At 35.4% G+C, this 72,089-nt stretch overlaps 1 long non-coding RNA gene across 1 annotated transcript; it reads left to right on the forward strand.

Moving 5' to 3' along the window:
- The first annotated feature begins 5,721 nt into the window (after positions 1-5,721).
- LOC116666329 lies at positions 5,722-21,535 on the forward strand. The gene is made up of 3 exons (XR_004323115.1): positions 5,722-5,937; positions 12,698-12,702; positions 21,524-21,535. It is a non-coding gene; the product is annotated as an uncharacterized LOC116666329 (long non-coding RNA).
- The last annotated feature ends 50,554 nt before the right edge of the window (positions 21,536-72,089 follow it).

The raw sequence follows: 72,089 nt of genomic DNA on the forward strand, positions 1-72,089 counted from the left end.
AAAAAAATCATTAGACTGTGACACCATGTTCTGTCACTCACAGTGTGTTATGGCTACAACTCTATACACACTAGATATTTCCAGAGAACCCCTAAGGAGAATTACAATGTTCTTGAGAAATAAAAAAAATCCACCTCTTGCTGCTTCCAGGCAATAGTAATAGAACGTGTGATATGAGCAAATGAGAGTCTACTGAGTTCCTGTTGCTGTTCCTCCTGGTGCATTTGGTGGTGGTTTTATCTATTTTAGGTTTTCTGTTTATCATTCTTGTTTCATGTCTTTTTTCTTTTGCCTCAAATATTTTCACTGTATCAACATTCTCTTAAATCCCTCTGAGTGTTATTCTCCACACCAAATGTATATACTGTAAAGGTACCTGCATCTTTCTAATACAATCCAAATGTGAAAAGTATTCTTACATACAGAAGAGCTGGCATTTGTTCTACTCTATCAACTGTTTTGCTTGCAAGTTTATTATTTTAAGGTAATCTTTATTTGAGTAATTTCTAAAAGTCTTCAGTGAGCCCTTGTTACATCTTCTCCCAGCTTCTATTGTTTAGATAATAAAATTGGACTCTTTCAATATTAGAATGAAGACACAGGCATGTCTATGTGTATATATATACACACACATAGTGTCACAAGACTGTGGTATGTGTTGGAGGGGTTTGGAGGTTAATCTCTTCTCACTTTTTTTTTTAGATATAAATTTAACATTTATTGGAACTAATAAGTATTAAACTTCCATTTGCAATGATGATAAATCTATCCTTTAAGACAACTTTTTCTTTTGGGGACTTTTTTGTTTTGGATTTTCCAGTCTTTACTCAACATCCAGACATATAACAGAACACTTGCAAAAAATAGTTGGAACCCATAACGTACAAGTTTTTCCCAATGCATTTCTAATGTAGTCATTTATTTAATAGTTATGTGCTTCTCCAGAAGTATCCACTTCTAACTGAAAATAAAACTTTAATGCTTCCAAGAATGATGCTATTTCTTAAAATTTTAGTGCATTCAGCACTTAGGAAGAAAATTTCTTTTGAAATCTAATTAAAATATTATGTCCTCTTTCATTGCATTGCTTTCCAGATGTTCAGATTTTAAAGTTTTGTCATTAAAAGTGAGTTATTTGTTATGGGAATGATTCAATTTTAATAAAATTTAAAGATACAACATATTGAAAATAATCTTACAAAATGATGTCTATGAACTTTTAACAAGGATGTTCTTAAAAGCAGTTGTTTTTCCACTGATGAAGGCTTTTTGAATGTATTGTCTCCTCTGATACTCTCCATAATGTTGTAAGGAAGGCAATATTTCACTTTAGAGATAAGAAAATAGAAGTTCAGTTATGAAGCTTTTGGTTATAATGATACTAAGTGGTAGAACTGAAACAGCCTTCAACTTAATTTACTGACCCAATAAAAATAAGCACCATGTCTGCACATTCGTGACATGTGATAAGCAGTTAGTTGCCTATCCATCTACTCTCTTCTATTTTGTAGCAATCCTAGTAAGGCAGGGCTGATTCTGCTTTATGTCCTGGGATTGGGCTCTGATGGACCTACCCAACTGGCAAGGTCCCTTCTGCCTTGCTCATGCAAGTGTTTCAGGAAACCTTAACAACCCAGGCGTGTGTAAATCAGTGCACGGCAATCACCAGCCACAGTGATGGGCTCAGGAGTGGCTACTTAGGTCTACCAACCAGGCTGTTGGGGAGGGGACAGTCTCCCCTCTGTCTCTCTTGAGTTCTTGTGGCTGGACTAACCATAACATTGACACAAAACAGATTAGTAAGAGAAAAAGAAACAACTTTTAACTTGTACACACACAGGATTCATAGAAATGAGACCTAAAAAGTGGTCAAGGCAGGCAGCTTTTATATATTCTTAGACAAATAATACATTTGACAGGAAGTGACAGGATGAAGAAACTGAAGTTTGGGTGCTTAATTAGTAAGGAATTTAAGCTTGGGCAGTCAATTAGTAAAGAAGGAGCAAAGTTTGTTTATATATAGGCTTATTGGCCTTGAATTCCCTGTCTCTGGGGATAAGGATGTCTTTTTACCTCCTTTCAGGGAAGTACAGAGAGGTACAGGGTGGGTACCTTTCACATGGAAGATTTATTTTTTGCTTTGAGGTAGATAGAAGGGAGCGTCAAAGAGCCCCTCTTGCTTCCATTGTTTCTTAAGTAAATTTAATTCAAAATAATCAATATGCCATTGAGGCACTGGGGACCTACCCTGGGCCCCAACAAGGTGAAACCAGAGATTTCTCTTCAAGGAATCTTACAGTCTCTCAGGATATGGACAATAAAATGTGTTGCTTCAGAAGCTAAAATATCATCATAGAACCCAAAAATCAGAACTTAGTATAATTTGATACTGATGAAAACAGGGCAGAAAGAAACAAACTGGGTCTTTGTTGATACAAGTGAGATGTTGAATCTAACTGATTCTGAAGTCTGTCTTCTCTGTGAACTTGCCAATTTCTGTTCTGTTACTTCTCATAGTGAGATGTTATTAGTTCGCAGCTTAGGGGAAAAAAAGTTATTCTTCTTTACAAAAGCATCTTAGAGAACCATCTAATTCACAGTGACAGAGTTTTCATTATACAAAGATGATTGATGCTATTTAATTAAATTTATTTAAGTGTATCTTTTTATTGATTTTCCTTTTGATTCTTTGTAGTGTAAGACTTGATAAGCAGCAGCTTTAAAAAAAAATTAGGTTGTTGAAGATGGGAGTGAAATTCCCAAATGCTCTTTCTGCCCTGATTTTAAGGAGCAGAGGTACACAGGAACCCCACATCCTGCCCATCACTCTCAGCTCAGGTGAAAGCAACCTCCTCTCAAGACAGCTGTCAGTCTGAAAATTACCACCCAAAGTTCAGGTTGGTTGTTTGAATTCATGACAAAATTATCAATTGAGGCCAGTCAAATGCATGCTTACTTCTATTTAGAAGAAAAGCCAGGAATGAGCCATGCTGGACTGGACAAAATGATCAAGTGAAGTAGACAGTTATGGCCATAATGCACCTTTAAAAGGATAAAAGAAGTCAAGGTAAAAGACAGAGAATGACTGTGCTGTCCCCTGGAGGTATCAACACCAACACACAAGGTGGGCATGGAAGAAAGGGACACATGACAATCTCAAAATATCAGATTCATCATATCAGATTCAAAATATCAGGAGGAATTAGGATTGTGAAAATTCAGCTGCATCAGACTTTTCAAGCCAGCAAAGAGATGTGAAATCTAGTAGTGATACACAGAACATATATATCCATATATATGTATATACAGTCATATGTATATGAATTTGCCAATCACACTGTGTCGCACTAAGTCATCTTTGAGGGACCGCAGCTCCACGCCTGCCATTGTGCTTCTTTGGGCTGATTTAACACGTGCTATCCAATTCCTAGTATTTGATTCCTATGCTGCACTCACTCTCTTTCTTCCTTGCTCCCTCTCTATTTTATCTCTCTTTTTCTTTCTTTTTGCCTAGATTTCTTATCTGAATTAGACATTTCTTCCACCAGCTTAGTTGTGGCAGCTCTGGATAGGACAGGGGTGAGGTGACCAAATGAATGAAGAGGGGCATTACATACCAAGGGTAACCTGCTAGTTCACAGTTTTGAAAGAATTTTCTCTCTGAAAACACACTCAGAACATTCTCTGGTGTGTGTGTGTGTGTGCACGGGCGCGTGCATGTGCGCATGCACTTGCTTGCCTCTCTAAGAATCATTGGCTAAAGATCGTGATATATCTTGAAATGCAAATGTGCCTGGGAAATGTAGATTTCTGACAATTAAGTTTAATCACACCTTAGTGTGTAGAGCACACTGATAAAATTTTTTTGGAGCCCCCATTTGTCCCAAAGTTATCTCCAAAGGAGACAAACCTTTTAGGTCTAAACTTTGATGGGAGATAAAAGTCACAGGACCACAGCTGTGCTGTTTTTGTTCTCCTCATGAAGGCTCAGGGGCTTCTCATTGTGTACAGATAGAGCCCAGGTCACTCTGTCAACTCCATACAGCATCCAATAATATTCCCAGATACTGCTAAAACAAAGCTCAAAAATTGATGTTGGTATGAGAACAGTACTTTGTGTTGATTGATAACTACATTCCCCATATAAGTTTTTTTTGAAAAAATTACGATCAAGTTTTTCTTCGAAATTATATGAAAAAGCTCTCAACTTATCACATGGGATTTTGCCATTCCATTTCTTGACACTTTTCTTAGCGTTACTACCAATATATAATTACATGGTTTGAAGTTTCATTATCCCTCCATCTTGTACATTCTGCCCTTTTGTTCTCATTCTTCATGAATGCATCCTAGAAATTCCATAATTTGGACTTTGAAAACATCTATCTCAAATTTCCTTTTACACCAAGAAACACGTGTGTTAGAGAGGGAAAACTTCTATGTCTCTACCTGTCTTGAGTTCTGTTGGCTTGACTAATAATAAAATTGACATAAGACAGATGAACAGGAGAAAAAGAAACACATTTTAATCCATGTGCATGGAGGTCTCATAGAAATGGGACCCAAGGAGTGGCCAAAGCAAGCAGCTTTTATACTTTTTTAGGCTAAAAACCAATAAATTTGTGAGGAATCAACAGGACAAAGAAACTTATGCACCCAGTTAATGAAGATTCTAAACTGGGGATAGTAAATTAAAGAAGTAACAAGGTTTGTTTATACAGGTGTCAAAGAAAAACACACAACATAAGATTTCTGAGTCTATATCTTACTGAAAACTATAGTTTGGGAGATAGCCTTTCAGTAGTCCTGAGGAAATGGCTCTGAAGACATACTGGGAGAAGCCAGTTCATATACAATTTTTGGCTAGGAAATACGTGCAGCCAAACATACATATTGGTAAAAGATTACTGCTAGTCACAAAGAACAGATATCTGAATTATTTTAGTGTTTTTCTGTGTATGGGAAGATGCAAGAATCTGGGTTCACTGAAATTCTTCCTAAGATATACATCTAACTACCTATGGAACCTGTTTTTCCAAAGCACAGAGTACTTCATCCTGTTTTTCATCCTCAATTCCTTCCAGAGTGCACTGTGGGCAGTGACTGCAGTGACTAGTGACCTAATCCTTGTAGAACTGAATGGTGAGGAACACTTTTTGTTCTTCTTTGTTTGCATAGACTTCTTGGCCAAATTCCCTATCTTTGCAATAAGTGTGTCCTTCTGCCTCCCGATCCAGGTGGTGCATCTTCACACATGAGAGACTCATGTCCTACTTTCAGGGAGATGGAAAGGAGGGTCAGAGTGTCCCTTCTGTGTTGGCCATTTCTTGAGTAACTTTAATTCAAAACAATCAATATACTATTGAGGCACATTTTGGCCCAACCTACTCTGGGCCCCAACACTTGCAACTACTTTATAAGCTTACATCTTAGTCTGGGAATTGAGATACCAGAGCTATTTGAGAGGCTCTCTTCCAGGCGATAGTCCCCTGAGTAAGATACTAAGTAAAACTCAATTCACGACTCTCACATTGTGGATTTTTTGTTTTCTTGTTTGTTTCTTTTCCCAGTTGACAATGGGGAGAATATCTTAAAAGTTGCCAGCTGTTTCTGCTGCCTTTATCACTTAGCTGTGTTTTGGAAATCCACAGTATTGGGTCTATCTTGATCTGCCACAAGAGGGCATCCCTAAAATTCGAGAAATCTAATAAAATGATCACATTGGGAGATAACCCCTAGAGAGTTATTCCTCTAGAGAGTTATTCTCAAATTGAGGGTCATGATCTCTTATGGATCATGAAATCAATTTATACACAAATATTTAAATATTTATACTTATGTAAAGATAAACACACACACATACACACACATATATATAGGAAACTGGGTCATGATATAAAAAATATCTTACTGAGGGCTGTGCTCTAAAGTTACTGGGTCATTTGAAAGGTAATGTGAATTCCACTCTAAAATAGTGTGTAGCATTTCCATGCCACTGCCTGATCTGAGAAGGAACCAGTGAACAGAAGGGGAGTGGGCATCTTAGAAAAATAGTGTGGAGAAGAAATTTTGTCAGTAAATCTATTTACTGCAAAGGGTAGAATATATTGGGGGGAAAAAAAAACCAAGATCGCAAGACAAAATCCACAAACATTCTCTAGAGTGATGTTGTATGAGAAAGTCTAGGAGATGTTGACCAGTGCTTTTTGACCTTAGGGAAATGTCAGTCTTAATCCATTCCGACTTTGGGCTTACCAGGTAATCTGAAGAAAACTCTGCCTATTCAGGTATTTTCCTCCTGGGAAGGGGTGTCCTGATTTGGGGACGGAGACATCGTAGTCGTTAGAGAGGAGTATTTCACTTTACAAATATAAAAATGTGGAGTCCAGGTTTATCTGTTTCTCTCTTCTGAGAGTTTGTGAAAATCACTACCAGGAGAGAGAAATTGTCCAGGGGAATAAGAACATCCTCGCCTCTGGGCGGGAGAGACTTTCAGGTTTTATTTCCCAGTGATCAGGAGATTCTGTGTTTAAATCTGGCATTCCCTCTTCCTCAGCTGAGATTAGGAACTGACTGGTGGGTTGTAAGGACCCTGAGCAAAATGCCAGAAGACAGGCTACATGGCACAAGTTTGGACATGCTCCTTAGGAAGAAGATAATAGGATCAGGAAAAACTGCTTTCATGCAGACATGTATTTCGGCAAGAATCACAAGCTAACAAGTGATAGACGTAGTAATAGCACGACAGCTACCTCACAGCTCTCGGATATCTAACAGCCGCCTGCCAGGCAGAAAAAAATTCACCTAATCCTGACAGATGCTCTTAGATCAATAAACTACAGATGGTGCTTAACAACAAAGTCCCTGGCTGCATACACTGCTTCCTATCTATATATACACCGCTCTGTGAGGAGTATACAGCATCTATACAAATCTCACACTGAATAAAGGACCACAATCCTGACTCTAAAAGGATGCTTCGGGAAAGTACCAGTTGATACTCTAACCTTCAATTTCTGCATCTACAAAACACAAAGGTGGGAAGAGGAGAGGAATAAAAAATATTTTCTAAGCTTACAGAATTGTAGGGATCCAATAAAATGATAGATACAAAGCACTACAGACCATGCTGGACACATAATAAATCTCAATATGATTTCAGTCTATATTCAAAATCCAAAAAGAGCTGAACCATGGCCATACACTCATGATAACTAAACTCATTCATTCATTTGTTTTAGGGAGCACTTCTCAGACACCAGCCATAGCTACTAGAGGGACAAGGATAAATAAAACCATACTTTCCACCTTCTGGAAGCTCGCTTTCTAGCAAGGGAGAAAGGCATGCAAATCAATAACTATAATCAGTATAATGGCATTCTAATTGTCTTGTATTTTTTCAATTTAAAAAACCTAGACAGATGATAAATATACTTAAGTCTGTGTGAAGCATAAGGCCAAACTGTAAAGTGGACATGTGAACACCTCTCTACCTGCTCTCCTCCCTCAATATGGGCTTCTGGGTCTATCAGCCATTCCTTGGTGAAAAGCCTCAACCCCTATTTTCCTCAGAGGTTCTTCAATAATAGTAACATCGATGCCTGGAACTGCTTCTTTAAAGACATATTTCAGGGTTTGGGAGCTTCTGGAACTATAACTTTCACCCAGTCTTCCATACAGTCTTTTTACTTTCTGGTACAAAATATGACACTACAATAATAGCAAAGAACTACTTCAATTTTTTCACTTCTGCAGAGGCTAAAACAACTTCTCTGACATATAAAGGGGCTGGAAAGTTAATTTCCTGGAAAAGAAATACACCGCCTTGCCTCTGCGTTTTAGTACCCAGGAGAGATGAAATAAGCCCACTGATCAAAACTCCACGTACAATTGTCTTTCCAAACCTGGTATGTTTTGCAAAATTTTCATTTGATGCAAAGGACTGACATCACCTGTTAATTCTGAGAAGGTCGCCACATCCCTCTGTGTCAAAGTCCTGCTGAGGTCAGCCAAGTCTCCAACTCTGAGGTGCATGCGCTGCAAGCACTAGTTGGTTCAGGTAGAACCTACTCCACCAGAAGCGATGGCTGGAAATTGCTGGGAGCATCTTCGGAGCTCTCAAATTCCACCAACAGGAGCTTTTACGTTGCTTCAGTCTTCAAACGTTATGCTGGCACTAAAGAGCGGTACTTTTGAGAGCGAGGTATATTTCCGAAATTGAAGACTATTCAATTCTAGTTCTCTATTATTACCAGATAATGCAAGGAGAAATGGAGAAATCTGTTACAAAGTCTCAAGACATCAACTGACAAGGATTACTCTTCGTAGGTTAGAATGTCCAAGGGTAAAGCTGCATCAACTTCCCCAAACAGGACCTTCAGGGCTGAAATAAGCAGCTGTTTGAAGTGAGCAGCATTCAGTCCAACCTGATGATCTTAAAATTGTAGGGAGACTCACGTAGTGCTGCTCAGAAGGATTTTTGTAAACTACTCTTCCGTACGGGATAGCTGAAGCGGGCATCTTTTCCAATGCTGATCACACCTCTGGCCGCTCCGTGCAGCCCACCTCCGCTTCCGTATTGTGCATGCGCCCCTGGCGCGCGCGTTCTTACGTCACCAGCGCGTCCACCTGAGCCCACTTCCTCAAAAAAGCCGCCAGCTGTGGGCTTTCTCCTACCTGCTCCGGATTCCTACTCACGGCCAGACGCCCCTGGGGCTCCGAGCTCCCTCTGGAGGCCTGACTCAAGTGAGTTTTTTTAAGAGTAACATGTAGTTGGATTGTGTGTGTGTCTGTGTGATTTATCCATTCTGGCAAGTTTTGTCTTTTGGTGGATGTATTTAAATCATTTGCATTTAGGATAGTTTTTGACATACTAGTGCGTAATTCTGCCATTTATTTTTGTTGTTTGTTTTCTCTTTGTTTCTTTTAGCTTTTGTTACTCTGTTTCTTTTCTTGAAAATTTTTTAGATTCCTTCTTTATTTAGTTATAATGTGCTTGAGTGTCTCTCTTCGCATACTTATCACAGTGGTTGCTCATATATTTGTGACTTCTCACAGTCTACTGGTGGCAGTCTTTTATCACTTAAGTGAAATGTGAAAACCTCACTTTCATTTCCTCCACTTACGTGTTGCTGTCTTAAGTGTTAACTTTTGTTTCAGCCATGAAATATGATTTATAAAACTCATAAAGAGAAGGCATAGTGTGTTGCATCTACTCCTGTGTTTGCTCTATTGTTTCTTCCTCCTTCCTAATGCCGCAGGACTTTTTTTTTTTTTTTTTATAATTATTTCTTTTCTACTTAAATGGCCTTCAGTCAGTCCTTAAGTGTAGGCATCCTTCAGTTATTCCTTAAGAGTAGGTCTGTTAGTGAAAAATTCCTTAATTTTACTTTGCTTTGACTTATTCCGTCTGCTTGAATCTAGCCTTCACTTTTGTATCTCTTTGTGGGTGTTGGGATTCTCAGGCCTACTGATTATTGGTGATTACCATTTACGAGGGGCAGAGGAGTAAACTTCCATGAGCTTCCTTTTGCTGCTAGACTGGCAATCAGGAAACACTGATGTGGGTCGTCTGTTGTGTAGATAAGACGCCCTGCCGCCAAGTTGTGCGATCCTGGCGTCTTACTTATCCAGTTCAACTTTTCTTTATCCTTTTCAGATTTCTCCTTTGGTTCTCTCTCACTATTTGCGTGTTTTATAGTTATACTTAATAGAGGAAAAGGAGGGGGATTTGGGTCTACACCATCTACTGAGGACCAGAAGCCATAAACTGACTTGACTCAAGGTCCTTACCAATTTAATGATGCCCATTACTTAAAACAAACAAACAACAGCACCCTACCAGAAATGTCTTTTGGATTCAACCTCATGCTGAGTTCTAAAACCCCTGTGCTTTATATACAACTTCTGTGCTTTATATAAACCCTCCATGGAAACTAGGAGGGTTCTCAAAATCTAACATATACTGATGATAGGAAAATTGTTGTCTTTACCAAAAATTTTTATATAAGTTTAGAGGTGCCTTAACCTTATTCCCATGTAGAAATTGCAAAGTTTATCTTCACTGACCTTTCTGCCCTTTATTTTTCCTTCTGGGTGAAGTTCCTTTCTTTGTGCATGGAGTCTTTCTGCTATAGTAAGCAATATACATGAGTATAACCTAGGCAGCTCCTCTTGTCAGTGATGCATATTTCAGACATTGATGTTCCTTTTGCTTTCCTCGTTAGAATGCTTGTATTCCATATTGTCTCCATTCATGAATTGTCTGGTTGGCTAACTCATTTGATTAATTTGAGCAAAGATATTACTTTAAATTATGCTTACCTTTAAGCTAAGGTATTAGCTCAAATTAGCTTTAATTATGCATACATTATGCTTCTTAGAAAGTATTTGCATATAACAGCCCTTTTTAGTGTCTCAACCTCAGAGATACTTAATGTAGATATTTAATATTTTGTGACTGGATGGTGGCCAAATGTTTTGGGCTTCTGTTTTCTAATTTATAGAGAAAGGAGTTGAACTAACTGATGTATAAAATTATTCCAGTATTATGATTGTAACTGAATACATGTGAATGTGCATAATTAATCATGTCATTCTCCCTGTTCCTGCAATGAAAGAAGAACCCATACCTCCCCCCAATTAAATTATTGATGATTAAGGAAAGGTATAACTATGCTGCATCTGCCAAGGATTTATCAAATACATGCATCTGGGATATATTGTGGACTCAGCTGCTGTATTCATCTGTTTGGAATAAATAGATATATGGAGAGATGAATGATCCTCTGTGATTTTAAGAGTATTTTATGTCTTCTATTTTGCTTTTTCTCTGCACACATGGTCACATTCTACAGTTAGAACATGCTTTTGCCATGAAAAGAACATGTTGAAACATATATCCTATGTCTCATGCTGTTGGTACCTATTGTTTGCTACTAGAATATTAAGGGAATGATAATTTGGCTTTGCCCACTAAATCTCAGGTATGCAAGAGTTTCATTTATTGGCATTGGGTCTCATAGTAATTAAAGATGAACTGATTTTATATATTCTTATCTTTGCATTTTTAAGGCAAAGGGAGATGAAAATGAAGGGAGAGGAAAAGGGAGAGAGAAAGATAATTAAGAAAGAGATAGATAATTCCATCTACTCAAAGCAAAAGCAACCTTGACAAGTTAAATAACTGAGTTCAGTTTTTGGCCTGAGAAATGGAAGAACAGTAAGGTAGAAATTCAGGACTCCAGTGAATGCTTAATAATTATTTTCTGTTCTCTTTTGTGATGGGGTTAAATTTAACATAATGGAATGTGTAGAGAACAATATTTATCTTCCTTTTTACTCCTTATCTAATTTGGGGTCTTATTTTAATTAATTAATTAACAAACTAATTTCTGATAGAGGTACTAGGGTACCCAGGATGTCGTGCATGCTAAACATGTGCTCTACTCCTGAGCTATTTCCTTCCCCCCTAACTTGGGGCTTTAGGCTAGGTGATTAAGACTATACATCTGCCTTTATTTGTGACATGATGTCTTTTAAAACTCCAAAATATTTTGGTTTGTATGACTTAGTGTGCAGCCACAGGGATCACAAATGATTAAGATGTAGTTACTAGCACCATGGAGATAAGCTGTATCTTCAGCAACTGCAGAAATGGCAAGGGGGAGAAAATGATTGACTAGAATTAGATATTTAGAGAGGATTTTGAGCTTTTATTGAGTTCTTAGATACTTTCTTCATGTGGTTGTACAAATATTTAATTGCATTTTCCTCTTCTCTGAATCTTAATATTACTTCACAAAGCTTGAGTGACTCTGAACATCATATTCCATTTTTGCATAGGTAAGCGCTGCTTCACAAAAGAAGGTTCTGTGAAAGTAAATCCCTAATATTTTTATCAGTTTATAGACTGCTGGGATAGAGTGGATAAAAGTAGCTAAGATGTTTTTTCATATCTTTAGCTAGCTAATATTTTATGGTGTATTTTGTTTTGCTGTCATACTATTGGCTGCCTGCCATTAGAAGCAAATCATTAAGTCAAATTTTTATACATCTTATCATTCCAATCTATTTATTTTTCTAACAAGACTGTATTTTGCATGCTAACCTGGAATTAAGGCACTCTGAAGATTTATTTGATTATAAACTGTTAGCAAGATGATAATTATACCAATACAGAAATAACCTCAAGTGTGCTGCTTTGACAATAGTGTACATACTCTCTCTCTATATATATATGGTTTTAACTAAGATACTAATTTTTAAGATTTCTTCAATGGTACAGTTTATTTTATTATTAAATACACATGTAACAAATTAGAGATATATAGAAATGAAGAGCAAATGACATTTTCCATCCAAATAAAATTATTTTTATTGTCACATTTGAACTGATGCTACTATTCACATGAATATACATTGTATAGAATTGTAGTCACCATGTACATGGCTTTTCTGCCTTTGGAATAGTGTTATAAACATTTCTCCTCCTCTTGAGAGACTGTAATTATGAATTCCAATTTTATTCTGTTGCTGTTCCATAATTTACTAAGCCATCTTCTCTTTTAAGACATTTGTGTTGTTTCCTATACATCTGCTATCTATGATTTCTCTCTGTAATTTTATAGTAAAGAATATCTTATTGTATGATCTTGTGCATTTATATATGTATGTATATGTGCAGCAGTGTGTATAGTTTCTGTTCAGATATTCTCTGTGATGAATTTCTCATAGCAGGGTTATAGGACCAGCACTTAGAAGTTCGTACATCACTATTGCTGTGTTATTTTTGCAATTCTCCTAAAAAGGATTGTACACATTTTTTTCGATTGTATGATTTTAGAAGTGTCTACAGTATATAAAAATATTATTGCTTGCAAATGTAGTGTGAGAGTCTGGCTACATTTCAGTATATGTGAAAGCTCCCTAATTTGTTTTTTGACTTAGAACATTAATCTCCCAATTTTATTTTCTTTATTCAATATGTACTTTCATCATTAAATAAAGAATCAAGAAGTCAAGTTTTATATAGGCTTTTGAAGAACTTTTGCAAAGTTTTGTTTCTTCTTGTTTAATATGTGAAGAGATTCACAAGCTTAGGAAGAAAAAAATGCTTTTAGCAGAGTGTACTTCTAACCCATTATGCTATTCTGAATATCCTTTATCCTATAAGCAATTTTGCTGTAAATAATCTTTCAGAAAGATATTTTTATAGAAGGTTGACTAACTAAACGTATACCTGTCAGATCAGTTGAGGCATTTTTACTGCTAGGCAGTAAAGGTTTTGTTATTGCTGTCCTTTATCCACGTTGTACTGATTCAAGAGTGCCTAGGATTATATTTTACCTTTTGTGGAAATTTTGAAGATTGTAAAAATGAGCCCAGCCACAACATGTAGCTAATTTTTGGCCTTATTAATAGTTTATTAGCCTTTATGTGCACTAAGGCAGGCAGATAGATTTCACCTTATGTACCAAATCAGCTCAGCTAGCTGTGTTGTTGAGGACAGAGAAGACCCATCTTGTTCAGTAGGGAAAAATGCAGAAATGCTGAGATGGAGTGATTTGTCTCGTATGTCACTGGACTGGGGTGAGCGTATACTTGCCACATTCCAGGACCTACATGTTTTTATACTAATCCTTCCTGTTGGTCAGTGTAGATCAGCTGGTATAAGAACATGAAGAAAGGTGAATGAGCCACTTATAGTTTGTAATTCTCTGAAAAAATTACTGCTTAGAAAAAAAAATCAAGCCTGTGAGGCTTTGCGGCAGAACTCCGTTCTTGTCCAAATATTCTGCTTACTGTGTCTCTCATTTATAGGACTGTAAACCAAATGCTGCTAGATCTCACAAGCAGATAGGTTCCAGTGAAGTCATTACGGAAATGACAGGCCAGCAAGAAACAAGCGCCACTCGAAGGGTTGGAGTACTCAGATTTATTACGCCGGCGGGCTCAGAGGGGCTTCTGCTCCAAAGCTCTGAGCACCTCCAAGACGTGTGCATGGGTTAATTACAAGTATGGGGCTATTAGCCAATAAGGCTTGAACAGCGAAACCAAGGAATCAGTACACTGGAGCTTATCCATTAGGAACAAATCACATTACTGACACTTGTTGAGCTTGGATTTACAAGTTAGCTTGTTAGCCCAGTAAACTGACACTAAACTTCAGATTTACGAGTTAGCCCAGCAGAACTTAGATCAGTAAACCATCACTTATTACACTTAGATTTATGAGTTATCTTGTTAGCCCAACCCGGCTTTTCCTTCTCAAAGTCAGACCTGCATCCATCTAAATTGTGCCAGTTCTCAACACTCACGTGTCTGCCTGTGGGGCAGGGATATTGCCTGCTTGGAGACATTGGGAAATGTGTAAAAGGCTATATGGCTCTCACAACGATTGGTGCGTGTTACCAGATTGGGTAGGTAGGGCTCAGAGATTCTAGAAGGCTGAAATGCTGAGGGTAGTCCTGTATAACAAAGAACTCGCTAATGTCTACTGAAATCTCCAGTGCCCACCATGAAAACATCCTAGGAACTGGACAGGAAGAGTCCTGCTCACATGTCAGAAACTCTCAAAAAATAAATATTTTAAAGAATTTAGGGGTGCGTCTTTCACTTGGGATCCACACAGCTTTTATAACCCTAAACATCCTTTATCAGGCCCTGGGGAAATTCTTGCTTAATGTCTTCAAAACAAAGGATGATTATGTGTGAATGTTTTGAAGATTTCTGGGAGATGTCACTGCTAGAAATGCAGGGAATATTTGAGAAACATGAATGCTTACACAGAGAAAAGAACAATTAACATGTCTGATCTGTTCTTTCAGGTAGCATGAATGCAGTCAATTCCTGCATAATTAAAAACTGTTTACAAGAACTGAATACCCATTTTCTTGTTTCTGTCCGTGCTCTGGTTTGTGTTTCCACAGTTGTTCACAAATTATTGCTATGTTCTGAACACTTGCACTGGGATATATAAGGCATATTTTGTAATCTGAATGAATTCATATTACTACTAAATCTCTATATTTGCAGGTCTAGATGTAATGTGCAAGAAACAAGTTACTAATTTTTTTACACTGGCCACAAAATAGACATTGAATGCTCAATGTTAAGAATAGTTTTATTTTATAAATTTATTTAGTATGACAGTCAATTAAATAAATTTTCTACCTTATTTAAATATGTGATTTGAAATTAGATATTAATTTATATAAGTAGGTACTTTGCCTTTTAATTTAATAATCCATTAAATAAAACTTCTTTGAAACACATAAATTTTAGAAAGTCCAGTAACTTAAGAGGAGGTCATTGCTGAGAAGGGGACTTAAATATTAGTAAAGGCTTTGTCCTGAAATCATTGAATAATGTATCACTCACCCATATTTAGTTGTAATTGTGTAGCAAATACCAGAAAAGAAATGAAATTTGTTTGTAAAGAGAGATTTGAGAAAACTTTTAACAAGCTTTGAATCAAATAATATTAAATTGTCTGAGATACAAAAAATGCCAAGTTTCATTAGTAAATATTGTTTTAATATTTTACATTATCATCATATTAAGTATATTTTCATATTATTTGTAGGAATTGATTAAAAATTATGCAATGAAAATCATACTGAGTTTATGTATTTGCTTATAGGTAGGTTGTTGTTCTCATTCTTACTTTGACACTATCTCTAAAGGTCTAGCACACAGAATTTCCATGTGTCTTTAGTTACTATTTATTTTTGTAATTTATTCCCCAACTTAAATAATGTTTCAGGGATCCTGAAAGAAATAGTCTCCAATGACCTTCTCCGCATATTAAAGAGTGAGTGTATACCTCAGCATGTGGAGGGATTTCTAGAAAATAATTACATTTTTTGTCACAGTTTCTCAAAGGTAATTATTTTGATATAGGTATAAATATGACTTGGTTTATATGCAGTGGTATCACATTTCCTCAATTTTTCCACTTCAGCAGCCTGGCTAACATAAAATGCTTACCTCAGTTAGAGTTATCACCATTTTAGCTTGAGCAGCTGTTAGGATGGAGTTGTTATTTGAAGGTAGAGAGAACTGTAGGAAGAATATGTATGGATGTGGGTAAAAATAATGGTATAGATTTTAGACATGTTAAAATTGAGATGTCTGTTAGGCATTTGGTTTGCATGACTCTAGAGCCTCATCTCTTATCCTCTGGGCCTTTCTTTTGCTTCAAGCACTGATGTGACAACCAGCTTCATGTAGGGAAACCCTGGTAGCCTCTCACCTCAGATATACCATGAATTCTTCCTTCTGGGGTTCTCTTCTGCTGGATATGGGGCATCTACTGGATCCTACCCCATTGCAAGGAACTTAAATCAAGAGAGAGTTAACATCTCGTGCTGTAACACTTGACCAGTTTTGGATGGGAATCAGTGGATATGTTGATTCCTCATATTCAGAGGGATAATTGAGGCATGATTTTAATTGCATCATTTTAGGAGCCATAGAAATTCTTGGCAGAATTAAAGGCCAGTTGACTTAAACTAAACTTATTTGGTAGCTAAAACAAACCTTACTGATGTATAGCTATTTATAATCCTTATTTACCCATTTAGTATTCTTTTTAATACTCTTAAATTATATTTTTTAAGATTATATTTAAGTTAGCAAGTTTTTGCTCATGGGAAGAAATATTGCTAACATTATTCTTCACATTAAACTATTAAATATTCTATGGTTATAATATTGTTGTTTACCCACTGATACTGTTACATGAATTATACTTACATTGTATGCTTTTTCCCATCCTTTTTCATTAGCCTACCTTAATCTTTGTATTTAAAGGAGGTTTCTTATAGACATCATAAGAGTTGAGTCTTTCTTTTTTTTTGTATCCAGTCTGTCAATCTGATTTAACTGGAGTGGGTAGACAACTTACATTTAATCTGGTTATTGATAAGTTTGGGTTGAAACACAAGCTATTTCAAATAGACCTTTGATTATAACGTATAAATTGCAAAAGACTGAAACTTAGGAAGATAGATATCCTTACTATATGTAAAAAGGTCTCTAACTAGATAGAATATTGCATATAATATTGACAGGCTGATAAAATAGACATTAAGGACAGAAAAAAGCTGAAATCTGATTATACATTCAAGTTGGCCTCTCCCTATATAGATAGAGTTGAGAAAGTTTTAAGAGAGCAAGATATGTTCAGTATTTCCATTTCATCTTCATAAAATAATGCTCTTCTACTAGGAAAGCTATTAAAAAGGACCAAATAGAAAACTTTTTAATGGGATATTAAAAGTTTAACTTTTTATGTATTAGTTTTTCCTGTCCCAAAGATTAGTGCTTTGATCTACTAGTTTGGCTGTGTACAATAGTCCATCATTTTTAGTCATGGGCAACTAGGCCTTTCAAAGGTCATTTTTCAAAACAGAGGTATATTAACATTTAATGAAAAGATGAATTCTTCCTGGTTTGGGAATTCTACTTTGGCAAGAAATTTTGACCTTGTAAGTTTGTTTTTCTTCCCCATTCTTTCTGGCTATTCTTGCTATGTTTGCCTTCAATTCTTTATATGTTCGCCTTCTATTCTTTATATGCTCCTATTAACCTCAAAGCTAATGTAATATTGATTTTTTTCCCTGAAGTTGTGTTTTGTTAGAAATTGGAAGCATTTTTCAGATCAAATGATATTCTAATTTTTAACTGTGAGACATTGACTGAGATGAATTGTTAACGTGATGGACTAGCTAGGAAAACTTATGATCCCTTTCATTACACCGTAGTAACAGAAAAATGGGGAAGAAGGGCAGTTCAGCTGTCACAATTTTACAGCAGTACTTTAAAACCAGTCAGGTAACTTGAAATTCAGTGCTGATTGTGTTTTATGAAGTTTTTTTATAATAAAGAATAATAAATAGTTAAAAAATATTAATGGTTAAAAAAGTGGTGGTAGCAAAAGAGAGGTGTATGGGCTGAAGTGAATTCCTAAGTTGTCACATCCAGATGCGCTGCCAGTTACTGGTCTCATGATTGCCAAATGTTTCTTTGTATATGGTTCTTGGATCCCATTCTTAATCTTAAGGATGCCTCTGCATTTCATCAATTCTACAAACATCTATTGTGCAGCTACAATTCATAAAGACCTGCCAAATAAAAAAGAAAGAAAATACAGTTGAGGGGAAATACTTCTTCCTTTCACCTCATGAACACCACAGTCACATGCTCTGCCATTTTGGGCCACACATTTTTCATCCTTTAAAAAAATAATAGAGCATAAGGATTAGAAATGCACATTTTTTGGAAGTAGATAGACAGTTCTAGCCCTCATATTTGTAGGATTCTGGGTAAGGAGGGCCAATGCAGGTACTAATAACATACATCTAGATATTTGAAAGTTATAAATTATAAATTGTTATGAATTACTAAGTATAATATTTCCTTTGCTTCTATTTTGAAAAATGTGCCTTTGTTATTACCTGGAAGCTCAGGTTTTTATTTAAAGTGTTCAATCATTCTAGAGTTCTGCATAAAAATAAGGCATCATGGAGAGGCTTGGCCACTGGACTCTAGACCTTGGCCCCTAGGCTGTAGTCCACCACCTTTTTTCTTAAGTCTCTTTTCTGTCCTATAAGAAGGGGGGTCACAGCCTGCACATCCTTGCTCAGTCCATATCCCTGCAAAGTTGCTCTTGATCACTCTTCAGGTTTAGGGTTGCCCACATTGGAAGTGTGTACCTGGTTGAAGGGGAGCTGAGATGAGTTTCTAGGTTTGCTAATCTCTCAGCTCCATGGTCCTCACGCCCTATGGAGCAGCGCACATCAGGAGGAGGCAGAGTTCCTCTGAGGTGTAAGCCCCAGGTCAGGGGCCACACGTGCCTAGTTCCCAGGTTGATACTGTAGGTAGACTTACATTTAAATCTTTTTTTTTCTCCTCCATTATAGTTGTGTGTTCTTTAATTTAGAGCCAGAGTGCCTGGGATTGTATACCAGCTTCATCACTTAATAGTTTTGAAACTTTGGGAATATTATGTAATCCCTCTTTCTCTCAGTTTCCTTATCTGCAAATATGGGTAATAACGGTCTCTAACTCAAAGGATTGCTTTGAGAATCAACTGAGTTGATATTTATAAAGTACTCAGAAGGGTTCCTGTTATATAGAAAATGCTTAATCACTGATTGTTAAACTAGTAAGTTTCCTTAGTTGCAAGCTTGGAATTTTAATAATATCTTCATCATAAGGAGTAGAAAAAATCAGTAAGATGATATACAAAAGGTGTTATTCCAGTGGTTGGCACAGAGTAAGTGTAGTGGATTGTTAAATAATAGAGTGTAAAGAAGTAAATAAAATATAGCTCTAGACATATACATCATAAGATTAAAAATTAGATCCTCTCTGCATTTTTACTGGTCTCTAGTACATTTTGGTTTTTTCTTTGACAGTGACACTGTATGTGTTTGTCTTGGCTTTGTAATTTTGAAGGCATAAATATTCCCCTTTTAATAAATTTACATCATTTTTCATGGCCATTAATCTGAGAAGCTGGGAAGTATCACCTCATATTTGCCATTGTAAACTAATCCATTCATTTAGTTGATAAATGTTTGTTATATGCCCTATTTATACAAAAGTACTGGGCATTTAACTTCATAGCTAACACTGGGACTACTAAGACATCATCAATCAAAAGCGTGGGTTCACTTTGCTTTTCTCTAAAGCAGTCATCTACCCAGAATGACCAGTACATGATGAATTAATTTTATCTTCACGGAAAAGCTGTACAGAAGGTTAAAATGTAAATTAAAGTATACACCCACTGTATTCTTTTTGGAAATTGCTTTAGGAATGAATATAAGAGATGACAGTTTTCTTTTCTCCAATATTTCTTTATTTCTAAAAAAGAAAAAAAAATTAACAATACTCAAAGCCAAGAAACAGTAGATGAGATTCTTGAATTTATATAATGGAAGATGGCAATGTCTCCTTAAAGTTTCCATAATTGCTCATTTACACTGAAATGAGTGGGCGCATTCACAGAATGGTCTATAAAGCTGTGCATAGTCTTTAGAGTACAGTGTTCAGATTACTGACACTCGAAGATTATAATTTATTCATAATTCGCTAGTGAGAGAGAAAATGTAATACAGTCATTTACAGCTATTTTCAGGGGAAAGGTCTAATTTGGAAACTAAATTTATGCAGAACAATGGTTGCTGACATGTTTAAATGATTCAAAAGTGTAAATTATTAGGTTGTTTTAAAATATTAATTTTACATACACACACACACATAAGCTTGCCTTTAAACATAAAGGGGTTTTAACTATTCATAATTTAATGGTGTTCCTGCCAACTGTTGTGTCCCAACTAGAGAACATATTTAGATTTCCTATGAAACTCCAACTTCTTTTGAGAGTCATCAGTCAAAGGGTGAATGTATACCACTTAAAGATATGGAGTTTTCTAATGATCGTAAAGATAAAGTTGAGACAGAGAGTTTGTTTCAAGTTTCTGTTGACTTGAATCTTAATCTAGTACTTTATGAAAAGGCCAACCTTTCGTTAAATTCATTAAAAGCATGAATATATACTTCTAAGTTTAAACGTTTTAGCTATCTCAGAATTTAAAATATCTCTGAAATTTCAGAATTGTGTCGCATAGTATTTCTGAATAGAATGAAATTTAGAAGAAATGTGGATCACATTTTTATTGAGCATAGGAAATATGCTAAGTATCACTGTTCCCATTTACACATTCAAAATAAACATATTCCTTCAAAATATGTTTCTTAAGAGTGAAATATAATGGTTTCATACATTTAAACCTGCTCTAGTGCTCAGTAACATTTTAATACCAAAGCCACTTACCATGTAACAGTCTCTTGTTCTCAATAAATCTGCATCTACTTCTTTTTGGTGTTATGGATTTGTCTGTGTGTCTTTCCCTTTCTTTCTCAAAATATTTCGGTTAATTATAGAATTATAATATTTATAACATATAATATATTTCAATGTATTATAATTGTATAATCACAATTTCCTTATGACCACTGTGCCAATTTTTTAATTATTTAAATCTAAACTATAATATGTTAATTAAAAAAATCATGAATCTATAAATTGCTTGGAGATGGTTGTCTTCTTCCAATAAAGAGATTGTCATTTTGCTTATAGGAATTTTATTTCCATACTTAATTATTTATTTCAGCTATTTGATTCACTAAACAAACCGTGATTGAATACCTATTAACTGAGAAGGCAGCATACTTCATTTTGAAGTCATGCTGCCTGAGTTCAGATATCTATTCTGCAATTTAGTAGCATTGTAACCACGGACAAATGGATTTGCCCCTTTAAGTCTCAATTTCTTCACCTGTGAGCTAGACATAACACAGTATATACTTATGAGGAATTTAAGGACTAAATGACTTTGTCTTCCAGCATTTAGTCCAATGATTGGTGTCTTAGTTTGGGCTTTTGTAACAAATGCATGAGTGGTTAGACAACAAACATTTATTTCTTATAGTTCTGGAGGCTGTGAAGTCCCAGATCAGGGTGTTGGCAGATGTGGTGTCTGGTAAGAGTCCACTTCCTGGTTTGCACATGCCTGATTTCTTGTTTTGTCCTCAGATGGCTGTAAGAAAGCAAACTCTCTTTTATCTCTTCTTATAAAGTCACTAATCCCATTTATGAGGGCTCCACTCTTATTATAACCTAATTATTCAGTGAGGGTTAAGAATTTAGCATGCAGTCTGGATAAACACAAACATGGAGTCCATAGCAGCTGGCAAGTAGTAACTGCTGCATTAATATAAATCTGTCTTATTCTCAGTCTAGCTTCTTATCATATATCAGACGTTATTCTGTATTGAAGATGGATGAACATAAAATAGAGTTCTTAGCCTCAAGGATGCATCCACCTAGTGTATAAATTAACAGTTTTGTTTCATAAAAATAAACCCACAATAAATGTGTGGTGTGATGAGTGATGGTACGGAGTGATGGAAGTCTGCCCTGTGTTATAGGAACACAGTGGGAATCATCTGAATGGCGCTTGAGCTAGTGGTGGTGTAAGAATTGCATGATAGATTCACTCTAGCATACCCGCCCTCTGAGGCTTTAATTCTTTCTTCTACCATCTATCATCACAATTCTGGCATTTCTACCTCACGCAGTATGGACCATCAGAGTCTTTTTCCTTCGAGGCGCCATCCTAATAGCATGCTTGGAACCCCTCTCTGGTCCTTCCAGGATGGTAAATGCTGTACACTAAGAGTGCCCCCCAAAATAGATAGACATCCCTTAGCCAATATAATATTTCATTCCCCTTGATCGTACACCCTCAGGATCAAGCCCAGTACCTCTGTGCTCTCCCTGCTCTGGCTGGTAACTGCTGACGAGGTCATGTGACTCTGTTAGAGCATAGTCCTTTTTTTGCCCCCTGTCAGGCCCAGTATGTCCGTGGCTGGGTTATGTTCTGACTTAACTCAAGTTTTTGTCCTCCTGGGTCAGTAGCAGGGCTGGGACTTAAGCATTCAGGTGGAGGAGTAACCACATCATCTCTGAGCAAAGGGGGAGAACTAGTCATGTAAGGAATGGGCCACTTCTGCTGTCTCAGAGCTGGGAAGGAAATGAGAACAACGTCTCCTGGATGATATTTGCCATAGGAATATTGCTTTGCTGTAGCTTTTCCATAATACTTTTGTTCTTTTATATTTTTACACATGTATAAATAATCAGAGGATTTTGAAAAGCATACATTTGATATTGATTTGTTCTTTATCATATAAGATTTACTTTTGAACTTTTAGAAAAACTGGGTGTCAGGAAGCTGATAATTTGTATTTACTGTGATTTATCTTTTAAATAAAGGAACTGAGAATTAGAAAGGAGATGAATAACATTTGATTTTGATAAAGAAAAATTCTTCTATGAAGGTTGAAAGAAGATCAACAATGTTAAGAGATTCTGTAGCATAAAAATAACTATCATCTCCACTTTTGAATGAAAAGTGGAAATGTGTGATGAAGTGTGTGATGAAACCTTGGGAACCTTTCTCGTAAGTAGCGATAACATAGCTCCTGTCTTTTTCAGATAGATGTGTTTTGGGCAGCCAAACCTAGGTTTTGCAGACTCCAAGTAAAAGCAGAAAAGCCACTGTTGTCAAAACAAAACACACCTACTGTAGATTACTGTTACAGCTTTTTATTTTGCTTTTTTTTTTTTTTTCCTTTAACCAATTGTGGACTTACAACAGTTATTTTATGATTTACTATAACTCAGTTTAACAACTGACAAGAATCAGAGTTGTGAAGGTAGCACACAGAGCTAAAGCAGGATTCCTGGTGATTGTTGGTTATGAAGTAAGGGGATGATTTAGAAATAATCCTGGGGTCATGCACATCTTGCTTTTATGAACAGACCAGCCGAGCTTAATGGCCAGAAAGGATGCATAATGGCTTTTCAAAAATTGTTGCTAGCTTCTAAACTAACTTTTTAGAAGTGACTTTTTGAAGTAGAGTAGATCTTCCGTAACTACGTCTGACAACAAAAACAAAACAGATATAGAAGCAAAAGAAATTAAATCCACTTTAGGGTGTCAGACAAGTACAAGCAGTTGAAACCTGATTATAAAAAATAGACATGCCATTTAGAGAAATGCTTTTCATTAGGTTTAAATTGTCAGAATATCTATATTTATATGTCCCCTTCCAAAATTCTGTTGGCATGAGAAGAACATAGTGACCAATATTAATAAGGTGGCATATGCATCCATTCTTTTCCATTGGTGTCATATTTCCCTGGCAGGCTTTCAGCTTGTGTGAGTACAAGTTGTTTGTTATTTGTATTTTTCATTTGTAACCAGACATGCCCATTTTGAAAGTATATGGTAAGCATTTTATCACTATGTAAAATAACACTATAAAAGGCATTGGGTTGAATACCATAAGAAATGGACACAGATTTTGGCCTTGGTGAATTTATAATGCAATAGAGTACGTAAGTGAATAACCATGTAGAATAGGTTAGGTCAGGCTGAGAGCATCTCTCTATTTCATTTTTATGAGTATCTTGCCTCATTTCAAAAGTTATTTGAAGTGGTTTTTGGTGATAAATATTTTACAACATAAAGCAAAATAATGAGAGACATTTCATGTTAAAAAAAAATGTAACTTGAAGTTAGGGTAAGGCCTACATATAAGACACATGCCAGAATGTGTATGGCTTTTTACTTATGACTTTAGTATAAGATTAGAAATTTTCCTGTGTCACAGTCTGAAGAAGATCCCTCTTTGGGTTCTTTGTAAAGGGGTATCACCTATCGTGGTAGAATACATCCTCAATAAAAGCAATAAATATTTCAGTGAACATTCTACAGTAATTTCTTATGAGGGGATATTTCAGCTAGTTCAGTTAAAGCAAAATTATTAAAAGCAAAGCAGTACATTTCTAGTATAGCTTTCTGAGGGTCAGGTTGTCCCACAGATCAACTTCAGCCCATCTAAAGGCTGCACTTCTCAACTTGTGTTAAAAACATATGCAGAGATGCATGGCAGAGTGAAGGGGAACTCAGAGCCACAGCACACCATCATGTAAATGTCGGTTGGTGCTGTGTTACATAAAAGTTTATTTTTTATAAAAAATAAATACTGTGAAGTAGTTTTAAAAATTTGTATGTAAGGGAGAGGGGTGAGAGAGTGATGAGTAGGAGAGAGAAAAGAAGAGGAAGGAGTGGGAGGAGAAAGACAAAAAACTTTAAAACAAACAAACAAAAAAATCACCATCCATTAGAGTTGGAAAATTTCAGATCTTGAGAAATGTACTGAAATTAAACATATGAGTGTAATCTGTTTGGGATGCACTTCGTGGGGCTCAGACTTCAGGCTGTGTGCCAACCTCCAGTTACCTTCCATGGTCCATCGTTTTTCCCAACCCACATTAATCCTAGCAGAGTTTCCATTGATATGACAGATGAAGAGGCTGGGGAGAAGTCAGGCTGGTCTAAAAGAATAGAAATTTGCCGAGAGTAGTGGTCAGAGATACGGGTTTTGGAGTCAGAAAAAAACTGAGGGAAAATCTAATGCTGTCAGTTGTTAGCTACGTCACCTTGATAAAGTTACTTAGCTTCACTCACCTCACTTATTAGTCTCATCTTTAAATAGGTATAATCGTAACACCAATCACATAGGTTATTTCAAGGAACTGTATTATATGTAATTAATTTTTTGATAATAGATGCTCTTAAATATTCAAATGTATGTTAGCTGCTTCTTCTGACATAGGAAGAATAATGTCTGGTTATTTAAAAGAGTGATAGTGAGTTCCAAGCATGGATGGTAAATTGACTTTGAAGACAATTTCAAAAGAAGAGCTTGAAATATGTTTCATAAATTTGAGAAGCTGACCAAGATGATGGCCTTGAAGATTAAGGCTAATTTGGCATATTTATTACTAAAAAAGTCTGCCTTAGATTCACACCGTGAATTATAGGTTACAGTTATTTTATATCCAATTTTATTTGCTGTTATATTAATTCTGAAATTGATATTGTTGTAACAGCCGAAGCCTGTGTAACAAGGACGAGGCAAATTTTAGTATGCTCATTTTTCAAGTAACCTGAAGATCGTAGAGTCTTTGACATTAGGCAGAGCAGGCAGAAGAGACAGAACAAGAATGTTATCAACAGTACGGTGCAAGCCTCACAAATAAAACCTTCGGAAATTTATGATTTTATATAATAAAAAACATTCAATTTTGTGTGTTAAAAATGGGAAAAATGAAGAAACAACATCATATCAGATAAATAGATTAATATTGATGTATAAATCTATCTCACCTTGATTCAATACTGTCCTTGTCTCCACGTGGGATGTGAATCATGTATTTCTGTCTGTCATTGGATTTACTGACGAGTGTGAATTACGTTTGATACATAAAGTCTAAGTGCTCATAAACCTAGGGATATAAACACAAGACAATGAACATGCTTAGTACTCAAAAGCCCGTAAGATATATTGCACTTCTTTCACTTGTGTTTCGCCTTATTGAATTACTGTCTGTGATTTAGCCTGGCGGGCTTGTCAGCACTGTCTCCACATAGCCCCTGACACTCTCATCCCCAGTGAAGTCCTGCCTTTGGTGAATCTTACTTTTTTCTGGGCTTTTTTATGGGTTCATTCAATGAGCACATATCCTAGATAGATGTTGGTATTAGAAGAATATCTCAAAACATGTAGTTGTCTTCAACGACTAACAACTGCAATTGAGTCTAGCAGATGAAGCTGTTGAGCAGTTAGCAACATACAGGGAGACGCAATCTCTGTACACCTCCACCTCAGATAGTGAAAGCAGGAGGGCTGGGACGTTAGCAAGAGATTTATCCAGGAGGTATATTAGGTCAGTTCTTGAAAGAGCTACTTCCCTTCTCAGCAGGATGGATTGCAGTTTGGGGACATGGGAAGGACAGTGAATATCACTCACCAAGGCAAATGCACAGGGAGAACACTATGGAAACAGAATACCGTGTTGGAGAAATTGTCTGTACTTATGTATGTTTCAAGTTCACATTCTAATAGGAATGCTGGTGTTGAAATGAAACAGTGCTGGGGAGAAAATCAGAGTTCGATCAGGAAGTAGGCTTGTTCCTAAATGGGACCCAGGGAAAGAGTACCCATGGAGGCCCATGTATCATGTGTCTAAAGTTTTAGAAATTAGATCTAAGTCAAGTTAACTGTTAAATAAAACATACATCTTTCTACATGACGTATATACCGTCATACTGACCTGGAGGATCCAACTCTAATCTAAAAATGTTGGATTTAGTGGGTTTCAACAAAATGGCCCAAGAAGAAGAGAGCCGGTCCACCATCTACCCTTCTTTACTTTCCACATCTGGTTCCACCTTGCACGGGAAGGGACCTGTTGTTCAGGCACAGGAGACCCCGGCCCACAGCCCTGCCATATCCCCACAAACAAGAACCTCTTAGACATTCGTCGGGGCTAGAGATATACTTATTGGTGACACAGTTCACTCTGGAAAGAAGGGGTCTTGGGAAAAGGCCATTGCAGGCCTTGAAAGAAAGTTCAGGGTCATTTGGACAGCGGATTAGATGAACTCAAGGATTCTAAGAATGACCTAGAAGGGTGCTGAGTTGCCCCTCCCCTTGACCACACAGTCTCCTCTTCCCTTGGGTAGGAGTATGCCCAGAGTAGAACCATTATGGGAACTTCTGACATGTGGGAACTAGTGCCTTATATGCTAGTTTTAGAGTTTGGGCACCTTCATGTGGACTAAAGAGAGCTATCAAAGACTTTTAAACAGTAGATGTTTTATGTGCAGTTTTGCTTTTTACATAGCTATAAATTTGAGGAAGAAATAGATAGGAATACTTTTCTTTTCAAGGCGAAGCAGTATTACATATTGTCAGACCTCTTCAAAAGGCCTCATTTATTAAAGTGCCTCATGATAGATATAACTAGAATTGGCAAGCTACTAAAAATGTGTCCCTGACCATTTTTCATGTGTAATGAATGCTCCACTTATTTCAAGTACCCTGAATAGTGCTTCCAAGTTGTGGATTTAATCCTTCTAGTGAGACACCCTAACAGAGAGAGTAATAGATGTACTTCAAAACAGATTTGCCTATTTCTACAGTAAGTCTCACACTACTGCTCCTGACATTGTCTGTTTACTTTGGCATAAAGAGGCTGGAGAAAGGAGAGAGGTAGAGAGCGGCAGAGAGCTAAATGGACATAAATCTGGAGGTAGAATCTAGGCAGCATGGTTTAAAATTGCATCATCTAATTGCTCCTCATCCATCCCTTAAGGATGCAGGTTGAGACTATGCACTGCTCCCCAAGCAATTCACCTCTGAAAAATTATTCACCTACATGGTGACCAGTGTACTAAATGTAAGAATAATTCTAGTGATGAAAGAATAGTTCTAATCTAATGTAGAAAAATTTGAAAACAGTGTGCCTGTTATCTCTGTCCTTAAGGATTGAAAAACAAAAATCTCTTTTTAAAGAACACACATTACAGGCTAATGCCTTCGAGTTGTCTTTAACATTGGGCTTCTAAGCAGGGGGATGATTTGACCCTGAATTGATCTCTTAAAGAATAAAAAAAATTCTATCTCTGCTGATACTAGTGGTTTCCCTGTCATTCTGTCATTCCTAGAAATGTAGATTTTGAGTTAGTTTGGTCTGCATGGTGCATGGTGAAAACAGTTATAAGGATGGGCAGACCCAGATTCTGGTATCCTCATCTATACAGCATGGACTCTGGGATAACTTGTACTTTTCCACATGGTAGAGTTTGAACTTTTTGCATTCACATGGGAAGCCTAAGTTTTAATGAGTTCTTTGCAGTATATGTGGACAGAGGACTTTCTTGACCTGGGAATTCTGAGTGGCCTAGTTGAAAAGTAGACTCCCTTAGTTTATTTCCTCCAAGACAGTAATAGTTAACTCTGGGTTGTCACTGAGCCACGGGAAAGGTGTTGAAAGCTGTGAACTCTAGATTCAGAAAACCACTTGTATCTACATAAATTCAAACTTTTAAAAGTAATTTCAGGGAGATCTTGTCTTGCTCTGAAGTTACTCATGGGATCTCTTAGATGTCCTGGGCCTCTTTATTTTTTCAATCATGGGATCCACAGTTTTCTAAAACCAGACAATCTGCATATGTTAGGCATTCAGAAAGTACAAATAGGACAAATCTTAATTTTTCTTGGAGAACTGAATTGGGGAGAGGAGGCTATGTTTAGAATGATAAAATTCCTTTCTTATTTTCCATTAAAAAATGGAGTCTCTTGAGTAAAGAAGTTTTTAGTCATTCTAGAATTTTAATTTAGTCAAGAATTGTGCTCCCAAAAAGTGCTCTTCCTTTACACATTATGGGAAGCTAGAGCTTAGGGGTTAAACCCACAGTCACTTATAGTCAGATTGACTAAATTTGTTTCTCTTAACCTCTCTGCATCTCAATTTACCTACAAAACACAGATAATAATGATACCTAGCTTGTAAGGTTATGAGTATTAAACAAGATTACTCATGTGAAATGTTTAGCAAAGTGTCTGACACAGTAAACACTCAATAAATGTTAGCTACAATTTTTATAAGAAGAACATGCATATATAAAATTTTTTCTTTCTTTCTTTCTTTTTTTTTTAACAGATGTGTATTTAAGAGAAAGTGACTGTCAGAAAAGTCAATATGTAATGTCAAATACTGACATTTACACTTGGACTTGGAAGTGAATTATTAATGGAATTTTTTAGTAGTATGTACAGACCTCTTTTCTTTGAGGCTGGTCAGGTCACAGTGAGTGGAGTGAAGTAAAAGATCAAAATAGTAACCAGTGTCTAATGCATACGTATATTAAATGGGGCTGAGGAACACTCCTTTTCTGGAAGTTTTAGCTTTCAAGGAACAGTTTTAGAATGTTTAATAAGGTAAGTACAAGATTATTTCCTTTTGAGATAGAACAATGTTTTATTGTCTAGATTTCACAGATTTAAATTGGATGAATGAAGAAAGGAAGTGAATCTTGCTAGTGAAGTCCTAAATGATGTGATACAATTTGACTGCTAGAATTTTGGAGTGTTTGGAGAACAAAGCTTATATTGGCATTTATTCTGCTATTTATTTTCCAAAAATCTTCTTACATTCTCTTGCTTTCTATTGTAAAATTATATTTTGAGGGAAAATTGTCACTACATATTTGAAATGCTATTATTTCCATTTCAATACAATTGCACTGAATATGCAAATCCATATCTTCCAGCCCACTCTGTATGAACAGCTTGGAAATGGAGATAACAGTGTTAACGCAGCACTGGGATCTTATTTTGCAATCCAACTAGGCATCCAGGGAGCGACACTTATTATTCTTTTCAATTTCATTATTATTTCTATCCGACAAGGGATGTGCAGAGTGTCTCTCTTTTGCAAAATGTTCTAGGAAATTGAGGCTGCCAATCCCACCCACAGAAAAAACTATAACTTTTCTAGGTCAACCTATCCAGGTGTATTTATTACAGGAATGCTTAACTTTGTATTTCTTTCTTCTGCTTCTATAAATCACAGTGTCTTTCCAGTCTACTACTGAGGAGAGGAAGTCGTTCTCTTTGTGTTTCTATTTGGCCTGAGGATGAAATTTTAACAAACTCTGTGTCACGTATGACTGTAGAACTTAAGACCATTTCTCATAAATACTGGCAACATCCACATAGCCTTATTATTTTTTTAATGACTTCTGTGTGGCTAGTTGGAATGGTACTTTGTACTTTGGATTCCTTCTTTCAAATATTTGTTCTTGTTATTTTTGGTAGTTCTAATGATTTTTACCCACCCTGTGTTTACATAAATTCTATTTGTAGTTCAAGGCCTTATTCAAGAGTCACCTCTCCATGAAGCCTTCTCTAACTACCCAATGTGTTTGAAACATCCCTTTCTCTCTACAGGATTGATTGTGGCATTTCTTTAACATTTATGAATGGCTGCCTGCACAGAATCACATTTGACTATTACATATGCAAGTGTACAATGTGGATTTGCTGATGAGAATATCAGAATATCCTCCAAGCCAGAAATATATCTTATACTTTTTGCATAGGCCTTAGGAACTAATGTTATGTTCTGTCATCTAAGTTCTAGAACCCAGAAATAGTAAAAGAGGCTTTAGCTGTAGATACCCTTCTTGCTGGACCCCCTTCCAGGTCTCCAACATGTTCACATACAGGAGGGATCGTGCAACTCTAGTTATAGGCTAGAATCGTGAAGCACTGCCCCAGTCGGGGTCACTCTTTGCCCTGTGGTGATCTTGTGGCTGTGGGTAAAACATGTGGGCTGCCTGTCCTTCAAAATCCCTCAGTCTCCCTCCAACCCCCAGTTCACCTTCTGCTGTTGGTAGATTTCATCAAACTTTTGGACCCTATCTTTGAACCTAAAGAGTATGATAAAGAAAAGGTAATGCTGTACTCCTTGCATGGGAATCATAAAGACACCAGATTCAAGACCATTTTCTCTGCTCTCACCATATCATGGTGAAAGCAGTCTCTCCAGGACTCATGGAGTGCAGAGAAGGGGTGGAGAGGACCTGGCTGAACTGAGTGGGGCCAAGATAGATGAGAAGGTTAGAGTTCCCCTAGGGCTTGTCCCTGGGCAAGAAGTCTCTTCTGAGTAAGAAACTGCAGAGAAAGTTACATAGGCAAATTATCAATAAAAAGTTGGAGACTAAGAAACTTTTCTAAACAATTATAATAAAATAAATTTCAATCAAACATGTTAGAAGAAAGACTGAATTATCTTTCCATTTCTCTAAAAAAATATTATGAAATTGCTGTTCTGTGTTGAGACAATTAAAGAGTACACATCCAAACATTGTAGGAAAAATAAATTATGGAGACTTGTCTCTCGGGGATATTAATAATCATAATGGGTTTATGTTACTTTTAGCTTTTGTGATAGTTATGTTATTTGTTATCTTTAAAAAATGTGTTGTCATTTCTTGTTTTAAATTCTATGTAAGTCCTAAAGCATTCATTTTTGTACCTACTTTTATTTACAGGTTTTATTCTTCTCTACAAAGCCTTCTCAATTTATAAAAGCTTCGAATGCCAGAAAATCTTTTTTCCATCTTAGACAGAATTGCATATTAAACTGCTTCTGGTACCTTCACATGGATGTTCCAGTGGTATTTCACACTCAGTATGAACTCACCAGTTCTCCTGAATCCACATCTTTTTTTATTCATATGTTCTTTCTTTCTCCAAATGGGACGATTTCTACCCACTTGAGGCTCAAAATTCAAGTCAGAATTTACCTCTGACTAGCCCTTTGTGAGCTGAATTACTTCTCCTGCCTTGAGCTTCCATTGACTCCGGTGCCTTGTTTTATCAGAGAATTCATCTTACTGAATTTTCATCCATTGTGTATTTGTCCATTTTCCTCATTAGCTTCTTACATCTCTGAGCATGGAGACTCGTGAATTCTGCTTCTCTTTATAGCTTCATCTAGCACAAGACCTAATTTAGAGTTGTCACTAACATAATAATACAGAAAACGTGCATACTTTTTTTTTCTAACTCATTGTTTCATTGATTCACTTAACCAATAGGCAGACATGGGGTCTGTGCTGGGGACAGGTGCACAGTGAGGTTTAAGATGCAGAACTGTGTTTTAAGTTGCCCTCAAATTTTATTAAGTGCTTTCTCTGCTTTGGGCCCAAGAGCCTTATGAGGTAGATGATGTTGTTGTTGTTGTTGTTGTTGTTGTTGTTGTTGTTGTTGTTATTGTTATTATACCTAATAGCCGATTAGGAAACTGAGGCATTCAGAAATTAATGTTGCATGGACAGTAAATGGCAAAGTGGAGTTTGAACCCAGGCAGGCTGGCACCACTCAGCAGGGACCCTCCGAACAACCAGCCAACCTCTAGTAACTGTCAGGTATCTGATGCAGAACTGCATTACACATAATACTAATCTGCAATAGCTCACTGTAAATAAGGAAAGTTGATACTTAAATAAAAGATGTTACTAAAAGTAAAAGAAGGATATTTAAACAGCTGGAATTTGTTACTAAACTAAAAAGACATATAAGAATTTTTATCATTATGTCATCTATGCCTTATTTTTAAAATCATATCACAAAACACTTAAATTCTAACAGCCACAGAGTAATTATGTTAATTTTAAAAAAGAAAAAAATATACTATTCCATTAAAAATAAATTCTGTTTCACTCCATTTTATCTCTTCTCGGCTTCTTCATCTATTACTTACTTATTTTTGATTACCTATCTAAAATTTCTAGCAGGGAATGTATTATATTTAGTTATTCACTTATTTTTGGACTTTTAGGTAATCCTAAATTTTTGCTACTAGGGCTAATCTTTCAGTGGATTGTCAAAGCGTATATTTTTCTCATTTTGTATGTAACTGTATGTTCTTTTATCCCATAAGACTAATGTTATCATAAACATTTCTCTGATATTAGCAATACATTTTTAAAACTCAAAAACTTCTTATTAATAAGGGATTTCAGTAACTGAAGTCAAGTTATGATTTTATTTTAAAGATTTGTAGATATCATAAAATGATAAATTATAACATTTGCTTGGCTTTTCCCATGAGACAGCACAGAAGATAATTTCTTTTTCTGGTCTTTGACAGGCTCTTGAATATATTGATGACCATGCCCTCTCTTTATATATTTTTGGCTTTTAATTTTTGGTTACAGTTGTCAGATTGCATTACCTCTTTCGTAGCTTTTTTGTCTTTCATTCCTGATTAAGACCATCTACCTTATACCATTCGCCTATTAATGAGTGCTTTCTTTATGAAAATATCTTTGAACTCAAGAGAGGATGATTTGCTTTTATAAAGCTGTTCAAATATGTGAAACCATTAGGTCAGAATTTTGAACCTTTTACCTAACTCTTTTTTTCCCCAAACCTTGTAACAACTGATTCCATCAATGTGTTACTCTGTAATTCCAGATTATTCTACTCACCAAATATCTTGCCTACAGAATCATACTTTTGATTATCAGTATATATAATCTTATGTATATATCAGGATATACAATCATATATCTCATATTATTCCCTCATTCAAACATCTTATCTGGCTCCCCATTTCCACTAATTAGGCTAAAATTAAGGTAACTGGGCTATTGTGTTATAGTGGAGCAAGTCATAGAAACCTGAGTTTGAATCCCAGCTCTCTGACTTAGTACTATTTTGTGATCTTGGACAAGTTATTTCACCTTTATCTAAGTCAGTTTCATCATCATCAGAATTGCCAATCTCTAAGGAAATATTAGTAAGATTAACTGAGGTAAAGCATGTATAATATGTGGAATACAGTAGGGCAAAAATATATGTTTCTTCTATCCCTGTAGTTTTAATTTCAAGCCTTCTACTACCTTTCTGATTTTTTTTTTAATATTAGTATTTCTGTAACACCCACCATGCACTAGATGTTGTTTTAACTTCTATGAGGAGGTGGATTTTTAACGAGTGTCACTGTTACTGTGAAAATAAATTAGAGAGACCAGAAACTGAACAGGAAAGGTTCTTGATACAAGTTACTAGAGATAACTGATTTGAATAAGACTGGTGACAGCCAACCTCTACAGAAGTGGATGAATTAGAGAAATATTTTTCAGGAAGACTCAATAAGACTTGGTCACTGATTGAATGGGCCTCAGGGTACATAAATGAGAGGACTATGTTAAAAATGACTTCAACGTTATTAGATAGTTGCTCTTATTTTATAACCCTGTATTGCTTCCTTTTCTCTGTGTGAATACCTGTTCCTCAGATGGACTGGAAATTTTTTATGGAGATAGGCTATGGTATAGACAGCCACCAAATGCTTTTCTTACAACAGGTACTCAGTAAATGCTTGATCAGTGAGTAACTGCTTAGGAAAAAAAAACAAAACTGATGTAGTTTTGGTGTGATTGTCCAGGGACCGGGTGCCCTCTGTGTTATTAGCTAATTATTTCAATCTCATTGAAGAATACCAAGCTGTAAGTACTCACACCCATGGTGATAAGTGTGACTTTAACAAACCTCCAAAGAATTATTCATCTTCATTATACTCAATTTTAACTGCTTTTGGAATTGTTTACTAGAAGGGCAATCAGCTGTAAATTACTTGAATTCTAAAACTATGTGAAAAGTACATATATTGGAAATAAATAAGTTATTTTTAAACTAAGGTATCTTGATAATTTGCTTTTTAAAATATGTATGTGCATGTATCTGTATGTTCAATCTTTAAATTATTGACACCTTGACCTTGGAAAAGGTTGTTGAAATTTTTAAAAAAGCAATAAAAATATTTATAGGATAATAGTAAGCATGAGGAGTCAAAGGATGGATATAATAAGTAATATATAGATTATAACCTATATAAATATAGGTATAATAAGGAATCACAGAAGGTCATTTTGAAAAGAAATTGGGTTGAGTGAAAAGTCAAAATATCTCCTGGTTCCTTTGAGGCAGAAGGCTAGATTGTGTGAAATAGTGGAGAGGATGTGAGTGGTAAGCTGAGTCATCACATATAGAGATACTTGATTTTACGTTTGGAAAGAACAGCAATTTACCCACACCACCACCTGATTTCTTGCCTTTCAGTCATTCATCAAATGGCTGTTATGGAACTCTGCTGCATTAATGGTACAAAGATAAAGTATAATCCCTCTCCTGAAGTAGTATCTATCCATGAGGGTGACAGGCACATGAATAGATCATTATAATATAATGCAGTAATGTTGACTCCTCAGCAGGGCTGACCCAAGAACAGCTCTGTCCCTGGACCACAGCAGACATCACCATCCCTTCTGGGGACTCATTTCTGAGAAGTCCGGACATGACATCACAGTTCTTCACAACACTGTACTCCAAATACCTACTACCAATTATTTGAATATTATCATGTGGGTTAAAGAATATTTACTATTGGTGACAGGTTCTTATTACAGATGTTTTGAAAAGAGTTTTGGGGACGCACAGAGCTTCTTTCTGAAATTATTAAGGCAAGCAGCTCTGTAACAAAATATTTTGAGTTGATTCTCCTGTTTTTCAAGTTGTTTGCTAGTTCAGTAAATAATAGATGGAACCCTTAGACAGATACAGCAGCATAAATACCACCCATGTGAGACTAGTTCTTTGTAAGAGGAGTCAGTTCATTTGTTAATGATTTATATGAAGCCAGCTGAGGCACAGATGACTGAATAATAAGGTATTTATTCTATTTACTGAGTTATCTAATATGTTACATTTAACTTCATCCCTGAGACTAAAATTTTTCCCTCTCAGAAGCTACACTGCTTTTGGCAAATGTTCTCCACTTCACTTAGCATTTCTGAGTGCTCGGTATGCTTCTGAAGTTTCCTCTTGAACATCCTTAAGTGAAATCATCTAGAAATAATTTTCAAATACGTTAAGGTGAGTTAGATGCAGTACTGAGCCAGGGATGAGAGTGGCTACTGTCTCTGCATTGCCTTCTGCTGTGTGGTCCACAAAGGAGAGATAGTGTGTGGTAATCGGGGCAGTAGATGTCCCCAGAGGAGCAGGGCTCCAGCCTGTGAGTAGGTTATCCTCCTTGCTTACATTCGTTATATCATTGCAAATAGAATTTTTCAGTTGAAGGAATCATTTGAAGTATTCTGTTTTTCATGGGCTGAGTGCACAAGGACTTTGGAGATTCTTGGAGTGTGAGAAAGAATTTGAAGAGCAATTAATTTAGGGTCAGGGAGTTGAAGAAAAAGTGCCTGGGACATATTAGTTAGATACTAAATAAATTTTTATTGACCGTATGAATGAAAATGTAATTGCAGTCTGACTTTTTGTTTTGGCTGAGGGCTAGAATCCAGATTGCCTCATTGGTCAGTAGGAAGTCAGGTGTGAACAAAGAAACTGATTTTCTGCATTAATTTTAGTAATACAGCATTTTCTAAATTAAAAAAAAAAACAACCCTCTCTAGAACAGTTGTCCTCAAATGTTATTTATAGACCAAATAGATCAGAATCACATGGGGAAATTTTTAACCCTCCGTATTTCTGAGTCACACTCCTTATACATTTAAATTTATTAAATGTAACTTGCGCCAAGTTATGTTAATTTCTTAAAGTTCGCTAGGTAAACCTATCTTGTGGCAAGATTGGGAATCACTGTTCTAGCTCAGCCTGCCAACCCATTCGTCATTATAGTGTCCGGGCAAGGCCGTTTGCATCATTTGCCACTACTGGCTAGGATGGCTCTTGTGACTCACAACTTAAAAAAAAAAAAAGAAGAAAGTGAAGGAAGGAAGGAAAACAGGAAATAAGAGGAGAAAGGGAGGAAGAAAGGAAGATACATTTAATTAAGGAATTCTGAGTAATCACTTAGGAATCAAGTTTACAGAGTTAGAACACTTAGGTGCTAAATCTAACATGTTACACAAAGTAAACTTATTTGAAACATTACTTTAAATAAGTTTAAGGAGAATATAGACCCAACTGTGCAATAGGTGCTCCTGCAATTTATTTCAAGCTTTGTTTATTGAACACTTATATGTGCCAATCCCCCAAGCTGAGACCTTTTCATTTATCTCATTTTTTAAAAAACTTACCTCTCAGATATGTTTAATTATTTCATTTTACATGGCAAAGAAACTAAGTCTCAGAGAAGTTAAATAACTTTTCCAACAACATACAGTTAAGTATGGAGAAATTAGGCTTTGAAACCAGGCTTCTCTGACTAAATATTTCTTGTGATTAATAATTATTTAATCCTGTTTTATTATTAGAAATAATAATGCAAAAACTAACATTACGTATTATCATGAAAATGTATTATGGCTCAAGTATGTATTACAGGATGGTCAGCAAATCTCTGTGTTCAAGTACAAAAGTATTAACTCAGGAAGGAATTGGATAATAATATTTTTTAAAGGTTTTGAATTTGAAAAGGAATATTTAATTTTGAGTTGTAATTAATCGGTAATTTTTATAGGTCAAATGATTTCTTTTTATCTTATCTTTCCTATGATTTAGGTCTTATTTAACTAAATTTCAATGTTATCGTTAGACAAGCAGTTTTCTCTTTGGGAGGTTATCTGGTACAACAGATAAGAGCAAAATACTAAGTTATCTGGAAGCAAAGGATTGCATTTGCTACATCGATACTTATTTTCAGAAAAATCATTTTAATTTTTATTTCCGTGAATAGAAGAGTTCTTTATTTCTTTAAACAAAATTCCATCTCACAATATTACTTCGTTTGTATTTATTGAAAATAACTACAAGTTATACTTCCTGGACTTAATCCAAATCCCTGCTCTAATATTTTGAAACCTCAGTCTTCATGGATAAGACAGAAGAGTAGGCTAAGGGAAGAAGTCTTGCCTGGTTCAGTTTAAATGCCTTCTCAAAGTTGACAGGTCAAAAGTACGTGACTAGGCTTATTGTACTTTTTCTGTCATTTAAAAAGTGTATATAACCTGATGAACAAAGATATTTGAAGAAGATAATGTACTTGGTAAATAAATAAAATTTTAAACCAGAGAAATTTACTGATCTCCTTACACCCGTGATGGTATTTCTTATGCTGGTCTTATACAAATAAATGAATCTAGATACCTCGGTACTGTGATCTGTAAAGAGACTTCAGGTAGATTATGCATTGGTCTTTATTTTTCCCCTCTGCTTAGAGCAAAACACTTTTTTAAAGAAGACTTAAAGGAATTTTTTTTTTTAAGTTGCCATTTCCTTATGCCTCTTAGGTGTTCACCTCTATACCGCAAATATTCCAAATTTTCTGTCATTTCCCTCATCTCTTCACCCTTAAATTAGTTTCATTAACTGTCAGAAGTTATTTGAGTCCAGAAAAAAAAATTGTCAAACTCCTTCAAAGCAAAATTACTCTATCTTTGAAGTTGTAGAGGTGATTATATTTCATTTTTTTCAATTCCAGTCCTTTTTCAAGAAGGTAAATGGAGAAGAGATCAAAGTTCCATGTTATTAAGTCAGAATTTAAATGAGTTAATAGAGAGAAAATCATCTAATGAATGAGATTTTTATAAGTCATGAAATAAAGTATATTCTACTCTAAAAGTTTCTTTGAGGTTACAAGTGAGCCACAGTAATCTTTCTAACTGTAGGTAAATAACACCAATGCCTACCAACAATTGTTATGCTAAATACCGTGCTTATAAAATAGTGCCAGAAACCTATGTATTATCTGTTAGGAAGGTCTATTTTTATTTTAGAATACCCAGAAAGGAGAAATGACTCATTTCAGAGGTCTGCAGAGGTCACACTCTAGTAAACAAAGCTGTCCTATTTGAACACTGGGTATGAAATGGGTCCCTTTTCTTTTATTCACATATTGATTTTACTGCAGATGTCTTTCTCAAAGGCAGGCTCAAAAATCATTTAAGTGCTTAGTTACTTTAATATGGTAGTAACTAAGTTGAAGCTTTCAGCTGGGTACTTAATGGATCTTTACCCTCCCCTTTGAACACATGCTTTATCATATTGACTGGGAAAGTGTCTAGAATTAATTGACAACAAGGAATTTGAGATTGGGCAGAGAAAAAGGATGAGAATGTAAAAAACACAAATGTATAAATTTGTAAAGCAGCCTTTAGAGAGGTAATGTGAGTTCAAGCAAAGTCTGCCACACTAGGAAGGAAGAGGCAAGCATTGTATATAAGGAGCTGATGCAGAGTCTGGGTTCGGGAGCTGCCATGAAGTCATCATGGTTGGAGTTAATTTTTTTTTTTTTTTAATCTGTCAAGTAGGAAATGAGGTTGAGACTTACCTGTGTATGCCAAAGTGGAATCTTTCTCAGTGAAGATGCCCACTGAGTGTAAGAAAAGGTATTTCTGTCTCTTGAAATTGCTCCCTAGTTTTGAGTACACAGTGGTGAGATTCTCGAAGTGGAAGCTCACCAGAAAAAAAAAAAATTTTTTTTTAGTCTGCATCCTTTTGCCTCCTTTAACAGTTGAGGTTCAGTCAAGAAAACTCTAGAATGTTCAATTAAGAAGAGATTTAATGCAGGAACACTGTTAGAAGTTTGGCGGAGTGGTCTGAAATGAGCACCAGTAGCTGTTAGTCTCAGTAATAGGATCTGGATATTGGTTATTGCCAAACAGATGGTCAAAGTGTGCTCCAGAGTGACCTGCAGATCTGAAAGAGGTGAGATTCATGGGGAGGACCCAGAAGCTGAGGCAAATGCCAGGTCTGATAAAAATCTATGGCTGTCTGCCATTTCCACAGCAGGAAAACGCCTGCTTTTCTTTTCAGCTTTGCAGATCTTGTGAGAGTGCCCATTACTGGTGAATTCTAACCTGGAATTCTACAACAAGGAATTCTGGAAAATGTAGCTCCAGGGCTTCTAGACCCTTTATACAAGGGGTGACCCTAAAAGGACAGTAATGATCCTGGGTACAGAAAATGAGAGCGATTCCTTCCATGGTATTAAGGATGAGTATTTTTAATGTATCTTGCTACAAATTTCTCTCCGCTAGAATTTTTTCAGTAATCAGTATTTATTGACTCATTTTCTGTGAAACTAGGTATGTTCAGGACACAATCACACTGTTGAATTCTCTTCCATAAAAGTGTTTATCTGTTGTACAAAGGAAGTTTAAATAGAGAAGTGATTTGATGGCAAATAATTAGATACGTGGAAACCACAAACTTTGGAGACCTGGATGTGACAGCTTACTAAGTTTGTTTAACAAAGTATCACAGACTGGGAGGCTTAAAAAACAGAAATGTATTTTCTCACAGTTTTGGAGGCTAGAAGTTCAAGATCAATCCTGTTGGCAGGATTTGTTCCCTCTAAAGCCCACAGGGGAAATCTGTTCCATGTGTCCCTCCTGGCTTCTGGTGGTTTGCTAGAAATCTTTGGCATCCCTTGGCACTTAGGCACCTTATTAACCTAGTGTCTGCCTTCATGTTGACATGGCATTCTGTGCCTCTTCACGTCATCGTTTCTACATGTGTGTTTGTTTGGTTTTTGTGTCCCAATCTCCTCTTTGTATAAGGTTAACAGTCATATTGAATTGGGGCCCACTCTGCTCCAGTATAACGTCATCTTAACTAATTACATCTTCAGTGAACCCATTTCAAAATAAAGTCCCATTCTGAGATGCTGGGTTAAGGCTTTAGCTTAGAGGGGATGTAATGTAACCCAAACACTCAGTTTAAATTCCAGTTCCATTATTTACCAATATGCATAAACACTTAGCTTTTTTTCCTTCAGGTTTTCCTACATGAAAAAAAACATAATGATTTGTAACCCATTTCAAAGGTTTTTCTTTTTAATTATAACTTTTTTTTTTCACATTGTCTGATAGAGCCGGTAGCCAACTACATATGATGATTCCTCTCTTTTTAATGGCAGTTCAGTTTTGTCTTTTAACCTTTCTACTAGCTTTATAAGTGGTCTTCTGCTTTTATTGTCTATTTGCCTTTACCAATGAGACTTTTCCTTTTGTAATTTCTAGTTTTTCAATTTTTTTATGGGGGGGTGGTAATTTAGGCATAGTTATTTATTTTAACAGAGATACTGGGAATTGAAGCCAGGACTTCATGCATGCTAGGCATGGACTCTCCAACTGAGCTATTCCCTCCACCATGTTTCTAGTTTCAGCCTTTCTGTTTCACTTAGAGAAGTTGCTTTAACATTTCTTGTAAACCTGGTTTTCTGATGCTGAACTCTTTTAGCTTTTGCTTGTCTGTAAAACTTTTGATGTCTCCTTTAAATCTGAACAAAAGCCTTGCTAAGTAAAATATTCTTGGTTGTAGATTTTTCCCTTTCATCCCTTTAAATATATTTGGCCACTCCCTTCTGTCCTGCAGAGTTTCTGCTGACGAGTCAGTTGATAGTCTTACCGGAGTTCCCTTGCTTGTTACTTGTAGCTTCTCCCTTACTGCTTTGAATATTTTTTCTTTATCTTTAACTTCTGCCATTTTAATTACAATGTCTCTCAGTGTTGTCCTCTTTGGGTTGATCTGTTTGGGACTCTCTCTGATTCTGGACGTGGATATCTGTTTCCTTTCCCTGGTTGGGAAATTTTCAACTATTATCTCAAAATTTTTTCTCTATACTTTTCTCTCTTTCTTCTCTTTCTGGGACCCTGATAATGTGAATGTTAGTACGCTTGATGTTGTCCCAGAGGTATCTTAAACTGTCCTCATTTTTAAAATTCTTTTTTCTGTTCTGCCTGCCTGATTTTCACTATTCTGTCGAGTTCACTGATCATGAAGATTTAATAAGATCATTCCTAGAAAGCACCTGGCATAGTCTTTGATACACACTAAGAGCTTAGTAAATATCTGTAGAAGTAATTAATTATAATGTTTTCTAAGTGGCCTATTCTACTGTTATCCTAAAGAAATTTTTTTATTTCCTTAATTTCTAAATTTAAGATATGTTGTTTTTGCAATAAGAAAAATAAAAAGTATATTCACATATTTGCATTTTTATATTGAAGTTAATTTTAGTTTTAGCTATCTGAATCAGGTTCATGCCCAGGAAGTATTTCAGAAGGGCTTTGAATGCGCATAGATCAGAGAGTAGAAAGATTCTTGCCTTTGGAAGGATGTTTGAATAGTAAACAAAGGCATTGGTGTTAACAATCCAGGAAATGGTAATTCATGCTATTTAGCACTAACACTAAGGGTGTAGTTGACTGCTTGGGCCTCTGGCAGGAAGATGGGTTGGGGCCAGAATAACCAGGGAATAGAAGGCTATGCTTGGTAGTGAGAACTTGCAGTCACACAATTGTCTAGGAACTTTTGCAAGTCTCAGAGATCATGTGAAGAAGTTGTAAAATGAGCAGATAATACTCAGAAACAAAGAAGCGGAACCTCTCTCTCCTAAATACTGCCCCTTCACTCCAGTGTTCACTCTACCCTGCTTCGGTTTTAGGTTTGTGCTGCCCTAAGAGAACAACTTCAGTTTTGTGACTGATTTGGCTCCCTTCTTCTGGACTAAATTTTTTTTTCTGTCATCATTCATATTAAAGACGTTATTGATTTCATCACAGTCGGAGAGCTATGTTTTCCCCAAAGGAAGCCTTCCTTTGTCATAGGAGGGAAAAAAGAGCATCTTCCTGGCACAATTATGAGAGGGCAACTGATGCCCCGGGAACAAATGCATAAACTCTCACTCTAATGTGCCCTGTTTCTTTACCTTAAAGGAGAGAAGTTTTATCAGAGGAAGAAAGTTTGTGACTTTTTAACTATTTATTGAAGGTGTATTTGTTTCACATGTATTTGCAGAGATTATCTGGGGATCAGAAGAAACAGAGTAATCAGTCTCGACATCTCCACTGAGAGTATTAACATGAGTAGATCAAATGATAGGGTAAATTCAAAATCATATCTTTCTTGAGTCTTTTGTTCAATGACATGCCCTTTGAACTTATCAGTGGCACAAACAATCCACAGGTTCAAAGTACATCAAATGGTAGAAAACTTAAGTTTCTAGGGACCTGGGCTTATTTATGGTAAAGAAGAAAAAAGATGAAAAAAATGGTTTTTGAAAATGTCAACAACAGAGGCTAGAGATCATGAACATTTTATCTCTAGCACTGCTTCTAACCATAAAAAACAGTGACAACTTTGATGTACTATGATTTATTCTCCCCGTAAGATATACTTAGAGAACAAAGACTCTGTGCTCTTGAAAACCTTAAATTTAGAAAATTTCATATGGAAAGTTATAAGTAACAAGTATAAATTTTTGTCTTAAATGTTTTTATTTTAATGCTTATAATTGGTTTCAGATAAAATATTTTAAGTGTACTTCCAGTACATTGGTTTTATGGAAACATCATACATACACTATTATTTGTGTCAGTTTAATTAGAAAATGAAGACATTCTTGGTAAGTCTGAACTGGAAATTCTCAGTGGTTTAATGGAATTTCTGGAGTGTTTGTACTCCTGTGTTCAGAAAAAAAAGGGCTAATTCTTTATATTGTATGCTTTGGAGAGAAAACATTTAAAGAAGACAGTAACACTTTCTCAAAGTCTTTTCAGGCACTGTCAGGCACTGGGTTGGGAAATTTACAGGCATTTCACACATTATGTGATCCTCACAGCAAACCCAAAAGGTAGGTCTCATTACCCCTATTTTGAAAGTGAGGAAAGGGGGGATATGGAACATCTGATTCTGGTCCCCAGTGTGATTGCAGCATTAGTTATAAGGAAGGTCTGCTGCAAGGATAATGGAGCAAATGTGGAAACACTCGCCTTGTTGTCCAACACATAGATTGTAATTTGGCACCATTAGGGATATATCTGTCACATTCATCTATCAACCACTTCATTGAAATTGTCAAATATTGTTTTATACTGATTAAAACTCTTATTGTCCATTCTATGAAGCCACCATCACCCTGATACCAAAACCAGGCAAAGACACTACAAAAAAAGAGAATTATAGGCCAATATCACTGATAAACATAGACGCCAAAATCCTCACCAAAATTTTAGCAAATAGAATCCAACAACACATAAAAAAGATTATACATCATGACCAAGTGGGGTTCATCCCAGGGACACAAGGCTGGTTCAACATATGCAAATCAATCAGTGTAATACATCACATCAACAAGAGAAAGAACAAAAACCACATGATCATCTCAATCGATGCAGAAAAAGCATTTGATAAAATTCAACACCCATTTATGATAAAAACTCTCGCCAAAGTGGGTATAGAGGGAACATATCTCAACATAATAAAAGCTATATATGACAAACCTACAGCCAGAATAGTACTCAACAGTGAAAAACTCAAAAGCTTCCCACTAAAATCTGGGACAAGACAAGGATGCCCACTATCACCACTCCTATTCAACATAGTCCTGGAAGTCCTAGCCACAGCAGTCAGGCAAGAGAAAGAAATAAAAGGGATCCAAATTGGAAAAGAAGAGGTAAAAGTGTCATTATATGCTGATGACATGTTACTATATATAGAAAACCCTAAAAGGTCCACACAAAAGCTACTAGAGCTGATTGAAGAATTCAGCAAGGTAGCAGGTTACAAGATTAACGTTCAAAAATCAGTTGCATTTCTTTACACTAACGATAAATCAACAGAAGAAGAAAGTAAAGAAACAATCCCCTTTAAAATAGCACCCAAAGTAATAAAATATCTGGGAATAAATCTAACCAAGGAGGTGAAAGAATTATACACAGAAAACTATAAACCATTGATGAAGGAAATTAAAGAAGACTTTAAAAAATGGAAAGATATTCCATGCTCTTGGATTGGAAGAATCAATATTGTTAAAATGGTCACACTGCCCAAGGCAATCTACAGATTTAATGCAATCCCTATCCAATTACCCAGGACATATTTCACAGAACCAGAACAAATCATAATAAAATTCATATGGAACCACAAAAGACCTAGAATTGCCAAAGCATTACTGAAGAGAAAGAAAGAGGCTGGAGGAATAACTCTCCCAGACTTCAGACAATACTATAGAGCTACAGTCATCAAGACAGCATGGTATTGGTACCAAAACAGACATATAGACCAATGGAACAGAATAGAGAGCCCAGAAATGAACCCACAAACTTTTGGTCAACTCATCTTTGACAAAGGAGGCAAGAATATACATTGGAATAAAGACAGTCTCTTCAGCAAATGGTGTTGGGAAAACTGGACAGCAGCATGTAAAACAATGAAGCTAGAACACTCCCTTACACCATATACAAAAATCAACTCAAAATGGATTAAAGACTTAAACATAAGACAAGATACAATAAACCTCCTAGAGGAAAACATAGGCAAAACATTATCTGACATACATTTCAAAAATTTTCTCCTAGAAGAAATAAAAGCAAGAATAAACAAATGGGACCTAATGAAACTTACAAGCTTCTGCACAGCAAAGGAAACCAGAAGTAAAACAAGAAGAAAACCTACGGAATGGGAGAAAATTTTTGCAAGTGAAACCGACAAAGGCTTGATCTCCAGAATATATAAGCAGCTCATACGACTCAATAAGAAAAAAATAAACAACCCAATCCAAAAATGGGCAGAAGACCTAAACAAGCAATTCTCCAAGGAAGACATACAAATGATCAAAAAGCACATGAAAAAATGCTCCATATCCCTAATTATCAGAGAAATGCAAATCAAAACTACAATGAGGTATCACCTCACACCAGTCAGAATGGCCGTCATTCAAAAATCCACAAATGACAAATGCTGGAGAAGCTGTGGAGAAAGGGGAACCCTCCTACACTGCTGGTGGGAATGCAGTTTGGTGCAGCCACTATGGAAAACAGTGTGGAGATTCCTCAAAAGACTAGGAATAGACTTACCATATGACCCAGGAAATCCGCTCCTGGGCTTGTATCCAGAAGGAAATCTACTTCAGCATGACACCTGCACCCCAATGTTCATAGCAGCACTATTTACAATAGCCAAAACATGGAAACAGCCTGAATGTCCATCAACAGGTGACTGGATAAAGAAGAAGTGGTATATTTATACAATGGAATACTACTCAGCCATAAAAACCGACAACATAATGCCATTTGCAGCAACATGGATGCTCCTGGAGAATGTCATTCTAAGTGAAGTAAGCCAGAAAGAGAAAGAAAAATACCATATGAGATCACTCATATGTGGAATCTAAAAAACAAAACCAAAAACAAACAAACAAACAAAAACAAAGCGTAAATAAAGGACAGAAATAGACTCACAGACAGAGAATACAGACTTGTGGTTACCAGGGGGGTGGAGGGTGGGAAGGGATAGACTGGGATTTCAAAATTGTAGAATAGATAAACAAGATTACACTGTATAGCACAGGGAAATATACACAAAATGTTATGATAACTCACAGAGAAAAAAATGTGACAATGAGTGTGTATATGTCCATGAATAACTGAAAAATTGTGCTGAACACTGGAATTTGACACAACATTGTAAAATGATTATAAATCAATAAAAAATGTTAAAAAAAAAACTCTTATTGTGAACTCTGTAACAAAGGTTCAGAATATTAAGAATAGGTAAAGACTTTGACATGATTGTTGCTAGAGAATTCGTAAGTTGAGAGGTAAATTTTAATTTTTCAAAAGTCTGATTCCTTGAAATCTGGTCTCCCAGAAAAGGCATTGGTCTTCTGCAGTGCCCTGTGGTAAGTGACCATAGATTAATGCCCAAGAGGATGAATCCTGGCCAACCACAGGGCTTGAACCCTTTTTCCTTCTCATACTAGTAGAGGGGCTGGTGCTGCTCTCAACTCTGAATACTAATCTTGCAGGGTGGGGTGAAAGTCAGTGTTCTGCATTACTACATTGCCAATTGAACCTTGAGGATCACTAAGACTGTCTAATGACACTGTTCATCTATAGATATGATGGTCCCTTTAGTAACTGTTGGTGGAAATGCTTAAAATTAATATGAAAGACTTTCATCCCTGGCTGTCCTTCTGACTCAATAACTACATGTCCACAAGCTTATTTTTAATGCAGAGCTGAAATTAAATCAATATCCACAATCTATCATTAATATGGGTGCAGACTCTGAAATGCACATGCCACATTTTGCCAGATCATTTCTTCTGTTGTTGGTTATGGCTTTTCTGAGGCTTCAAATCATTGAATGCATGAGCCCAGGTGACATTTCACAATATGTGTTTATGAAAAGGCAATAAACATTTGTATGGGTGTCTTCTTTTGTTACTACTCTAGTAGGTTTTGTGGGTTAAACAGTAGGTTACATAATTTGCTCTCATTCTTAGTCACCTTACCTTCACTCATCTAATTACCTGATATTAGGGACTTAAATATGTATTCTTATGTTTTCAGATAGGCCTTTACTCCATGGATTACATCCTTGATCTATTTGTGCTTACCTAGATATTGACAAGATTCTATTCCAAAATGAGTGGCAGCTATAAATTTAATGTCTTTTCCTGTTTATTTTTTTCTTTCTAAAATAAAACCCTATGATATATTATAAGTGTGGACATTTCATCACTACCTATCTGTGCATTCTCCTTCATCTCTTACGATTATAATTTTTGTATAAAATATTTAGGGATTTTGATTATTTTTTTGTGAAACTAAAGCCTTTATGGAGAGAGATATAGGCATTGCTGGAAGAATAGCCTTATCTCCATTAGAGGTTAGTATAATTCAAGTTCTGTAAATCAGTTAATCCCTATTTACAGTCAAACTAAGTTGTTTGCTTTAAATTGCAAAATTAATACAGATGGAATAGAGGTTACATTTCCAATGAAGAAATAAATAATTTAAAAGCACTTGGTAAAGACAGAATCAATTATTTGTGGTTATTTTAAAATAAGTAATGAAATAAGATTACATCTCTCCAAAAAAGACAAGACTTCTGAACTTCATTAGCAACTGAGCTTTCAATCAATGCTCTTCCTTTGGGACTAGCTTAAGGTATCTGAGTTATATGGAAGGGTTGAAAAGCTTTGATTCACTTTTTAAAATGTGTTCTCACTCAGAAAATAAATGTCAGTAACATATAGTTATTTTGAAACAACCTACTGATTTTCACTTGAGAAATGGAGATTTTACTTGGATTGGATCTTTAAAAATGAATGAGTTAATGAATGAGATTGGAAAAATGTGAAAATCCAGTTGCTTTTGATACTACAAAAACATGAAAGACTGCATGAGTGCATCTAGAACTTCCCTAATTCAGGATAACCAGTGTATCAGTTCACTGTAATTTAACTAGTAACATTTTGAAACTGCAAGCAACAGTGTAGAACATGGCATTTTTTAAATTGCTAACAAAAATGAACAGACAACAGAAACTATGAATCCAGAGTGGGAGAAATCTCCATGAGAAATATTGTGCAACTTGATCCATCAATCTTGACTGTATACTGTCTTTGATAAGAAACAAGATGAAATAATATTATTTTAGAAACTAAATTACTTTCGAATGGTCTCTGCCCCAGGAAAAATATGTTAGGTCGATTACTTTAAGGAAAAGTAAAGAATCACAAAATTCTTTAGACATAATGATTAAAAGAACCATAGTAAGAAAGAGAAGGAAAAAACAGAAAGATAAAATTCTCTTAAAATATCATTATGTACATCTTATACAATCAAGCTCTCCGATAACCAAATTTGTCTGTGTGTTAGTATTGATAAGATGAAAGTGATGGAGTAGGGAATACTCCACAAGTAGGAGAAAGATTAAATTATGAGGTAATAAACTTGAATTAGAAATCTAGCCAAAGCAAATAAAAATAATCTCCCAGGGTTTGCCTTGAGATCAACACACTTTGCGGTCTGTACCTTGATACTTACTTCTGAACTTCTACTGGAGATAACAGTCAAGAGGCTGGTATGATTCAGAAGTGTAAAAGAAGAAATCTTGATGAAGTGTGCAGTGCTCACTGACAGTTACACAACACTTGTACTACGTGAGAGACTCAAAGTGAGATAAATTAAATCAGTCTTCTCAGCAGTCCTATGAGAGAGGTAACATCAGTGTCCCCTACCCTCCATTATTTTATACAAATGAGACAAGTACAGAGTGAAAGTTAGAAAATCTGTGTATCTTTTCCTTTGTTCATTGCTTTGTTTCTTCACAGATTTTCCATGTACTTGCTATAAGTAGATACTACTATTGATAATGTAGCAAGCAAGAGGATAAAGGAGTGATAGAATTAATTATGAGCGTATTCAGTTCAAGTCTATGCTGCAAAGAAATTTGATGGCTTAACAGTTTTGCACAGTTCCTTATAAGGCTAAATTAATTAATTTTACATTTGTCCCTAAAGTAGGGTTATTTAATGTTCCACTTTTAATTCTGGTAGCAATTTTCCAGCATTTTCTAAATTCCCTCTCCCACTTAAAAATGGCTGACTCTTAGTTCTTACGCTTAGATAAAACCATACATCATTGAAATGACCAATTCATGCTCTTTTGCTATCCAGCGACAATAGGGTCATCCAGTTTTGCTTAATTTTAGTTCAGCATAACAGATAACAGACTGCTCTGCTTTCCAGAATTGCACCTGTTTTATCAGCTTCTGCATCCAACTCTTGTAAATTCTATAGATGCTGCCTGTTTGATGTGTGGTTTTTAAATAAAAGAATGTAAAAATAGGGTTCTTAGAGATATTTAAATTTAAGTACCTGTTCTCCATTTATCGGAATGCTTAAATAAGCTAGTTACTCTTACATTTTAATAAGTTATAATGAGTGGAAATGTAAATTGAATATTTCAGAGGTCTAAAGGATAATTTAATACTTTAAAATGTTTAGATAATTTCAAAGCAAATTGACTAAATCAATAATTTAACTTCTTCAGAATCAAGTATGACATACAATTGCTCACGATTTCTTCCAGTACTTACTGTCCTTCTAATTTCCAGTTTCTGTCAGTTGTAACATTGCTCTTATACTCTTGACAACCATTTAAATTGTTTTGTAAAAATAATTACATTTTCTCTCTTTTGTCTGTGTTGATTCTAAAAAATTAAAAAGAAGCAATAAGTAGCATTTACTCTAATGTAATTAAACACCTATGATTTACATCGCAGAACTTCGAGTCATAATTGGACCTATAGAAAGAAACGTTAATTTATGTTACTAGCCTGAGTCATTTAAGGGGTGAGGTTACAAGAGTGAAGAATATGTCTTTTTAAATTTTATCAGTTATTCTGAATTATAGAAAATTTTAGTTTAATTGATATTTGCATCCTGATTTTCTTCCATAGACTGTTTCGGGGGTTTTATTTCTCCTAAAGTTTCTTTTTTAACTTTCTTTTCTTCCTTCTTTTTAAAAATAGTAAATACCTTTATCATAGACCTAAGATTACTCTTTCTCTTATATATATTACCAACAATATCTATTATCTACTATAATTGTGAGAATAGATTCATATAAGATCATGAAACTGCTCTATAAATTTAAAAGTAGTATAGAAATATTAGTTAATAGTATTCATTTCTTTAACAGTCAGCCCTAATAATCCTTTGGCTCTTCACCTGGTTCTACTAAAGAGCCCAGGTATTTAGTCCAGCCTTTTCTCTCTTTTTATATAAAATTAGCTTCATCCTCTGATCATTTGTTAGCCTTCTAATCACCATTCCAGTTTCAACTACTGCTTTCTTAAATTGCAACAATACGATCGCAGACATTTTTCAGGTGCAGAGACACTAAGTTTTTACTGAAAGAGAAAACCATGCTGTCTGTTCCTTTCCTAGTATATATTTTTTTATGTTCACTGGTTAGGTAATACATTTTTGGAAGTATTTGAAAAAATACTACTTAAGCTTCATTTGAAAAAATTATGAGTAGGCGAGGAGGAAGCAACAACATATGTAGATTTCGGAAACCAATGTTTAAATATGTGAACATTAACATAATTTCAGAGTTGCTTCATTTTTATTTTGCATTTTAATTACTTCATTTACATGCATCTGGAGTCGTGTTACTTTTAACATATTCTTGACTAGATTAGCTGATGGATATGATACTTATTTTACATGTAGAATTGAAGATTTTGGAGTATGTCCATTCCTGAATAAAGTATAGTTAACCTCAAATTAAAAAAAAATTCTGAATTATATCTTGTGAGTTCCCTATTTTCTCTAGAAAATTATAGCAAACATAGTTGAAACCTGATTTAGCAAAATATTAAAGCTAGAGTATTGTATTCCAAAAGCAATTAAATAGATTGTAAAACTGGGGGAAAAATCCAATATAACAGCATCTCATCTTACCTCTGAGGAGAGTGGCTCATATTTTTTGAATAGCAGATAGCCATGTTTTTAAAAAAGAAAAACAGTCCTCAGGGCATTGCCAGTAAGGATTTGTATATATACATATATCCAGTCTTGTAGCTGTCTGTTCCAGATGGTATTGCTATGAGACTGAGGTGGGCCACCCAGCCACATTGTACTAAGCATGAACGTGACAGAACATTTACTATGTTAAACCTCTATGATTTCAGGATTAATTTGTTTTTGCAAATTAATAGTTACAGCAGTAGTTCTAGGAATTAAGGGGGTGTCTAGTGAAGGAAAACAATTGAAGAACAAGGTCATTTCTCTTAAGAAGGCAAGATAATCCAAAAGTGAACTCATGCAGTAGAGTCATAACTTCATCCTAGAGATCACAAGGAGAAAAACAAACCACTTCCAACCTCCCCCAAATGATTTTAATAGGTGCTGGCTTTCTTATGATAACTGGATGTGTTTTCAAATCACTTTTTTTTTTTTACCTTTTTTATTGAGTTATAGTCATTTTACAATGTTGTGTCAAAGTCCAGTGTAGAGCACAATTTTTCAGTTATACATGAACATACATATGTTCATTGTCGTATTCTTTTTTGCTGTGAACTACCACAAGATCTTGTATACATTTCCCTGTGCTATACAGTATAATCTTGTTTATCTGTTCTGCATATGCCTGTCAGTATCTACAAATTTCAAATCCTAGTCTGTCCCTTCCCATCCCCCTCCCCCTTGGCAACCACAAGTTCGTATTCTATATCTGTGTCTGTTTCTGTTTTGTATTTATGTTCTTTTTTTTTTTTGATTCCACATATTAGTGATATCATATGGTATTTTTCTTTCTCTTTCTGGCTTACTTCACTTAGAATGACATTCTCCAGGGACATCCATGTTGCTGCAAATGGCATTATGTTGTCATTTTTATGGCTGAATAGTATTCCATTGTATAAATATACCACATCTTCTTTACCCAGTCATCTGTTGATGGACATTTAGGCTGTTTCCATGTCTTGGCTATTATAAATAGTGCTGCTATGAACATTGGGGTGCAAGTGTCTTTTTGAAGTAGGGTTCCTTGTGGAACCAGAAGCGGGATTCCTGGGTCATATGGTAAGTGTGTTCCTACTCTTTTGAGGAATCTCCATACTGTTTTCCACAGTGGCTGCATCAAGCTGCATTCCCACCAGCAGTGTAGGAGGGTTCCCTTTTCTCCACAGCCTCTCCAGCATCTGTCATTTGCAAACCACTTTCTTTTAATTTAGGTTTTTTAAATGTCAGGTACTACTTTAATCTTCATAAGAATATCCTGGAATGGTGTTATTCTAACTCTCCTTTGATGATTAAGAAACTGAGTCTTAAAGAGGTTAAGTAAATTACTCAAGGAAGCAGAGCTACTAAGTAGTGGAGTTGGGATTTGGACCCAGGTTCAAATCCAGAGTGGGGGCATGCAGCCTACCACACACACTGCCTCTCTAGGAGAAGTGAACCCAATAAGTAAAACTGGCATTTCTATGAACTGTAATCAGACACATTTCCATAGGACCACTGGGTACTTATACAGATACGCCTCTAGTGACTATTCCTCCGCATTCAATTAAGCTATACTTCTGACAAAATAAATCTTTAAAATAATATCTTAAATGTTAACAGTGGAGAGGGTTGAATGTCATGCTCTAACTTTAATAACTTTTCTGAGTTTTTGACTTTAATACACATCAACAGCAGGTAAAAATAATAACAAACTTCCTCAAACAGTTCACCTCTACTGAAAACCCTTTTAATAGTTTACCTATCTCCTTAGAATAAGATCCAAACTCCCTGATTACTGCTTACAGAATTTAACATGGTCTATTGCCTGCTTCTGTCTTCGTCCTTTTTTTTATTGTTATTAAAACCTATTCACTCTCTGCATTCCAAGTACACATACCAAGAACACTTACCTTCTTCTTTGTTTCTGGAACAGACCAGTTCTGTTCCACCTAAGGGTCTTTGCACCTGCTGTTTGCTCTGCCTGGAACCTTTCTTCCTGGCTTTTCAACCTTTTGGTTTCTTCTCATTATTTAGGTCTCAACTAAATTATCATCTCTTTAGAGAGACTTTTCCTGGCCAACTAATATGAAGGGGTCCACTCCCATAATACATGACCCTATTTTATGTCTTTCATTCTGCTGTGAAATGATCTGATTTATTTCTTGACTTATTTATTTTTTTCTTTGTCTTGATGATTCATGTGTGTGTGTGAGCCCTGAATGTGAAATGTACTCCCTTAAATTTTTAAGTGTACAATACAGAATTATTAACTATAGGCACAGTGTTGTAAAACAGAACTCTAGATCATGCGTTTCTGAAACTTTATATCTGTTTAATAGTAACTCCCCATTTTCCCCTTGCCCCAGTCTCTGGAAGACACCATTCTACTCTCTGATTCTGTGTATTTGACTATTTTATATACCTCATCTAAGTGGTATCATGTAGTATTTGTTCTTCTTTGACTGGCTTATTTCACTTAGCAAATGTCCTCAAGATTCACCCATATTTGTGCATACCACAGGATTACTTATTTATTCCTGGTCTCATCAAACAAGAACATGTGTTCTAGGAGAACAGTGATTTTTCAGTCTTTAGCATGCCACTGTGTCTCTACTACTCAGAATGGTACCTGGTGCCAATTAAATGTTGAATTCAATTAAATGTTATTGGGTAAGTGAAAGAATACTTCATGCTTTTTAAAAAGGAAACTGAGAAGGAACTTTGAAAAATGAGTTAGTGTAGCAGTTAGGGGTTGAGCTTGGGAGCCCAGATTTGTGGGTTTGACACCTGCCATTAACTGTGTGTGACTTTGCACAAATTTCTCAAACCCTCTGTTCCTCAGTTTCCCCACTTGTATGATGGGAATAATGGGAGTAATAATAGTCCCTTCCTCAGAGGGTTGTTGTTTATATTTATAAGTATAATTTAGAATTGTGTCAGATACAGAAAAAACAATACATGTGTATCCGTTATATAAATAAACCACAGTCTAAGTTGTATTTCAAAAGCTTCAGGTTTGTTTCTTTGTTTTCAGTTGTTTCAGCTCACTGACTTCATTCTTCAAACAGTAAGAAATACAGAATTGGGTCAGACCATTGAATCAATCCATTTTCTATCAAAGTTCCTGAGTTTGGTGATAGGTGCACAGCTGCCATTTATTCAGGCCATTGTGGAGAGTGTGTGATGTACCAGGCAGGAGCTGGGTACAGTGGTGCATCCTGTCATCACTTCAGTAAAGAAATAGGCCATTAATTATTTATATAGTCAGTCCACCTAATAACATTTGTTAAATAATTGGTATCCGCATATAATTTTGCTTGGGCAGATTTTTATTTGGTAAAACTGGAAGTAGCATTCTTTCCAGAATTACAGTGCACATTTTTATTCTCTGAAGGTTTTAAGCCTTTTCTCTGTGCATGACACTTTTCTAAGGTGTTTTGCACTAGAGGAATTTAAATTTGGCAGTTATCACAGACATGCTTGTCTAAAACTCTTGTCATCACATTTCAAGACCATGGAAATGTATGTTCAAAAACGGATCAAACATTTGACAAGAGCTGGACATCTCCAACTGAGTCAAAAGTAACCTCTTCCCAATTCTCCCTTGGTTATCTGATTCTATTGCATTTAAAAAAAAGTGATCCCAGGGATGACTCTGGGCAAAAATGTCGCCTTTAAATCCTCAGCCTGCCATTCAAAACTTTTCATATTATGTTCCCTCCATATCTTTTCATTCTTCTTCTGAATAGACTCTCCCTTGCATCTTGTTTTCAGTCTTCTTGACTTGTAAGCAGTCCTCCAAAAACTCCATTGTCATTTCTTTCCTGCAGGTCTTTGCCCCAGTGTAAACTTTATAGAAAATGAGTTTTACAAATTTCATTTAAATTCTTCCTTAAAATATTCATGCCTGTGTTATTCAGACACCCTTGGTCCTTTGTTTCTTCATTCTTTACTCTTATATTTGTTTTTCAGATTTAATTATTTAAACAGTACTTTAAAGATAGTTGTCCGGTGAAGGGAAATGGAAAAAATAAAATACAGACTAGTGTCTGTGACACAGAGTCTCAAACTGATTATTGACAGTGTTTTCCCTCCCTGTATGCACTTGCCAGTCCATCCCATCAAGGAGTGAATTTGCTTTCCTTTTCCTTACACCTGGACTGGCTTTGTAGCTTGCTGTGATGAGTGGAATATGATGGGGGTAGCAAGCTCAGACACCTGAGCCCAGGCCTGAAGATGACTGACAGCTTCTGCTTCCTTTCTCTTAAAGAAAGCCTCTGTGTAAGAAGATGAAGGGCTGGCCGCCATGCCAGCCAAGAGGTAATGCGGAGAGATCACATGTGTGAGCTGGAGCAAGTGAGGCCCTCTAAGAATTTCCAGGCCCCCCCAGACATCAGCTAACTGCAGGTGAGTGAGTCCCTCCAGCCAGGGACATGTGAAGCCAAAGAACCTCTTGGTGAAGCTCAACCAACACACAATTGTGGTTTTAAACCACTACCTTTTAAGTTGTTTTATTTCTCAGCACTAGATAACTGAAAAAGTTTCTTAACTGCTTTATTATATGATTTAGGGGGAAAAAAGTTTTTCAGAGAGAAGATTGGAAGTAGCAGGCAGACAAGTTAGAGATTACCTGTGAATATATTTTATAAATATTACATTTTACTTTTACTACTACTGATTATTTTTCAAATTCCCTAATAGGTAGTTTGGAAATCCTGTAAATGCTACCCATTAAGCTAAACAACCTTGGTCAATTTACCTCCGTGCCTCCGTTCAATTGTCTTTAAATGGAAATAATGTTATCTACCTCATAGATCAGTCATAAAGATTAAATAAGTCAATGTTTGCCATTATGATTATTATTACTGTACTCCAGGGATAAGCTAATCTCAAAAATGCCTGACAAAAGAAAGTTTCCAAAAAATCGTTACTTCAAGTGGAGCTCTAGATTAGATATTCCTTTTACATCTCAGTGCTGGAAAATAACTTTGTTTGCTTTCGCTAAAGAACCCTATATGGTTTCTCCCATATTTTTTCTTTTGATTTGCAGTTAAGGAGTTTCATGGTCAAATTTATATTTAACTGTTGCAGATGTGCAGAATCTTAAGGCCTGCTTATCCTGCTTATCTTTTGAAGCGGTTTGCCTCTCATAAAGAGCAAGAAATGTGAATGGTTGGATTTTAAATAGATTGTGGTTTTGAATCGGTCCAAATTGTTTCTTTTGCAAACAGTATGCAAATATGAGTTAAGAGTTAAAGTGTGTTTATGTAACATATGCAAATGAAACTTTTTGGTTTACTCAATATAATTTTGTAAGATGTTATATGCAGTTTTCTCATTAAACTCATATTGCTACTTATATCCCTAAAGATGTCTTTCTAATGTCATTACTAGGTAAAATATGTTCTTTAAATATATTTGATGTGCATTTTAATCAAGTAATAAATGAAAGCCATAATATTGTTTTTTACGATATCTTTGTTACTTAATTTCCATAAGAAATATATTCAGTCTCACTCAATTTGACATTTCATTATATATTATATTGTATTATGCTTCAAATTCTTTAATGAATTGAACTAGAACTTGCCAAAATTTTAACTGGTGTCCAATACATGATAGATTGACTATTTGCATTGTCCTAGGGAGTACTTACCTAGAATCCTCTCAAGGGATTTTAACAGCTACAAAAAAGCAACTGTCTAAGGGGAGATAATCAATTTTTAATGTTAAAAAAGACAAATATCTGTATTTAGCATGTGCAAGGAGGATTTAGATAACTTTATTTGCACAAATTATTTTGTGTTAACTACAATTGCTTAAGGATGAGCAAATTAAACTTTTATGAGCAAATTAAACTTCAAAATCACTAAGCAACTTGTCCAGGATCACATAGTCAGGAAGCAGCAGGACTGGAAAACCCAGTCAGTTTACCTTCCTCCAAACCCTGTGTTCTTTCTACTGCAAACTACTTGCACGTAAAGCTCTTATCCAGAGTTGAAGGTTCTGCAGCTAGCTCCGAACAATGTCGCATTCTGGGTAAGTCATGACTACCTCGGATTCTGTTTCCTGAAATATCTTGTTCCCTGCTTTTGCATTATCCATTCTACATCCCTACATGTAAAATGGGAGTGGGGTAGGCCGGCCAGGTGATATTTAGGCTCTCTTCATTCGTGTATCGGCACATCGCCTCTCCTGGGTCATGAGTCCTCACCGTTAGTCCAGCCACATTTGTGAGGTTGCTGGTGATGAAGTTTTCTCTTTTAAGGTCTTTGTGTGTATGTGTTTCAGCAGAGAAAAGGAAAGAAAGAGAGGCCCTATGTGGTAAATTTGCCTTTTAATATCTGGATCCTATTTTTATCTCATGGAATACTGCACAAACATTTCCTCCTTTTGACTTCATTTCCTGTCTTAATTATTGATCTGTGAGTTAGTTGCTCTTGGAACTGATGCACTCAGCAGTTCTGGGGTAGTGGAAGGAGATGGTTGCTAGGCAACCTCACCTGTTTCAGATGGGTATTTGTTCTTACCTTTGAGAACTTTATTTATGGAGAATTTGAGGGGAAAATTACTTCTAATTCTTGCGTCTTAAGGGTTCATGAAATACAGAGATTTAGAACAAATGTACAAGGTTTTAAATAGGATTATCAGAAGAAGAAAAATTAGATAGAATAATTGTGTTTAATTAGCAGGTTTTAGGTGATCCCTTAAAAAAAAAGTTCTTTAATACTGCTTTCCTTTTCTATTGCTCCATAACAAACACGAACACAGTGACTTAAATACAAGTACATTTATTATGTCAGAGTTTCCATGAATTAGAAGTCCAGGCATGGCTTAGCTGGTCTCTGCTCAGAGTCTCATGGGCTACAACCAAGGTGACAGCTGGGCCTGCAGCCTCAGTTAAGGCTCGGGGTCCTTGTCCAAGTTCCTGTGGTTTTTGACGGAAACCATCTCCTTGTAGCTACTGCACGCCCTGTGGTCTGCTTCTTCAAAGCCAACCACAGAAAAAATGAGGATCTCTGTAGCTTTCGATCTGTGAGCTGAGGGAAGTCGAAGCCCTCTTTCAAAGTGTCTGATTGGGTCTGGACTACACAGGGTGATCTTTTTGATTAACTAAATTCGCCTGATTGGGGATCTTAAGTATATCTGATACATCCCTTCATTTTTGCCATATAATGTAATATAATCACAGGACTGATATCTCTTCATATTCATGGGTCTCACACATACTTAAGGAAAAGAACTTAATTAAATGTGAGGGTCATTAGGGATTCTCTTAGAATTCTGCCTGCCACAGATATAATTTAATAATCAGATTAATATTTTATTAGGATCTTAAAATTTGGGCTGATTCTTTTATTTCTAATTTCTTCTAAACTTTTCAATTTTTATAATTATAAGTTTATAATTAAGTATGATTTTTTAACATTTTTTATTGATTTATAATCATTTTACTATGTTGTGTCAAATTCCAGTGTAGAGCACAATTTTTCAATTATACATGAACATATATATATTCATTGTCACATTCCTTTCTCTGTGAGCTACCATAAGATCTTGTATATATTTCCCTGTGCTATACAGTATAATCTTGTTTATCTATTCTACAATTTTGAAATCCCATCTATCTCTTCCCACCCCCCGCCCCCTCGTTAATATATATGCACCCAATATAGGAGCACCTAAGTATGATTTATTGAGTATAAAAATATAACTATTGTAGTTAAACTTCTTCTCTTGGAAGCAAACTATTTTTTATAAGATCTTTATTTTTGAAGAAATGACTGCAAAATATATATTTAGAAATATATAGAGAGTTTAGTATTAGATGGTCCAATTTAAGGCAATGTGTAGTAGATCAGAATTGATCAGTTCAGGCAGAGAGAAGAGATAAAGGCTGAAAATTTGTCACTAGATTTGGTTGATGGCAGTAGCAAATTTTTATACCTGATTAGCCATCAAATATCTATCTCAAGCTTGTATATCAGATCAATATTTCCTCTGGGGGATATGCAGACACAATTTTTTGCCAGTGTGCATTTCCTTCTTCTCTGATATCATTTTACTGCACAAGGGAAAAGCTGACTTAGAAATATGAAACAGCTTATTAAATGTAGCCAGCATTCAGGGGCCATGAGGATTTTGTTGGAGCAATTCTGTTTATTATTTTGTTTCCTAGAACCCCAGGAGTTGATGAATAAGCAAACATTTCAAATGAAGAAAAAATGAGAAATGATACAAAACATTATGTTCCTAGGCCTTTTTCTAGTGACATTTGTGAGAGATTATTATGCCAGTATTAGTGTACATACTGTGTTGAGTTCTTGTTCATTTCATCCTCAGGTAAACTTGCTTCTAAATTAGTTTGTTTTATGCGTATTTATAAGTCTCCCCCAAATCCAGACCCTTTGCTGAAGGAGGAATAGTTAGAAAATTGCCAAACCTAAATCACCTTAGAATGTACCTGAATATGTTTCCCAGGGCAGAAGAGATCTGTTCAGGAAACAAGTCTACATAACACAGGCAGATAAGAAGAGTGTGACAGTAGTTACCCACCAACCTTCCTTTCCAGATATATGTCCCATCAGGGTCCCCTGAAGTTGACCATCAATATGAGGCACAGATTTCTCTTAGGTAGATTGTATTATTATTTGTCCCACTATCTAAAAAAAATTTCAAAGGCTACTGATAACTTTCAAATGTACTTTAGCTAGAAGGTCTCAAATTTTAGTGTGTTAAGAATTACCTGATTATACCTGATTCTTTTCTAGCTGTGGTTCAGCCTCCTTTGAAGTAGCTCGGACTTGAGTGATGAAAAAAAATTAATCTCTATATGGAAATATAATTAAAAAGGCAGTGATCAGATAGATTAAAAGACAATTTTGTTTGTATCATTGCCATGGATTCTAGCTGCATTTAGAACAGAAAGCTTATTTCTAAGTTATTATGAAAACACGCACACAGGGTAAATTACAGGACTTTAGATATGAGTAAAATTGTGGAATTCCTAATGAGATGAAAATAAAACTAAGTTGTATTTAAAGAGTGGTGCCATCTGATTTAAAAAAAATAAACCATATATATAATTTAAACTTTTTAATATTCACATTAAAAAATACAGCAAGGAAAAAAGGAAAGTTAATTTGATATTATACTTTATTTCATTTTTCAAGAAGCTGAACACATTGTGAAAATTAAGTGAATGAATTGCAATGTAGCATAGGGTCTGCTGGATCCAAAGATTTAATTTTGAAGATTTCCAGAAGAGGTCATGTATCCACACTGCCTGGGAAGCAGCAGTACCCTCTGTCAGAGCTTTATGGATTGACTGGAGGCTTCCTTGCCATTCTTGATGAGGCTCTTGAATAATCAACTTTACACTTTCATCTTGGCACTCACTACCCAGTGTTGCTAAAGTGAAAAGCAATTTAATTCCAAGTGGGTGTCTGTGAGTCTGGCATCCTCTTTGTGGCGGTCCATCCAGCATTTATGTTGACCCTCTGTTGTCTCTAGCCTGGTCATGTCAATCCCTATGTCACATCTCTAATTAGCCATCTCATGAGCCTCTTTCCTCTGTACCTTTTCTCTATATTCTTGGTCCCTTAGAATGATAATAGTCTATCCCTTCAAGATGTTTCTGAGGTGACTCTTAGCACTGCTGCAAATCCCTTTGGTGGCTACCAGAAAGCTTCCCACATTGTAAAATCCCCAAAGCGATTTCCTGGTATTCTACCAGCCTACATCTAAAACCAGATACCCTAAATATACTTAGATTGATGTGAATGCATTTAGCCATTTTTAAATGATGTCATAAATGATCAAATGGAAACTTTTTTTAATATATAGACAGACAGCAAAATTAATTTTTTTAAAATAGATTGAATAATCAAATAAATTTCTCTTAAATGACCAAAGTTTCTTACTCAGAGATAATATGACTAATAGATTAAATTTAACTTTCCTTTCAAGCTTTAAATCCAAATACTATTATAAGAGTGGATTTGGGAAGTTGACACTTTTCATAAAAATGTCACATTATGAGCACTCTCAATTTAGACTCAATTCTGCATGATTCATAATCTAATATAGCATAACTGGGAGCTAAATAAATGGTCCAATTGCCTGTTAATTTTTTAATGTATGATTTTCATTTTTTTTTTCATTTGCTCTCTTATTTCCTGCTACTTAACTGTTTTCTGCATAGAACTCTGATCTCTTCAAGTTTAGTTCTACCTTCTCTTGGGGTTGAGAAGGAATGACAGTATGCACATTATATGGAGTAAGAGTTTTTAAAACCGTGGGCTCAAGATTTATGAATCATACATTTTTCCCCTCACATTTGGTTTATTTTTTAAGCTGAGGTTGAATCCTCCTTGAAAGGAATATTTTATTGGCAGTCCTGTTAAATCACGTGGAGGGTGTTACTAGCTCAAAGTATTGTCAGCCCAATCACTGTGTCAGGAGGAGGGGTGGTGTGAATTTTTCACATGAGTGCCACTTTTTGTCTTCACTGAATCTAAAAATATAAAGCATGAATAATAAACATATAAATACAGCTTTGAAAAATATGTGATCTGTTCATTTTGTTTTACAATTCAAAATAAAATTGCCAAAGTTGAAGTCCCGACATAACTCAGTATCTGTCACTACAATCTATTCTTTGTGAAATTTTCTGGCTTGCTCTGTGTGTTTTACATGCATAGCTCCCATCAATGCAGTGGAAATTATTTCAATAGAATAAATTAGGGAAGTATGCCAGCATGGTGTAGCTGGGTTCTCTGCTCAAAGTATCACAAGGCTGAGATTAAGGTGTCATTCACCCTGGGCTTCATTCTCCACAAATTTCAGTTCCTTGGAATTGTGGGACTGAGGTGCCTATTTCCTTGCTGATTGTCAGCTGAGAATCACTCTGTTGCTAGAGGCTTTCCTCACTCCTTGCCCTCTAGCCCCCTCCATTGTCAAGCTAACAATGCCATATCAAATCCTTTTTATGCATTTTGATGTTTCTCTCCTTCTGTTTCACCCTCTAGATACAGATATAGGGCTAATATGATTAGGTCAGGCCTCCTGCCTGATAATCTTATTTTAAAGTCAACTGATTTGAGATGTTAATGCGTCTGTGAAATCCCTTTTGCCATATGAGGCGATATAATGATGAGAGTGGTAATTTTTCATATTCATAGGTTCCAGCTACACTCAAGGGAGAGGGTTACACAAGGAAATGCCTCATTTGGGGTCATCCTAGAATTCTACCAACCAGTCATTTCATGTACAATTCAGGTTTACAGGACAACTGTTATATGTGAAAGACTGTGAAAAAAGAAATATGTTGAGTCATGGTAAAGAAATGCCATTTTATGAAAATAAAGACTTGCCGTTTTTTGTTATTTGAGGAGCTCCATTAATTCACATATGAAAGTTCCAATTATATCATTTGTTTCAAATTAATCAGTTTACCATTTTGGATGTTTCACTCCTAGTGTGATTTTTTTTTTTGAAAAAATGTTGTTTTAAGTATTTCTGTTCAGATAATCTACCTAGTGTTATCAATACCTGTAGATTTAGCAATAGACAATTTAAAACTTTAAACCAATAATCTGGATATGTTGTCTCTACATCATCTGACAGGTTTACAATTCATGTGCTATGGCTTTGCTTTAAAAATATGCACTTTTTTCTGTACTGTATTTTTTGAAACAATATTGAAATGGACTGATGAAGTGAACAATTTCTGAATTGTGTGACACATTTTGATTTTAGCTGTTAATTGAAATAGCTTGCAAGTAGCTTCTTGAGCTTCATTTGGATATTTTGTAACTGATAAATAATTTTTTTTTGGTTTTTTTTTCACACTATGCTTATAGGAACTTAAATGAGTTCAAGTGTCTGTCTGTGTGTATGTGCATGAAAGAGATAGAAAGATGTTTTGAAGAGGGTGTTGGTTTGGCTTCCTTGGCATCATTAGTTATTTAATAACTTTTACACATAAATAAGATTGATAAGCTAAAAAGAATAATTATTGGAGTATATAAGTTAAAATTTATATCACCCAATTAGTAACTTAGATAATTTTATTTATAATTTCTGTATCAAATCACTTTTTAAATTGTTGGCTGAGATTAAGTGTAGTATCTGTTCTTATCAGTTTATAATTTCTGCATCTTATAAATCTGATGACTTTATTGCCTAAATTAAAAATTATTCATTATAATAGGAAAATGTATTTACACGTGAATTACTTAAAATAATTTAGGCCTTTATGGCTTTTATGGGTTCAGAAAGTCAATTTGTCAATATAAAGTTTGGATGTATTCACAGCCCTAAAGTTATTTTTAAATAATTCCCACTGTAATTTATTTTTTTAATTGAACTTATAAGAAAATAGAAACACTAATTTTTATTATTAAATAAGTAAAATGATTAAAAACTCATAAAATACAAATATAATTTACACTTAAGTATAATGCAAAATGGGTATAGAATGGTGAGGGGACAGGCGACTCTAAAGAGATTAGTAAAACAAGGGATAGCTCTGTGGTGATGAAATTTTCGTATCTTGAATATTGTGGTGATTGTACAAACCAGTGCATATAAACAAGTGATATAGGACTATACATACAGTTCATTCTGATATTGATTCCCTGGCTTTGATATTGTACTATATTTACAGTATATTATACAAGAGATAACTAATGGAGTAAACTGGGTACTCTCTGTACTGTCTTTCCAACTCCCTGTGAAATCTATAATTATTTCAAAATAAAAAGGTTAAAAAAATCTTTTAATCTGTTAAGTATATGAGTTCTGAAAATTACGGTAGTATAGTGTAAACATTTCAGAAAAAATCCAAAATGTTAGTTGGATATATTTTTCTTTATAAATAAATTTTTCTTGATTTGTTTCAGATTGATACTCATTTAAAAGGGTATGTGCTACTGTAAACAGAAATTCTCTCTCTTTCCTAAGAACATACAAATTATGTTTGAGAATTTTTTGCATATTTTTGTAAGTAAAATGCACTATCTTCTGAATTAATAAAGATACCCATTTCAGATAGGCATAGCATCAGATTCATACATAGATCCTACAGCTGGACCCACTACTTTTACTCTTCATCCCCATTGTTTAAAAATTAGAGCTCCTAGTTCATAAGTAATTCTTTTGTTCACTTTCATTTTAAAATATTGATTATCATGCAAACTTGTGTAGCTTTGTTTGGATTCTGAATTTTAAAAATGCTATAAAGGATTTTTTTGGGGAGAAACATTTGGGAAATTTGAAAATAGATGATAAGTTGGATAATATTATGGACTGTATAGTGAATAATGGTAAATTCCTTGGCTTCAAAATGGTATTAGATTAAGAGCATTTGTTGTTTTAGAAGATACAAACTAGGTATTTAGGATGAAATATCACACCATCACTTATGTTTAAATCGTTCTGGAAAAAAATGTCATATATATACGGAGAGAAGGAGAGATAAAGAGAGAGGAGGAAAAACAAACAAACATAGGAACATGTTAGTAATTTGTGAATATATATATAGAGTACGAAGGTGATCATTGTGCCATTCTTTTAAATTTTATGTAGGTTTAAACATTTTCAAAATAAAAAGTTCGGGTAAATAGGGAAAATAAATCAGATTGAATTACTTAATGACTAGTTATGAATGGTATTGTGTAAATCTTAGCCAAGCTTATATTAAGGAGCAAGAACATCTGGCAAAACATATTTGAAAACAGTGACTAAAGAAAAATGTAACTGAATTTCTCTAGTTCATTAAAAGAATTGATTATTTACCAAATTATTTTATTTTCTTCCTGCTTTTACATTATTACTATGTTTGAAGGTGTTGCTGTAGAAGAGCCTGTGTGAGAATGTTATTTTATTATTCTAGCGATTATGATGAGATGAATATTGGATATTTATTAAAGAAAAGGCAGTAAAAACAGCTGCTAGCTAAACAGTCACATTTGGAATCCTTACTTATTTTCACAATAGAGTATCCTTAAGTCTTTTGTACCCTTTTATCTATTAAATTAAGAGTTGGCATGCTATAGAGTCCAAGAAATAGTTCTTTAAAATATAACTTACTTTTGATCATTACTAAAACTAATTAAAGTTGGTTTTCTTTACCCCTTAAAAATCATATTAAACAAGTAATTTCTGAAGGGTAAAGACCTATAGTCTCATTGTGTAAACTGATTAACTTAAATGATGCTCATTTCTTTTTTTAAAAAATAGCATTAAATATTAAAACACAGTAATTCATTGCAAATTTCCTCTTTAAATCAGTTTGACAAAAAACCAAAACAAAACCCTTAAAGATAAGTCAGATTAGCAAACGACAACATATCCAGCCATAATCTGCTGGAGAACATCTAAAACCAAATAATTGCTATTGCTATTATTGAAAGTAACACTCATACATATATTTTACCATAGTATAAGTATTGTTAAAATAATAACGTTTTAAATCAAAAGAAAAACTAAGCATTTTTCAAACTCGTATAAAACAAAGAACTTCTCTTGGCTATCTTGATGATCACTAACGTAATAACCACACTCCAAAGGTGATTCACAAGAAAGATGAGGAGGAGGTATTAGGAAAGATAACTGCTTCAGAACACTTTTTAGAAGCTAGTTCTATGCATAACATTTTGTGTGAATAAATATTAAATACAATGTAAGTACTAATGTATTAAAAAACTTTACAGAGGTTGTCAAATAGTGTTCAGATATTACTTCAACTGTAACAGAACTTTGAATGGTTATTAAAATGACTTAAAATTTTTATTTTAAATTGAAATCATACTGTTTTTGGGGGAGCTTTGAAGTATTTAACAACTTATATATATATTAGAAGTATCTTAAAGGGAAAATTGGTGTAATATTGGAAATAATGTATTTATAATATTACAGTTGGTTTGAGTATACACAAAGAAGAGAAACCAAGCATAATGAGAGATCTGTTTTGAATAGATCAGTCATACTGAATAGGATGATTGTTCAAAAATGTAGACTGCCTTTGAAATATGTCAACTATAATGATATGAAATATATATGTATAACCTGCTAGAAACATAACAAAGTTTTTCATATGCACAAACTTTGTGGAGCCTCAGAAAATTCCCAGCAGGTAGATGATTATTTTAGGTGAGGAAATAAGGACTTGTAATAATCAAAAGATTCTACTAAACTCACACGGATAGTATATTAGGCAGTACTCTCAATATTCACAATTTACTCTGAGATCATGGGCAAGTTGAGGTGTTTTAAATTTAACCAAGCAGCTTGATGGGTGGCACAAACTGACAGGAAGTTAGCTGGTCTAGCACCATGAGTATAGGTGAGAGTGTTGTACAAAGGGGAAGTGTGCTGATCTACAACTGGTGTCCATAAACAATGACATCTCCATTTAGCTGGGCCATGCATTTTTTTAACTTAAATGTGTCACCTTTATGTCAGAAAAATCTGTCCCATTAGGTACCATTATTTAAGAGTTTCACCTTCAGTGCTATGCAAAATAAATGTCTTATGGACTTAGATGCAATGTTAAACATTCTTCATGACTAAACTACAGGGCTGTATCTTACTGGTAAATTCCTGTATCTCTGCCAGCATCTCCCCCAGTAATAGCAGTGATCAACACTCTGTGTGTGGTATTTCATGTGTGATTATATGTGTATTTAGCAGTTTAGTAACAATATTTAAGTTCTTGATAGGAAAAAATAAAAAAACCAACTATATGAAGATTTTTATATAGGAAGAACAATGTTTATTTTATTTTTTTACATTTTTAATTATTAGTTTGAAAAGCAGTTCTTAGTTTGACCATAATAACAAATAAGATTCCTATCTTGTTTTACTGATCAATAGTTCTATATTTTTATATGTCACACAACTCTTCCTTTTTTTTTTTATTGTCTTTTATCACTCTGTTAGCCATAATGTATTATTTCAGTAGTAAAATTTAAGAACTGAGAAGTTGCAGATCCATCATGCCAATATTCTCCTAAATGGTCTTCTATTGATTATAAAAATCTTTATATGTTCTGCTAAACAACAACGTGAAAGTGTAAAAATATTGAAGGAAAATAAAAGCAAAATATAAAAAACATACAAAGCCACATAGGAAGACAGTGCCTATACTAAAACTTATGATTTAATGTTTTGTAGATATTTTCTCATTTTTAGCTTTTGGATATCCAGAACACAGGTTTCTGAGAAAAATTGGAATAAAATAGAATGCAGCTTTTGATTTACATTGAAGAGGAGAGTCTTTAGCAAACAAAACTGCTTCAGCATTGAAGAAGGAAACAAAGAGTAACAGAAGGCTTTACTGCAGTTTTTCAAGAAGCATGTATAAAAGTGAAGACTGAAACATTTTATTTTTATTAATGATATTTGATTTCAGAAATGTTAAATCAATTTTTTGTGCTATGCACAATAAAAATGGTGAATTATTCAGAAACCCTAATAAAGAAATATATTGTGCAATATGAAACCAAAGATAAATAGCAAAATGAAGATAAATAGAAACCAACAATCTAAATAAAGTCATAAGAAAATATGTCATAGAAGTGTCCAACAAGGTGTTTCTCAAGACTAAGGATTTTTGTCCGTTTTATTCAATTGAGCATCCCAAGTGCCCAAAACAGTGCCTGACACTGATAGGAATTCAGTAGGTATTTGTTTAATGATCAGATAAATGATGAGGAGAGGTCCCACATCCTGCCTGATGTCAGCCAGGAGTGGAAACACAAGGAATGCAGAGACAAGAGCCAAACATGAACCCAGGTAATGAAGAGTCAAAGTTAGTATGAGTTGAACAAAACTAGGCCATGGAAGAAGGGAGGCTCTGTTGACGTTGAGTGTCATTATCAGATGATTTCAGTTACTTAAGCTAATTTTTTCCTTGCCATAGTCATGGGAATTTCTCAAACCACAAGACTCAAGTTCAACTATGCCTAGTTCAGGGTAAGCTTCAACACCTGGTATAGTGCTGCATAATAACCTGAATGGAGGGAGGAGTGACGTAGCATACAGATACTATTTATAGGATTTAATGACCGACTTACTGTGTCCCCTTATGAGCCCAGATCTCTTCTTGCACCATTGCTCAGAGAGAAAGAAAACCCGTTTGCTGTATTTCACTTTGAATTGTCAGCGTTGTGGCATCTGACAGGCAGTGACACATGTAGGAAGGTTTGCTTAGGCTCATGTGTTTGCTGGTGAGTTTTCTGGAAATGAAGAGGTGAAGCTAATGGAGGACTAGCAGCGTGCTATTACGGTCTTTCTGAGGTTTCTGTTTTGAACTGTTACAAAGTCTGCAAATCACAGTCCCCTCAAGTGGGCAGAAATACTGCTCTTTAGAGAGAACTATAGTCAGGTCACAAAGACAAGCCCCAGAGGAAGAGCTTGCATACTAACCTCTAGGTGCTGTGAAATCTGGGGATTGACATCTGAGAACCTTTAAACTCACTCCTTCCATCCTGCCTCTGCTTTCCTGTGGGACAATGTGATGCTACCTGACAGAATTTAAAGCTGTTGAGAACAAAGTAATATTCTGAATCATGGTCCTTGGAAAACATTAAGATTGAGCAACGTGTTTCTCAAGATTTATCCTTAGTCACCCGCTACAGGATACATGATGCAAGAAACAATGGGATGTAGGTTGTGGAATAGTGCCCAGAGCACAAGCTCATCCTGGGAAGAACTTTTGTCTTTTTGGTTCCCTATTTTTACCCTCATCTCCTAGAAGAGTGTCAACACAAACATGTACATGTTGAAAGAGAAGACAGTGTATCGATGTGACCCCTGCAATACATGAGGGAAAAGACAGTGAGCCCCGGTGGTTACTTTGTTCCTCCTGACTGGAAGTTCCTTACTCTGTGATGACTGCACTGATCACTGAACTCAGAGGGAGCCCCCATGAGAAATGGGGTGGCATCTCACCAACTTTAAACCCAGGCCAGCCATGTGTGGCCTGTCACTGATTGTCCCTCTCTGGACTCTCTCTTTGGCAATCAGGTAAACATCTCTATAATTCCTTTCACTGATTACTTATGATGCTGAATTTTTGCTTGATGAGTGCAAATTTCATCACTGCATCCCTGTTGCTTAGCATCATGCCTAACGCAGAAAGAGTGCTCATAAATACTCACTGAACGGCTAGTCAAATGAATCATATGTATATCCTAGGCTTATTCCTTTATGACAGTCACAAATTTGGCCAGTATTAATTGAAAATATAGTGTTTACAAATTGCAGTATGTGCCAGATGCTGAAGGCAGTGTATTAGAGACATGATCAAAACTCCCTGTGGACAATCTAAGCCCGAAAGCAGAGGTAGCTGACAGTCAAGTAAGTGACGCTGTGTTATTTTATGAGCTTTTCAGAATGAGTGATGCAGAGAAAAATAGCTACAGAAATTCAAGGAAGAACTAAAGCATGATGGGCTACAGAGAACAAGAACATACCCGTGAGGGAGACAATCTGAACTGTCCTTAAGAGGGTGTGAATTTGCTTATAGGGAAGAGAAGGGCATTGCGTTAGTAACCGGTTAGGTTAACATCATGCTTTCCCACAGTCTTTCCTTCAGGTCCTCACCTGAGGGCCTTTTATTGCATGTGTTTCCTTTGCCTGGAAAACACTTTCCTCCTCTTCCCTCTTTTCTTTCCCCACAGTTATCTTTCATTTCTCAGATTGAATTTGTTTTTTTTATTGTGGGCAATTTTCTGTCACTCTCCATCCTTTACTCAGCTAAGAATGATTAACCTATTCCCTGATTAAGCCAGCTTCTCCTACAATTCACTTTCATAACATTTTATAAATTCTCTTTGGTAATATATACCGTGATATTAATTAAATAAATATTTAACTGTCTGCAAGCTAATGGTAGGAGAGATACTGTCTTTTGAATTTCCAGTAACGACTTCAGTATTTGAATAAAGGACATTCATTAACTTCTTGTTAAATTATTGAGTGAATAAGGATGAGCACTCTAGAGGTTGAAGATGCCAGGTTTGATTGATCTGAAACCCATAAATTCTGGGATGACATTTGAGGCCTCCAGTTTTCACAATGAGAAGTTTGGGCTTCCTGGACCCCCTGGACAATTATGATAACAAGAGTTGAGAATTCAAGAAGCCAACTAATAATTCCTACTAACACTTAGAGGGGGAAAAAAGTAAAGATAAGTGGGGAAAAGCTGAGTGCCCGAATTTAAATAAGAAAGCTGAAGGGAGAGCCAGCATCACTGTAGGTTTCTAAATTTCACTCTCTTTCAGTTCCCTTGCACCGCAAGCTCTAGACATTATTGATCAGGAGAAACTTCAGGGACACACTTTTAAGATTCCATGCACTTGAACTCATTATTCATTCAGTTTGACGTGCTTTTCTAAACCTGTCCTCCAACTCTGGACTTGCTGGTAAATATTTAAATACTTCCATTTTCTTTTACCTCATTCCCAATAGCAAGAGCTTTATGATAGAATAACATACTAAGCCATTTAGTGTTGTATATTCGATATTAGCCATAATATCTAAGACATTACAAATGTCCCAAAATGTTTCTGGAATGATTGAATGGCTGAACAAACTGGAAAATTATACCTCTTCTTTTCTAAGACATATTTTAATTCATTCAAAAGTGCCATTATTCAACTATCATGTTAAATCTAAAAGAATATTCATGTCTATTAAAAAAAGAATAATAATTTTTGGACAGCTGTTTGTTTCAAAATTAAAAGTACTCCTCGTTCTTCCTGGAAATTTTACTGCGAAGTCCTGAATATGATCAAATGAATGGAAAGTGTAATAATATATTCTACATTTAATACATTCTACATTTTGAAAACCAATTTCAAGAGCTATGAAAATGCTTACTTATTCCAACACATTCATTCATTTATTTATATCAACAGTCAGTCACTGATGAAATTAAGATACATAGAATTTAATAAAGCATGACCTGTGCTTCAGGACTAGACTATGGTTATCTTCAAATCATGCAGTGATCCATTCTTAGGGATTTGTCTTAAGGAGTTAATCAGATAAAGGTAGAAAGCATATGCTAGACAATATATATTATAGTGCTATTTATCAAATAAATTTATGCACAAAACTTAAAGAGAATGCTCCAATAAATTACTATATAATATTCTTGAAAAGGATAGTAACTCAACGGAAGTCTCAATAACTGAGAAAATAATTAGAGGAGATGACTTTACAGGGAGCAGAATTCATGTGTTTTGTGCTTCACGTGATCTGTCCTCTTGGGAAAAAAAGGGAAATATGTAACGTCCTTTCTGGCTCCAGGCAGATCCTAGCATAACCCCTCCTTTTTTATTAAGTGGCCAATTCCAGGATAAATAGGGCCTATATTCTTGCTGTGAAGTAGGAACCTGGTTTGGACAATCCCCACCATCAATAATAATAATAAAAAAAAACTTAACACAGTGTAATACTATTTTGCATTTATCTATATTTTATTACATTTATTTCATATTCTTATTATTGTGTGCTTTGTTTATTGTCATATTTTAACTTCACCCCCAACTTCCCCCAGCTCCTCCAGGCTTCAGACACACACACACACACACACACACACACACACACACACACACACACTGAACACATGCTAGGTAGATTCAAGGCACTGTGTCCTTTGTTTAATTTAGTCTAACAAACACTGCAGGAGTTATTACTATTAAGTTTCCAGATGAGAAAAGTGAGATTTAAAGAGGTTAGGCGACCCCCCCAAGCTCAATCACAGAACTGGGGACTACGGTTCTGGAATTCA

Source organism: Camelus ferus, chromosome 10 (assembly GCF_009834535.1).
Source record: "Camelus ferus isolate YT-003-E chromosome 10, BCGSAC_Cfer_1.0, whole genome shotgun sequence".
Classification (NCBI taxonomy): Eukaryota; Metazoa; Chordata; class Mammalia; order Artiodactyla; family Camelidae; genus Camelus; species Camelus ferus.